Source organism: Corvus moneduloides, chromosome Z, assembly GCF_009650955.1.
Source record: "Corvus moneduloides isolate bCorMon1 chromosome Z, bCorMon1.pri, whole genome shotgun sequence".
Classification (NCBI taxonomy): Eukaryota; Metazoa; Chordata; class Aves; order Passeriformes; family Corvidae; genus Corvus; species Corvus moneduloides.
In genome coordinates this window covers 74,509,763-74,578,714 of record NC_045511.1, presented here as the reverse complement: position 1 = coordinate 74,578,714, position 68,952 = coordinate 74,509,763, and the positions used below count along the sequence as shown (strand labels likewise).

Here is a 68,952-nt window from a genome sequence, read left to right as displayed (position 1 = left end):
CCATCTCCTCTGAGCTCCTGCTGTTTATGGGAACAGATACGGGCCTCGGGGATGTTTGCTAAAACACTGCACTCCAGCAATCAAACGCCACACATTCAGAGTGCTGAGTGCTGAGGCACACTCAGCACTCCCTGGCACCAGCTGAGGACTGTGTGCTTCTGTGAAGCCAACACACAGAATTACCCCTGTTAAGGTCAAAGCAATGGCATTGTTTAAGAATTAGACAAATTTATCGCACAACATTATTTTGATGACAGAATGTAAATTTATTTTTTGCAGACAGCACAGCAGATGATGGAAATTGCAATCAAATATGTCTGTAGTAGGCAAACTAGAATGCAAGGCTGATGGTTTCATTCTGAGATTTAGATCTGAACTGTGTTTGTGCTGGACAAACAATAGGATATACTATGACAAGGAGAAAGAGGTGAAAATGCTTTGAGAAAGGAGGAGCATGAGCCATCTTAGCATGAAAAGCAGGGGTCTGTGCTTGCTGGGCTCTCACACAGGCCCAGCTTTCTGCCCCATGGCCAGTCTGATTCTAGTTATGAACCCCGTGGAGAGCAATAACTGTCCTGACTTAAGCAGTGGAAAGGGGAATGTGCTTGCTTGGGTAAATTGATGGTTTTCTAGTAAATCTTTGTCTGACCGTGAAAGAATAAGGGAAGAGACAAAAATTTCATAACACCATTTGAAAGAGCTGGGAAAAAGGAACGGTGGAGTTGTTCTCTTCCTCTGGTCTGAAATCAACAATAGTTTTCAAAGTCTGATGCCCAAAAACTGGGCAAGAAAGCAGTACTCCGTAGTATGAGGCCTATAGAGCAGGTATTTGTTTATTGGACACCGGGAGTGAGGGGAGTAACTCCACCACAAACTCACTGCATTCTTCGCACACTACTAGATTTTATACTTTTTTTCCTTAATATGCACATTATACTTTCCTAACCTTCATATTGCAACATGTTTTCCAATCGCGTGATTATGTCAGCCCTTGCAGCACATGCACAGTCTCTGCACGAGGTGGTGGTCAGCCTCCTGGCGGTCGTTTCTGATGAAGGCGCCTAAGTCTTCCTGAACTTTTCACCCCTGCTTCCTGCATATGCTCTCTAAGATTGCCGGCTCAAATAGCCGGTGGTTAGCTTTTGCAGTTAGCCTGTTCTGCTAAATGTGCTGATTTCTAGAAAGGGCTTCATTCACATAGCCTGTTACAAAGGAACTACTTCTTTCTGCATAGCTACAGCTTTTTGCAGAGCTCAAGCATTATCTTGTTGCCTAGGCACCAGTAGCCTGGCTTTGCTAGTGCTGAGCAACCAATCTGACAGAACTTCTATTGCAGGGACATCTGATTTCATTCTACTCTTTGTTTCCTTCCAAAGCCCAGCCATGGCTGAAGGAGGAACCGAGGGAGTTGTCTTGGATCCTACACCCCAAACAGGGCCACTCGTGGACTTGTCCGGATTCTAAATACTGAAAGGTAAAGACACGTTCCACCAATGAAGGGGTGCACAGATCCCACTGATGGTAATGCCTGGTTAAGGAGCAGACCCGTAGAACATTTGGTCAGAAGGGTCATCTAGAGGGCAACTTTGGCTCAGGGCCTGTTGTTGAGGCCTCAGTCCTTCAGTGCTTTGTGGTGCAAATGAATGCCCTGGAGGGCTGGAAAGGAACAAGTCCCTCTTTAGCACACTGCAGACAGGGAACGGGATTAGCCCTGCCAGGCCGGGCTGGGGCCAAGAGCAGAAGGCCGGCACGCTGCCTTTGCCCACAGGCAGCCGTGCAGAGCAAGGAGGCCGCTCCTGCCCAGGGGCTGAGGTGCCCGAAGCTGCCTCCCTGCTGCGCAGCTCTGCGGGGCCCGTGGTGCGCAGCGTCCTGGGCAGCCAGGGCAGCCCGGCTGCCTTGGAGCACCAGGAGCGTCCCAGAGAAGCTGCGGCCCTTTGCTTTGGAACTATTTCTCCCAGTAGTTCTTCCGAGTTCTTCTTTGGACTATTTCTCCGAGTCTTGTCATTAATCCATAGTTTCTGACGCGTTTTCCTTTCTTCTTGCAAAGTTAAGACATCTTTTTGAGAGAAGTGACTGACGTGGCTTCTGCTGCGGGTGGTGCTTTAGTCTGCAGGTCAGGGCAGGTGATTTTAACCAAGGATGGAGTCCAAAGGTAACGTTCCAGTTTCGCCGAGTCAATAAAACCATTTACAATGGGGGTACTGATGCTAAGCAGCTTTCCTCGTTTTTGGAAAGTTGCAACCTTAAGAAACCCAACAGGTTTTCCTACCTGAGGATACCAGCAGTAGTAAGATGCCAATTCTTTGCAGCTCTTTTCTGTATCCTTGGTGCTTTTAAGAGTTCCTCAGTCCCCAGCAGGAAAGAAAGCACGTGTGATAATGTAAGTGATTTGAGAGCTGTGCGTTGTGCCTTGCCACATCAGCGTTCGTGACAAGCTGGACACCCCACTCGTAGGTCTGTCGAGTTGAATTCACCCTAATTGTGTGCAAACAGCAGCCCAGAGACGCCGAGAAGAGCAAGGACGGTGCTGGGTGGGTGGGTGTGCACGGACACAGCCGTGGGCTGATTGCTGTGTGGGCAGAAGGCTTTGGACAGCAGTACATCTTCACTCTCCCAAGTTGGAAGAATATTTCAAATCTACATGAAATGAAAATAGTTCTCAAAATTTCTCAAAATGTATCAAATAATACATATTCATTTATCATATATTCAATTTATCTTCTATAGTATGATATACGATGTATTTTAATAGATATAATAAATAGAATATGTCAAATTTATACTTGATCTTTTCCTAAGCCATAGCCTGTGAGGCTTATAGACCGTCTCCTAGCAGTGCTACAGTTTTGCCTTCTGGTCCTACTTATTATAGCATCGTTTCCCCTGCGAGTTCCTTCAGGGAACTTCACTCCAAGGGCTTCCATCACTTCAGCACTTGTGAGAACTTGTTGCTTCCCAGTTCTCCAGCATCCTTCTGGATTTTGGAGCATTTCAGCACTTGGGTCAATGGCCCTTCCCTCATCCCTACCCTGCAGCAGTTAGAGTCACCGTTCCCTCGCCCTTGCTCCAGACCCTTTGCCAAAGTGCTGCCAAAGGCAGCGCAGCTGGCTCAGGATCCCTGGTTGCTGCTGCTCTCCAGGATGAGCTTCAGAGGGACACTTGGAGCGCTCCCTAAAGAGCTCCCGGTGGGATGGGGGTGGATTTCTCCTCGCTGGGTGGCTCCTGGCTGCAGTTCTACGCTCAGGGTGATGCCTTTTCCTGGTTCTAAAAGCAAGAGTCATACACGGTTAGAAGGGGAAAAGGCATTTTACCTTGGTACTTATTTTAAGGATCCTTAGGTGCACACGTCCAGGTCATATGCATCGAGAATTACAGCAGTGGAAAAACTCAGTTGGGAAGTACAGGGACAACCCAGAGAGAGTAGCTGTGCGTGTAGAAATGGGACCCTCAAAACCCAGATTTGCAAGATTTGTCAAGAGACATCCATGACATGGGTTCAAGCCCTGCCCGTAGCCTTGCTGAGAGTCCTCATACAGCCAAGGAGAAGGGACAACATCAGTCCCCATGAAATATTATATGGCAGGCCATACCAGGTTCCACATATCCCAGGGGAAATTCATATGAGAAGTAAAAATGATTTGCAAAAGTATTTAATGGCTCTGAGTTGCACTTTGCAGAAGCTCCAGAGATTCGTCGTGTTCTCCAAACCAATAGGATTGGACACAGCTGCTCATCCATTCCAGCCTGGAGACTGGGTCTACATCAAGTGGTGGGACAGCGATCCCTTGCAAGCCAAGTGGAAGGGACCATTCCAAGTTTTGCTGACCACTTTTACTGCGGTCAAGGTTGCTGGCAAGGGACCGTGGATTCACTACTCCAGGGTGAAGAAAGCTTCTGCTCCCAAAATCACCAAGAAGACAGAGACTGATTCAAATCAGAAAGATGCAGTTTAAACTGTTTTTTACGTGTTTGCTGTTTGCCCAACTGGTAACCATGGTTCAAGGTTCACCCCATGATTTGCATAAGATCGTGGTCCAAAATGTGTCCAAAATTCTTAATAAGAGCGATTGCTAGATCTGTACTCAGTTACCACCCCTAGATGGGAATGGTCACTGGCCATTGATTGGCATTTTAATAGAAAAATTAAGAAAGATTTGGATGAAATTTGGAAGGCAACTCAAATTCTACATGAAGTAGCTTCTAGAAATAACACCTTAAAATTTGATCGTATTTTTGATACCCTCACCTCATGGTTACCAAACTGGGCCTGGGTAAAAGAAATATTCATCACAGCTGTAATTGTAGTTATTGTCTGTGTAATTTCCTGTGGAGCAGCCGGTTGTGTAAACCGGTTCTGCGAGTAAAAAATAGAGTAGAGTAGAGTAGAGACTAGACAAGATAGAGTTTTGTTAGTCTCTAAAAGGGGGGAAACGATGCCACGAAGATTTTTGCCTTTTATTTTATACCCCTGTTATCCCTTTTTACAACTTCTGTATTCTTAGTGCTTTTTGCCTACATTCTTAGACTTGTTTGTCAAACTGAGAGACTAAACATTTTAGAAGCTTCGTAGCCAGGGATCAGTGTGCCCCAGACCCCAAGGTCCTCTCCAGAACACATTCTGTAAACCAAGATAGAACCATCCAGGGGAAGGTTCTTTGGGGAGGGGGGCTCTCTTGAGCCTCTCACTTGGGAATCTTTGATAGATATGCTAATTAGTAAAACCTATAATGTTATACCCAGTGTTGGGGGGGGGGGGGGGGTGGACACAGAGACAGAGATAGACTCGGCGGGGTGCATCTCGATTGCATATGACCTGGATGTGTGCACCTAAGGATCCTTAAAATAAATACCAAGGCAAAATCCCTTTTCCCCTTCTAACTGTGTATGACTCTTGATTTTAAGACCAAGAAAAGGCATCATGTTAAATCATTAAAAAGAGCATTACTGGTGTGGCTTCACAAGTGTCTGAATGAATGACGAACAGAAAATCCGAAGATTCCAAATGATACTTTCCTGAATAAGTTGGATTTTCCAGAGGATTCAGAAAATAGGTTTGGGTTTGGTTATTTTTCTCCCTCTAAAAAAGCCAAAAGAGTTCATGCCTTCACTTTGTCAGTTCAAGGTTCTGAAGGGTCACTCAGGTATTCTCGTGCTCACAGGCAGTGGATTCTGAGCACTTCCAAAAAGCTGTCCTTGATTTTCAGACTTTTCACAGAAAAAATGTCCTCAAAGAAAAAAAATCAGTTGAATTCAGACACCGTTTTGCTCTCCATTAAACCACAAACCTACATTCTACCCTTCTCATTAATACAAACACAGAAACACTGACAGCCTCGGTTTACAGAAAAAGGAAAACTGTCACTTCCAGTCAACTCATCAAGAGCAGTCAATGTTAAACCCCTGGCCCTGGGTTTCACAGCTGTTCCCCACCTGTGCCCATCCCTGCATGGCAAGACCAGTGCCAGGAAGACCTGTGGCAGGAGGTGGTGACAGTGGCAGGTCCCTCTGCCCAGGGCAGAAGTCACAGCCCCTCTGCTCCTGGCTGGGAGAGGAGCCACTTGTCCGGAGGGGCCCAGTGCCCCACAAAGAGGAGGGACTCCAGGCCCCAGGGCTCCCCGCAGCCATGCAAGAGGCCAACCCACCAGCAGCTCTAGCAGGGCTCTTGCAACTCTTTATTCAAGGAAAAGGAAATAAATTATTTCCCTATCACAGTCTCTGGGCATTGCTTTCTCTCCCTTCTAATGCCTTTCCCCTTCCCCTTGTGCCCCACTGTTGGTGGCACCCCTGTGCTGGGGAGCACAGCCATGGGCCCCTGGAGTCCCAGGGCCATGTCAGCGGTGGCACCTCTTCCCACAGGAAATCCTGCTGCAGCTGCACACCCGCAGCATAGCAGATGCCAAAAGCAGTACAGGCATCAGGAGCAGCTGGTCCTGTCACAGGACCATGCCCTCAACCTTCCTATCCAGCTGTCTGGATATGCACACCCCGAGGTAATCGAATCAGGGGCACTGTCCTCTGATGCTTCTGCCCAGAAAGTAGACCTAATTTCAGTCACTTGAGCTTTGGAATTGAGCAGAGGAAAATGAGTTAACATTTGAACTGATTCAAAATGCGCCTTTGGAGTGGCACATGCAGACGGGACCTCTGGAAAGAAAGAGACCTTTTGACATCTCAAGGCACATCGATCAAAAATGGAAAACAAATCTTGGATTTGCTTGAAAGTATCCAGAAACCAGAGGAAGTTGCCATCATGCATTGCAGAGCACACCAAGTGGGTAAGACCAAGCTGGAATTAGGGAATCATTTAGCCGAAGAGGCTGCAGAAAAAGGCATGTTAGAAAACAATGTTTTATCTTTCGTACCCCTGCCAGAGATACCTCTCCGAGCAGAAAGACCAAAGTCTAGTGCTAGGGACTGTCAGCTAATTGAAACTGTAGAAGCAAGATTTGATCTGCGAGGCTGGGCAGTTATCCCAGCTGGGCAAACATTAGTCCCAGAATCAATCTTGCATGACATAGTGCATTGCAAGACACTCATTGGAGTACTGAAAAACTTTTTAAACATTTGCAAAAATCTATAATTGGGTCTAAAATGGCTCAGATTGTACAATCAAGACTCCAAAAATATATAGTTTGTAAAAGAAAGAACCCTAACATGGCTCACAAAGTAGTGCTAAGAGCCATAAAATCTGGAAGTGTTCCAGGTGAATTGTGGCAGATTGATTGTACTGAATTGCCCAGAAGACGGGGGTATAAATCCCTCCTAGTTCTGGTGGACACCTTTTTTGGTGGCCAGAAGACTTCCCTTGTCGCACCAACCAGTCTAGGGAAGTGTCTAAAATACTGTTGAATCAAGTAATACCTAGATGAGGGGTACCTTTGGGAATGCCATCAGACAGAGGTTCCCACTTTATTGCAGAAGGGGTACAAGAGTCTTGGAAAGCCTTGGGAATAGCTTGAGCTCTTCATACTCCTTATAGGCCCCAAGCTAGTGGCAAAGTAGAGCAGATGAATTATACACTCAAATTGCAATTGGGTAAAATACGTCAGGAAACCTCCTTGACATGGGTCCAAGCCCTTCCTGTTGCTCTTCTTCAAATTAGAATTCAGCCATGGGGCACCAGCAAAATCAGCCCCTAGGAGCTGCTGTATGGTTGACCCTTACCAAGTACCACACATTTCAGGAAACACACACATAAAAGGAGAGGTTGATTTGGATAATTACCTCATTTCTCTTAGTAAAACTTTACAGGATTTGCAGCGATCAGTGGTGATCTCCAGACCAGCGGGACTGGACACACCAGTGAACAAGTTCCATCCAGGAGCTTGGGTGTACTTGAAAGACTGGGGAACTGCTCTGCTACAGCGAAAAGTGGAAGGGTCCTTTCCAAGTTCTATGGGCAACTTCTACTGCATTGAAACTGGACAGAGTAAAATCGTGGCTATGTTCTTCCAGAATCAAAAGGGGCAAAGCCCCTTGGCTCAAGACGACACCTGCTGGGGAGTTGAAGAAATCTGGACCAAACCTACTTCATGGTTACCCAGGTGGTCTTGGTTAAAACATCTCTCTATAGCTGTTGTAATGCCTGATGTTATAAAATGAAATACAGGTATTAAGAAAATAATTCCCATAAGGAACTTTGTTTCAAAAAAAGGGAGGACTTGATAAGGACCATAGAACAGAGCAGCACAGCCTTGAAAAAACGGATGAAGTAAACAGGTAAACAGAAGTCATGCAAAACACAAGCAGGATGCCAGCTCAGCTCTGCAAGGCTGACAAAGCAGAAGTTATTTTGCAAAACAACAGTATTGTGCTTACTCCAAAGTCGGGGTTGAGGAACAGCCACCTAAAAAGCACACTGGACGTTGAAGACAGACCCCAAAGAACCATATAGGGACTCCAATAAAGGGTGCAAATTTGTAAAATAAAGTAATACATACACATCAAGTAAGCAGGGAGAGCTAATGAACATGTAATCAGTGCGTATGATAAAAACTCTGTTCACCTGATGCTCAGGGCACTCAGTTAGAGGCGGGATTCTTTGAGTGACCAGCATGGTGTAATAAAGAATGCCTGCTTTCTAATACTCAAAACTGTGTTAGAAAGGTTCTATTTGGCCAGTTTTAGTAGGTATCACTTTTTCTTCTTTTCTCTTGTGTTCTTTTTGGGTTCCAACAAGTAACAACTTCTCCTGGCACAGCTTTGAATTATTCCCCTGTGTCCTGTCACTGTATCCCAGGGACACCTTTAAAGGCACAATGAGACACACAGCCACAGACACATGATGCAGGTGAGCGCAACATGGGAATGTAGAAGTTGGAAACAAGAAATGGTATTTCCCTTTTTTCTCCAACACCGTGTGCCTACACAGATGGAAGGCCTGCTGTGACAATAGCAGGTGGAGGAGGCTGATGTCACCAACCTGTGGACTGTGACATCCCTGAGCAATGGGTTGTGACCTCACTTCCCTCACTACTTATATGGGGGTGACCAGAAGGTGAAATACCTGTTTTGCTGTCACAGGTGAGTGGAGGCTGATGTCACTGAGCAGTGGACTGTGTGACATCACAGGAGGAATGGATGATGACATTGTGTCCCTCACTGCTTCTATTCAGTTGGCAGAGCCTGGGCCAGTCTGGCTCTAGCCTGAACTCCATCCAAGTGACACTGTGAGGTCTGGAGGATCAAGCCAGGCTTCTCTAGTGCTGGGTGGTGCCTGTTACTGGCAGATCTTGGTGCCAGTCCCACAGCCATCACTCTTGATTCCCTGCCCTGCCTGCTTCAGGCAGCCGAGCACTGCAGATGCAGCACTGAAAGTGAGCTGTGCAGGAAAATGTCCTGCTGGCGTGGCTGTGGGGTGGGTGACAGGACTCGGAGATGTGTCCTTCTCCAGGGGCCTGGCCATTTCTTCCTCCCTGCCCCAGGACAGCCACCTCAGAGAGAGGACCATGGCCTCTCTCTCCTGCAGGATGTGACAGCAGTGAGGGCAAACAGGTCCTGATCCTTATCTCTCCACAGCGTGCTGCAGAGCACAAAAATGTCCACAGAGACCGACAGCAACTGCCCCATCTGCCAGGGCACTTGTGAGGGTGTTGCTTCTACTCTGCCCTGTCACCACCAGTTTTGCCTGGGCTGTATCCTGCGGTGGACACAGAGAAATCCAGTGTGCCCACTCTGCAGAAGAACAATAATGACTGTGCGATTTTCTGATCGTGGAGAAGACGACTATCTGGAGACATTCATCACAGTCCCTGAGGAGCTGCCAGATGCCAGCAGCCAGGCGGGGAGAGCTCCCGACAGCCTGGATGAGAACAGCTCCCATTCTCCTGTGGTGTCCCCTTCGTCCTCTCCACAGGGGAGGATGTTTCCAGCAGAGCAGGAGGGTTCAGGGCTGGAGTTTGTGGGCAGTGTCCTGCCTGAGATCTGGGCAGAACTCTTCTGTCAACAACAGCATCTCCTGGACCCTGTGCGGCCCTGGCTGCATCAGAGGCTGGAGCAAATATACCGGGGCTGGTGGTGGGTTGATGCCACAGAGAGCACCATCTGGCATGGCCTTTGCATCTACGGGCCAAATGCTGACATGCTGGTTGAGGTTCTGCAGCCTGTCCTCGAGCAACACACGGCACCACTGGTCCATGGCATCATCAGCATCATTGTGGGCCAGTGCCGCGAGGAGGCCCAGAGGCTGCTGCGTTCTGGTGCCATCAGGGATGAGAACAACAGCCCTGTGGCCAGTGCCAGCTCCAGCTCCAGCTCCACCGGCTCCAGCAATTCCAGGATCTCCAGCTTCAGCAACTCCAGTTTCAGCAACTCCAGGAGCTCCAGCTTCAGCAGCAACAGCTCCAGGTGCAGCTGCAGCTCCAACAGCTGCCACTCCAACAGCTCCAGCAGTTCCCAGCGAGGGACTCCTGCCAGCAGTCCCCCAGGCTCTGATGAGGAGGAAGAAGCTGGTACATCAGAGGCCTCCCCCTGCCCAGGGCAGCAGTCGCAGCCCCTGTGCTCCCAGGAAAGGGACTGATTGTCCACTGGGCCCCAGTATGTCTGACAAAAGAGGGAGCCCAGGCCCTAGGACTCTCCCCGGGCCTTCCAGAGGCTGCCCCACTGGCAGCTCTAGCAGGGCTCTTGCAACTCTTTATTCAAGGAAAAGGAAATAAATGGTTATTTCCCTCACAAAATCTCTGGGTGCTGCTTTCTCTCCCTTCTAAATGCCCTTCCCCTTAAGCCCCATCGGGGGTGGCACTCCAGTGCTGGGGGGCACAGCCATGGGCTTCCCGAGCCGCAAGGCCATGGCAGCAGCACCTCTTCCCACAGCTTCCTGCTGCAGCTGCATACTGTTACGATGCGGTTTAAACTCAGAAAAGCAAAGCAAGCTAAGTCTCTGAGCATAAACCGGAAAGAACTTAGAACGTTCTAAATATTCCCAGAAATGAGATGAAAACCAAACAAGATTAAATATTGTTTCCAAAAAATGGATGTATTTTATTTAATAGTGAAAGAGGCAAAAAGAAGGGAAGAGAGAAAAAGAGAGAAAGAAATAGAAAAAGAAGTGTGCGTGGGGGGTGGGGGAACACGGAGAGGTGACAGGGGTTAGGTGGAAGCAGATCACCCATCCGAGGGTCCCAGCGACACCTCCTTGCTCCCCTCCATCTGGTCTTCTGGTGATGAGGGTCCCCCATCGCCGCTGTGGCCACACGGCCACACGCCAAAGAGTACAGAATCCCGTGGATTAATGTATGCTGTGGGCCAGGTGGGAACGCCCACGTGTCTCCTCTTGCAGGGGCTGGCTTGGCACTGTCCCTTGCAACACTGAGGGTCTGTTGCATCATCTCTGGTGCTCTGGTGCAGGGTCTGGGGACCCCTTGGGGGGGGCCCTGTGATGGGCCATGTCACCCCCTCCTGCTGTGGATAAGCTTCTGACCAGAGGCTTTTCCAAGATACCCAAAGCCTCTCCTCCCCCTGCCCTGTGATGTTTTTTGCTCTTATCTATTTACTACAAAGAGAAGCCTAAAACCTCTAAATTTTTCACCCTGTGACAATCTTACATAATAGTCTATCACCTAGTTCACACCATTGTATTTTCTAGTTCTTGTCTGATCATAGGCAGTTTTTTCCAAGGTTGGAGGTTAAAACAGTGTTTTTCAGGGGGGTGAAAACATTTCAAAACAGGCAGAGAAATATTACCAGCACTCTGGCTTCCTACACCTTGCAAGACGGGGTGTGGGAGGTGCTGGAAAGACTTGGGATGCCTGCTGGGCAGACGGCACCTGAGTGACCTGCTGCCTTATCTGATGATAGTATGCAGGTAGATCAAAGAGATGCAACAATGAAGCCAGCTAGTGGTGACACAGAGGGTGCTGTCCAGGCTTTCCCAGTGCAGAAAGCTCCTCCTAACTCAGGCCAGGCTGACAAGCATGAGAGTATTGCTTGGAGGGTGGTCCAGGATTTGCAGAATAAGGTTGCTCAGTATGGATTAGGTTCCCCTCAGGTCATGCAGGTTATTGGAGTGCTGAATACTGATCTGCTTTCTCCATTTGATATTAAACATTTAGGTCAGGTTTTATTCCAACCTATACAATATTCAGTTTTCGAGAGAAGGTTGGCTGAGAAGGCTGTAGCTGGGAATGTGCCTGAATCTGATCCCAGGCGTCTAGTTCCTCTGGATGGTTTTCTGGGGATCAGTGCATTTTGGGACCCTGATATTCGGGCTACCTGGCATGCCCAGATCCTGGAACAAGTTCAGAAGGTTTGCATGGCAGCTTTGCTACAAAGTTTGGATACAGCTGCTCCAAAGATGTGACCTAGGAAGGTATTTCAGGGGCGAGCCCCGACGAGCTCCCACATCCCGCAGCCCCTCGCCAGGCACAGCCCGGGCGCAGCCGGGGCCGCTCCGCCTGCGCGGGGCCGCTGCCGGGGCGGTGTCGCGGCTCCTCCGCGGGGCGGAGCTGACGCGGCCCCGGCGGCCCCGGCCCGACCCCGCCGGGCTCCGAGCGCGGCCCCGGCACGGCCCGGGCGAGGCGGCGGGGGACGGGCTGCGAGGGGCCGGAGGGGGTCCAGGAACGGTCGGACATCCCAGGAGAGGGGAGAGAGACCTGGGAGAGGGAGGAGTGACTGGGAGAGGGGCGAGATGCTGGGAGAGCCCTGGGAGAGCCCTGGGAGAGGGAGGAGTGACCGGGGAGAAGGGGGAGATGCTGAGAGAGGGGGGAGAGCCCGAGAGAAGGGGGAGGGCTTGAAAGAGAGGGAAGGACCCAGGGAGGGGAGGGGAGGGGAGGAAGGATCAGTAAGAAGGCACTGAAGAGTCTAATCCTTTGGTGCAGTATTGTATGGACTTGGGGATCACTACACCATTGCAAACATGTTCCCTTTCCAGCAGAAGAGGCTTCCATCGTGGTTTGACACTGACCTGACGCCGGCACCCATGAGGGTCACTCGCTCACCCTCCCCTGCCACAGCTGCCACTAATTTTGTGCCAGTTTGGCCAAATTTAGAAATATATCCTCTGAGAGAAGGCTGGTTATAAACCACCCCTCTCCCACCAGGTTTGGGAAAAAAAAAGAAACTTTTTCCTCGAAGGAAAGTGAAAGAAAAAACTATTTCTCTAACAAACACAGGGGAAAAGGATAATACTGCTAAAATAATAAAATCTCTCGCTGTAGAGAAAAACCTGGGAAATGTTAGAGTCCTCCCTTTGGTCTCCCTCTTCCTCGGAGCTGGGACTTGGCCCAGGACCAGGCCCTCTGTGCTCGGTGGAAAGTCCTCCCAATGTGTTCTGATATTGAAGCAGTCCATCAGAAAAAGGGAAAAAATCCGAAATTCCTGGAAAAACAAAGTTCAACTCTCTGGAGGGCAAAAAAACCAAAAAACGGCTGAACAAGCAAGCAGGGTGCTTTCTCGGCTCCCGCTCTGCGAGCCGCAGAATGCAGAAGCCCTTTCTTTTCTTGTGGAAGGAAAAAAAAATGAATGAACTCTTCATGAGTGAGATAAGGACCAGGAGAAAAACTTCACGGGCAAAACAGGCTTAACTTAAAGTTACAAAGTGAATTTATTGGTAACAGAATCAGAGGAAGATCATGAGAAGTAAAATAAGCCCTTTAAACACCTTTGCCCCCCCAGCCCCTCCCTCCTTCCCCCGGACAGCGCAGGGAGACAGGGCACGGGGGTTTGGTCAGTTCATCACCACGATTTTCTTCTACTTCTCCGGGAGAGGAGTCCTTCCCCTGTGAGGCTGTGGGGTCTCTCCCATGGGAGACAGTTCTCCACGAACCTCTCCGACGTGGGTCCACTCTCATGAGCAGCAGTCCTCCCAAAACTGCTGCAGCGTGGGTCACTCTTCCACAGGGTGCAGTCCTTCAAGGACAGGCTGCTCCAGCCTGGAAGCCAGGGCCCCTCTCTGCACCGGGTCTCCCACTGGATCACAGCCCGCTCCAGGCACCCACCTGCTCCAGCACGGGCACCTCCCCCACGGGCTGTGGGTGGATCTCTACATCCTCCATGGACCCATGGGCTGCAGGGGCACAGCTGCTTCACCATGGTCTTCATCACGGCCTGCAGAGGAACCTCGGCCCCAGCACCTGGAACACCTCCTGCCCCTCCTTCTTCACTGACCCTGGTGTTGCCATGTTGTTTTTCCTCACATGTTCTCACTTCATTCTCTTCTCTTACTAGAAGCAAAACCACCATGACTTTGTTTTGATTTTCTTCTTAAATATGTTATCACAGAGGTTTTACCCGCCTCTGTCATTGGCCCAGTTTTGGCCAGCAGCATGTCTATCTTTCGGAGCCATCAGAGATTGGCTCTGCTGAACATGGTGGAAACTTCCAGGAGCTTCTACCAGGAGCCGCCTCTGTGGCCCTCCTGCTACCAAAAACCAGGCTGAGCAAAACCAATACAGACAGACAGAGTGAGCAAGGCTCGGTAAGCTCACAGGGTTACGGACGTTTGCCACAGAGGGGCTGCAACAAAACGAGAAGTCAAAGGCAAACAAGCTCATGGCCTGATTCCAGAACAGCCCAAGCAACCTTCATGCCTGCTGGCAAGACAAGAAGGCTCTTCACACCTTAAAGGCTGCTTAGCCCTTTGCAAGACCTTTGCAGGACCAAAACATCAAGATCTACAGCAGAAAGATGTGGAGGGTTGGATTTTTTTGCTCACTGCATGGGAGTTGCTTCAGTTGCTGTTTTGAAGATCTTGCCTAAGTTGTTGTCCTAAAATACAGTAAAAAAAGGCTGTGTTTTTGCTAAATGAAGACACAGTGCGTCTGTCTTTCAGAAAGGAATAAAGAAAACATAGATTGCCAATTGAATTTATTCTGCTCCCTTCTAAATCAGCTCACTACTCAAGCACAAGCCTCAGGAACATCCCCAATTCCCTCTCTGCCAGCAACTCAGAGCTGCATGATGCCGTGCTTGCTGTGCGCCGGAGAGCACAAAGCAGGCTGGCCTGGTGGCCCCGAATATTTCTGCAGAACGCTCTGCATTTCACACCTTTGCTCTGACTCAGTGCAGAACTCCAGGATTGCAGGTGCTTCCTCCCAGAGCTGTGTGAGGCACTGGCTCCTGCAGATCTGACCTGAGGAGCTGTCGCTGGCTCCCGTTGGCCTCGGTTCCCCTGGCAGAACTGCCGTGCCTGAAGGACGCTGCCCTGTGCTGGAGCCTGCGGAGCAGCCCGGCTCCCTCCCGCTGTGCCCAGGCTGCTGCACACACTGCTAACCTTTCCCAGGAGTTACAGGGCAGCCGGCAGAAGAGCAGCAATCCTCAGCCGGGGCACCAGCCCTCGGCTGCCTTTTGCCTTTCTCTCCTCCTGGGCCGCCTCCAGACGGCCAATGGCACCAGTCTGCGCTGGGCCCAGCACGGCTACACTTCCCTCGGGAGCAGCCAGCTGCCGCTTTGGCTCTGAGACGGGAGGATTTGCCCGCTCCCAGGAAGAGGCACCCAGTGCCAGGCTGCTGCCTCTTGCAGCTACAAGGGCCTCCTGCCAGCCGGCCTCTGCCGAGCCTCAGGCTGCTCTGGGCTCTGCCAGGGCTCTGCTGGGGCTCCGGCCCGGGCAAGGCTGGGCCACTCTCAGAGCACCCTCGCTGACCTTTCTGCTTTCTCAGCTGAGCAAGACTCTCCCCGAGCCAAAGAGATTGCACTTAGGGATACAAATCCAAGTGGCAGGAACCCCAATGCTCTCGAGTCACAGCTGAACGCCTGCATCTGCACAGGATGTCTTGGCTGCACCACTCCTCCTCTGGTTTTGCCTGCAAATGCCATTGCCCTTTCTGCCTCAACTACAAGCACAATTGCTGGACAAAAAACGGCCAGTGTGCCGTATTCCAAAGGCAGTGTGGTTTGGAGAGGATGAATGAAGAAGAGCCTGCCCCACTTATAAACCATACCAAAGAAGTCGTAAGTGTCACTTTCCACCTTTAAGGAACAACGGACAATTCAGAAGGAAATCTTGAGCTTAATCACAAGGTGAGAAATAAGGAATCTTACAGATGAGTTGGGGTTCCAGAAACTTTATTTATTTGCCATCCATGTAGAGTACAATTGTACTCTACAATCCTAATCTAAACTGGTCATGAAGAAAATAGTCCTGAATGGATGGATTGCCACTGCCATCTTTTCTCCTCCTCCTTCCACTTCTTCACTGACTGGATCAGTGGCAGCAGGATGGACGCAGGCTTGGCTGATGTTACAAATGGATGCTGCCCAAAGGAAAAAAAAGCCAGCCAAGAACAATGAGCCATGGTTTTCCAAGCTCAGTGCTTCAAAGGCAGGGGTAATATTTTTAAAAGAAAAGGGGATTTACTCCGAGTAGGTCTAAGGTGTGTGTTGCAACAGTGGCACAGGTTGTCCTGAGAACTGGTAAGTGTCCCATCCCTGGAAACATTCCAGGTCAGGTGGGAAGGGGCTCTGAGCAACCTGACCTCTTTCAAGATATCCCTGCTCATTGCAGGCCACATGGATCAGATGGCCTTTACAGGTCCCTGCCAGCCCAGCCCAGGATTCCTCGCCATTTTCATTTGAAAAGCACCAGAAGTGGAGATGAGGAGGAAGGGGGCTCATCTGATGCCTTGGGCTCCAGTGGAGGAGAAGCCCATCCTCGGACACTGTTTGACCTGCAGCCCCTTTGCATTTTACCTGCAGGAGCTCCTTGGCAGACCAGCGCCGCTCCTCGTTTTTCTGCAGGCAGCAGCTCAGGAAGTGACGCAGCAAAGCTGAGAATAGCTTGGGCTGCTGCAGCTGTGGGGTCCCTCCTGTGGCTATCAGGAGTTCAGCCTGGAGAAAAAGGAAACACAAGACTCCACCTGCTTCTTTTGATGCCTTAGGTTTTAACTTTTCTCTTTTTCAAGTCCTGTACTGCCTAGTGTGTAGCTCTGAAGTTTCGTGTGGCCTGTTAGTTACTGTTCTCTCGTGCTAGTTAGACATAACAAAGCCTCTCTAGGTTTGCTCTCCAAGGACACTTCGATTGTCCCAGGGCCCAAAATGTATATTAAGCTCAACTCTGCAGTGGCAATTTCTGCCCTGGCAGAGAGGCAGAGATGACTTTCCTATACCAACAAAAAACCCAAACCCCAAAGCAGCTGCAGCTTTTCCAGCATCCAGCGGGTCTTGCCTTGGCAGCTGATTTGATTGGCTGACCTAGTTAGGGGCAACTACATCAGCAAAAGCACGTTTTGCTTCTCTGAAGATTCACACCAGCTTGACAGACTATTTGGAAGAGGGACTTTGCTCTAACTGTTTTCAAGTGTTATTATATAAAAGGGAGTTATTGCTCAGGTAAGGAAAGAAACATTTGGAACCTCGCATTCGACACAGACACGTTAAGATGCATGCAGAAACATATTGGGATGAAAATGCCTGTTTGGGCACACAGGAGCCACCTGCAGCTCTGTCTCGCAGCAGTCTGCAAGTTCCAGCTTCTCCGATGTGGCAAACGAATAACTTTTCGTGGTCAAATCAGAAGAAGGAGAAATGCCATCCCTATGGTAACCCTCTGCTCTTCTGGATACTCAAGTCAATACATTAATGATGTGCCCATCCCAGAAAGTGCCAGGTAAAAAATGGGAGGTTTTGGCAGGCTCTCCATGTCACCAGGCTGCAGCTTGGTCACGTGGAGAACGTGGCTTGGGCTATGACAGAAATATGGTCACTAAGTGTTTCAGCAACACTGCACAAGAAGCAGAAGATACTATGTGGCCTTTACACCCTCATGCCCAGGTTTTAGGCAAGTGACAAGAAACTGTACAGGGAGTGCAGTTCTTCTCTAGAAAACCACTGGTTTAGAGACTTTGTTGGTTTGGGTTTCTTTCCTTCTTTTCTGGAAATGTAACACCAGCTCTGAGATGTGTGTTTCGTGTTATTAGAGACATCTACACAGACAGACGAGCTGGAACAACTTAAAACCCAAAGGAAAGTGTTGCCTGAGAATGGAGAGTGTTTGCACTCAGGTGAGGCCTGAGTTCCCCCACTGATGCAACCAAAACTACAGCAGATGCTGATGTACTGCAGGGCCATTTTTAGAAGGGGACCTTGGTGGAAGCAGTGCCAGCAGATGGCAATGGGATTTTGTCTGATGGAGGACAGAACACAGGATAGGTGAAAAAGACAGAGGGATCAGTGAGTATTTGCTCCTTACCAAGGTAGGACTTTCATTGCAGTGAGGAACTTGTCGTTCCACCATTTCGATTCCCACAATTCCAAGAGACCATATGTCCACTTTGGGGCCATATGGTTGACCTTTCACAACCTCAGGCGCCATCCACCAAGACGTGCCGACCACTGAGCTCCTTCGATTCTGCTCAGGGGTGAGCTGAGCAGAGAGGCCAAAATCAGCTGAGGGGAACAAAAAAGTTCTGTACAATTAGGAAACCAAGCGAAAGAACTCCCCACTGTAAGTCTGCGAATGCATTGTTGAATCTCCTGGAAATCCGTCCCTGCTCTGTTTCCTCAGGACCTTAGCCAAGGAAATATGGAAGTGTCTGCTTCCAAAAATCCCCACATTTTTTAATGCTGCCCCCAGAAGTGGCTTTTATTCCCTGGAACCTTTAGATTGTAGCTCCCTCCCTCTGGAAGGGACACACACAGACCCAAACCAGTGCCACTCTGGACTGCTTTTTCCTCGCCACACCTCTGTGCACGTTGCAACTGTGCCTTCGGCTCGCTGCAGGGGTCCCTGCACTGCCACCAGCACCACTTTGGGGGAAGTGGCAGTCACTCAAAAGCAGCCCCAAACCCCACATCCCCGGAACGCTGTGCCTGGCCAAGAATATACCAACCCAGCTTGACAGAGCCGTCAGTTCTCAGAAGGATGTTGTAACTCTTCACATCTCGATGGATGACATAGTTTGAGTGAAGAAAATCCAGTCCTTGCAGGCACTGAGAGAGAAAACAGAGACAGGAGGATAAAAATTAGTGGTGTGATTTGAGCACACAAGAAAGGAAACAGCTCTAAAATATTCCCTTTCCAGGGGAATGGAGTGTAATGGCAGAACACAGTGCCATTGAGAGGAAGAGCTTGCTGCTCCAACACTACCTTTCTAAGGGAAGGCACGTCAGCTTTTGAGAGAGCCAACGGGAATTGCTGTTCTAGACTGTCCTCTGCAAGCCAGCCAGAATGACTGCTGCTGCAGTGGATGTGCTTTCTTCATCCAGAGGACAAACAAGGGTTTGCCAAGAAAGAAAGAGTCCCTCCCTTTGCTGTGAAGTGGGTCACTTTTGGGTGGGAGGCTGCATGGCAAAGGTTTTATTTGCTGGCCTCAGCACAGACTTGGAAGTATCACATGAGTCACCTTTCAGAAGCAAACAGCATTTTGGGTGCACTGCTATCCTTTTCAGCTGAGGACTCTGAGAAATGAGTCTCTTTTAGCATTAGTTTCAAATTCTGCCACCAGCACCTTTGCTTTTACAGGCAAGGAATGCAGTGAAGACAGGCTCCAGGCAAACATTCAGAGAGGCAAGGTGGAGAACGGCAAATACAAATACAAGAGACAGAGTGAGAATGCAACAGCAGGAGATAAGAGTACAAGAACAGAGCACAGTGAGGGCAGGCACACTGCCACGCAGTTCACCTGCTTCCCCATAGCATAGCAGCCACACAGATGCAAAGTTTGGCACATGGAACCACTCCAGTTCTCAGCCCCTGTTTCCCAGACAATCCTGCCCAAGCCCTCGGAAGCACAGGTGGGATTCCTGACCTCCCGACTGATGGCTGCCATCTCATATTCAGATATGTACATCTCATCGATGGCATCACTCAGAGTGCCTCCATCCATGTACTCCATCACCAGCCAGAGCTCATCATCCACAAGGTAGCTGAAAGAAGGAAATGAGGCCATGGAGATGAACGTGCATGGCTAGGCCACTGTTTGGAAAAGACAACGATTGATTCTTGTTTCCAGGTCCCTTTGAAACGAGGACAGACTCAAAGGAATAGACGTTCCCTCTAGGCTGTGCAGTGATTGCAGTCTGTGCTGTGTCAAGGAGAAAGGCACAGCTGTGAAAAAGGAGATGTCTTAGATGGCCAGCAAGTGAAAAACGCAGTTTACTAACAGCCCAGGTAAAAAGCTGTCACACATGGTGTTTATGGAAAAAAAGCACCTAGTCTTCCTGGCATGCACAGCAATGGAAAAGAGGGGCTGCAGTCCAAGGGAAATCCTCTCTTGGATGATTCATCAGCATTTAAGACTCTTGAGAAAAACCAAGCCCCAAGACAACGTGGTGGCAGTGAACTTCGAGGGTATTGACTTAGTAAGATAGCGCTGGTCAAGGCTTTTGAAGAATTTTCAAACTATGTGTGCCAGGGAAGACTACTGCAGACAAAATGCACTCTCTTCCCATCCATTGGAGATGAGTAGAGAAATAATGATTGGTCAATAATTAATGGCTCTATTTTCTGCCACAGACCAAAGCGGGTTTTTGACCTCTCATGCTTGCAGTAGGTAAACAAACATTCATGGGATAAGACCACGACCACTCACCTGTCTAAACAGTTGACCAGGTTGGGATTCCTATTCATCTTCATGACCATGAGTTCATTGACAGTTACTTCCTTTCTCCGCAGTCCTTGGAGATTAATTTTCTTTATGGCCACCTAAAATGACAATGACAATCAGTACCTTGAGAAGTTGGTGGCACGAGACCACAACGCACATGGAGCGAGTGATTTTGGAATGACACAGCCAAGCTGTGCCAAAGTGCCTTGTGATTAGACACTGGAGTAATTAGGAACTGACATTCCAACAGCCCATGTCTCCGCTCCCTTGAGGCCAGAAACAGGACACATGGCCACTGACGTTTTGCCTTGTCCACTTGGTAACAATGGTGTCTCAACTATCACCCACAAAGCTCTGCCCACACTCTCTGCTGAGTGCACAGAAGTAATCCAAGCCTTGCTACTCTATGGATACAGATCCTGGGCTATAAGCAGGGCTTAGGGCTTTTAGGGACACCTTGCAGATCCCTCCCTACGTGCAGTTCCCAAGTGCAGCACTGCAGGTTGCTAAGGAACTACCAGGAAGATTCAGACGTATTTGCTGGCAGCCAGAAATGAGAATTCAGGACTCTGAAGCTGTAGCCACAAAAAAGCAGTGAGATGCTCTAAGGCACCACCTTTGTTTTAGCCACTGAGAGCGAGTGAGCACTTCCTTCTCCAAAAGGAACCACTGCTCTCCTTGCCTTCCTTCTGGCAGCTGAGAAGGACAAAGACTGTCCCAAATGTATTTTGCAGGCTGGCACCAGTCTGTGCTTCTTGTGCCTTTGCAGCACAGCTGTCCCGGTGACCCAAAGCTCCAGCCACAACTCACACCAGAGCGGGAAAGCCCTCAAGAGCTGCAGAATCTGCAGGGACTGTTGACATTTACCTCTCCTCCTGTGGCATTGTCGAGTGCTCTACAAACTTCTCCAAAACCCCTAGAAATAAAACAGCAGCAAAGAAAGGAGAAGCTGTTTAGATCTTGGAGTGAAAGCCAGCCCAGACAGGAGATCTCTGCTGTAAGTGCCTAAAACCTGCAGGAGGCATGAGGGGTCTGCCAGAGGGCACATGATGCATTTTCCTCTCAAGTGCATGGGCACTGGGCCTGTTCCTGAAGCTTTGGGCTTTAGTGCCTCAGCTCAAAAAGAGAGCTTATTCTTTCATCTTGAGTTTCAGTTTCTAAACTGTGTGGTTCTAATCCTGAGCACCGAGTATTTCCTTCAGCAAACTCTTGGAAAGAACTGTTCCTGAGAACTGTTATCTGACAGCTACCGGGGGGGTAGGCTGCTCTTTCAGGCAAGCAAGATTCTCTTTCATTAGTGTGGCCGTATGATTTTGAGACATACAAAAATGCTAAGGAAATTAACACACAGCTGTCCCACACTTGAGAGACAGGAGATCTTCCAGCTCCTGTTCCTTGCTGCAGGCAAGACTGTGGCAGCATGGAGATGTCTTTGACAATGCCTTCTGACCACACGTACAAATTCTGCCCAGCACTGAGAGATGGGCCAATCTAACCCCAGTGTCTCAACATGTTTGCAGCTTGCCTGACTTCACACTTGGTAGATGTTCCACCAGCAGAACACCCGGCCCATGGTTTTGTAGAAGAAACTGTGGTTGGACTCACCCACTGCCGATATTTTCCAGTTCAGTGTATTTCGTCACCGGATTTTCCATGCTCACCATTTTGCCTGAGGGAAACAAAGTGCAAGATGCTCACTTTAAAGCAGAGATGCCACCTTCCAGGAGATACAAAAGGCAGCCCCACTGTCTGGGGCTCTGAGCCTTTTGTGGTCATCTGGGTAACAACAACAACAGCGACAAGAACCACAACAGCAACAGCGACAAGAACCACAACAGCAACAGCAACAAGCCAGGCAGCTCTGCAGCACAGATGGCCAGCATTGAGACTGATATTCTACAGTCCTCTGAAGAGATCTCTTGAGAGGAAACAAAAAGCCCAGAGAGATGCATTCCCAGGAGAGGAGGGCATCTTCTCCACCTTTCGCAGTTTGCCAGAAGAATGCCTTTCTCTTTGTAAACCAGAGCAGCTCATGTTGTGACCAATACCAACGGGGCTTTCAGCATCAGGATGCTCAGCCTTTATGGGCAGGCTGAGTTCAAAGATGCCCGTGCCCCATGTGAAGAACCACACTGCTTGTCTTCACCCTGACTGCGCGGATCAGCCGCTCGCATCGGACTCGCCCTCTCAGCTCCGCACGCGTCCCCGTCTTCCCAGCTCGGCACAGCGGCCATGGGCAGCAAGGACAGCAGTGCTCCTCAGGCGCTGGCGTGGCACGGACAGCTGCCCAGAGGAGATGCTGAGCCTCTCGTGAGTCCAGGCCGTGCGATGCAGAAGCCGGCCCAGACGAGGGGCTGCTGCCTCCCGGCAGCTCCGCGCTGCAGCGGCCGGGCAGCAGCAGGACTCTCTCAGCTAAGGAAGGCTCCAGCCTCTGCAGTCGCACCGGCCGTCAGGGGCAGGGCAGGTACCACAGCAAGGCTGGGAAGGGCCAAGGATGAGCACTGACAAGCACTGGCCAGAAGCCACAGCCAGGCCGAGCCCCGTTACAAGCTCTTGCCCCCTTTCAGGACACAAGAGGATTGGCTTTGAGATCAGACACACCGAGGTGCACATCAATGCCCTTTTTGTCCCAACAGGTGATGGTAGACACAGAGTCAACTGGGCTCTGTTCTCAGCCCCACCAAGTCTTACCTGAGAGCCCAGCACTGGCAGCTGTTATGGGCAGGAAGCAGATTAAATGGGTTGTGCTGCAGAATCACAAAGGGCTTCATGTGTTTTCCTAGAGAGTGAGCTGTGCAGGGGTTGGCCCAACGGGCAGCATTCTAACAGTCACGGGAATGATTGGGAATCAGGAATGAAAAAGTGCCACGGATCTGAGGGATAGACAGTGGATGGGCTGGTGGCTCACTCCTGAGAGCAGTGCAGTTTTACCTGACCACACCACATCGATGTGTCTCTTGGACACATCCTTATAAGCATAAAACTAGGATATTAAATAGGGATTGTTATAAAAGTATCTGCTTTTTCTTTGGGGACATGTGGAAAACACCTCTTGCTCTCAATTTGTGCTGTCACTTGATGTTTTTTCAAAGAAGTGGTCATTGGCAAAAATTTGCATTGTCATAAAAACCAACTGTAGATGTAGCAGTGGTAATAGTAACAGTCAAAAATTACACCAATAAGACACGAGGCAGAAGAGCTCCTTCAGGATGGAGAAAAACAACTTCACCAAAAAAAAAAAAAAAAGCCCAAACCAAACCAAAAAAAAAACAAAAAAACCACCAACCAAAATCCTTACAAACCCACCAAAAGACAAAACCCCAAAACCAAACAATTTCTGTGAAGATCTTTTGCTCTGATGAATGCTGAGAAATCAGGAGTCTAAGGAGAATTTAGGAAGCCAAATATTCTGTTCAGTTTGGCCACTAGCACAGAGGACTTGCCTAGACCATTTGCTAGGTCACAGCCTTCTACTGATCCAGGAACAGTCCCTGCTTCTGCCTTCAGCAGAGAGGGAAGCTCAGGCAAACCCAAGGCAGTCTGAGCTGTGCTCAGAGGCAGCAGGAACACCCAGAGCACTCCCTCGCTGCCTCAAAGCACAGCACTTCCTGTGAGGAGTCCTGAATGTCCCTGTGACACCAAACTGCGGAGGAACATTTGGCACAGCTATGCTGACACAGGCCCACAATACACTGTCCCTCACACAAGAAATACACAAGACATACTCAGTAGCTCCAGGAAGTAATCTTCCATCTCCTGTTGATGGGAAGAAGCTGTGTCAGTGTTGGAGCTGAGCAAACTGCCCTGGCTCCACTTCTCAGGCTGGGCTGCAAAGGCTCCTTTAGACAATGCTGCTGCTGCTGGAGCAGGTTCCATGAGAGAGCCTGTGGAGATCTGAGACAAGAAATGAGTTTGTGTCAGAAAGTGTGGCTGGCAGAGATTGCCCTGGGATCACATTTCAAGTGCAGGCCCATAGGAAGCTGCTTTCAGCCACATGCAGGGCTCTTAAAATGGATTTTTTTGGATGTCCGCTTCTCAAACCGGATGGGTCAAAACCCAAGGCCTATTTTACTTGAGTTCATGGCCAGATTCATGTTCCATGTTCATGGATTTTCTGAAGGACCACTGCCGCAATGACTATTCCACTTCCTCCCAAGCACTCTTTTCCCCCTCCAAGGGCTATGGACACACTTGCACCTCCTTGTTCTAATGTTCTACCTGCTCCCATTGAGTCCCCCTTTCTTCCACCATCTTCAGGACGGGCTCAAGCTGCAGCAGCGACAGTTCCTGTGCCCCATGCCAGCCTTGGGGCTCTTTGTGGCCAATCACTTGCTGGAAGTCTTTGCAGGCTGCCAGGTGAGATGTCCACACTTCCACCTCAAGTCAAACACAACAAAGCAGTCAGACGCTACAGCTTATCCCTGTCAGCTGCGGGTCACAGACTGTGAGGAAAGGGAAAGAACAGGTTCACAAGGGATACAGACAGCTTGTTTCAAGATCCATCAGGGTCACCAAGTTGACCTGCAAAAACACCTCAAGAAACAAGGAGAGCAGGAACAGGCCAGCAGGAATCCATTTGGATGACTGCTGGCCAACAGGCCAAAGGACTAGTCGCACTGTCCAGGGCAGCAGCTGAGATTCAGCAGCCCAGGACGTGTCCTTCAGAGAGGCTGTGATAGAGACCACAGCAGGATGACACTCAGAGATGTCACCCAGCCCGCCTGCTGCTCTGCAGAGGAAAGGTAGGAAGGGCAGAAAGCACCAGATTGGTGACTGCAGCGGCTATCTCTGTTTCACACACTCGCTATTCTAGAGCCCCTTGCTTTTGGAGTAGAAGATTAATTCCCTCTTGGATGATTTGCATTCCTTCATCCAGCCTCTTCTCCCTTGCCTTGATCCTAGCATCAGTTTCCTGCAGCTCTGCCTGCAGTTGTTTGTCGATGTTCCGTAAAGAAGAAGAGAGAGGATGTTTCATAAGTGGAGTGGTTTCAGCTCTTACACTTATCTGGTCTTGTAGATCACTCCTGATCCTCTATTAAGCTCTACAACAAACTCTACTAAGGAGAAATCATAACCTTGGATAGCAATGGGATTCCAAGTGCCTCCAACTAAAGTAAAATGGCCTAATTCAACACTACTGCATATTGCTCTGAATTAGATATTGCACCCTGCCTACTCTCAGCAAGCAACCTTCTCGCTGCAAAGCTGGGCTTTTAGTTCTTCAACAGCTCTCAAATGCAAAAGCAGCTATTACACAGCCATGCCTTTGCTATTGCTGCTGCACACATGGAAACCTAAAACTGCATCGCAATCTCTCCCAGGGCTGGAAAAGGGCAGCAAAGGTTGAGCAAAAGCACCTTGGCTTGCTGGAGAAAGAGAAAATAAACAGGGCTTCTCCTCCTAGCAAACTACAAACCAAGAGACCAAAAGACAAAAGTGTCACCTGCTGCAGTGCCTAAAGCCCTTGCGTGCACGGAGGGGATGCTTGGCAGGGGATGCAAGGGCACTTGTGGCGAGCACTGTCATGTAGGCATTTAGGGAAGTCTGCTTGAAGGTGCCTCAGGAGCCTCCCTTTCCCCAGCCTAAAGCTGCCTCAGCACCTCCTCATGGCACTTGGGCTCCACACCCTTCCCCAGCTCCCTTGCCCTTCTCTGCACACGCTGCAGCCCCTCAAGGTCTTTTCTTCTTCACAGGGGCCCACAACTGGACCCAGCACTCGAGCTGCGCACTCACCCGTGCCCAGCACAGGGGGACGCTCACTGCCCTGCTCCTGCTGCCCCACTATTGCTGACACAGGCCAGCATGCCCTTGGCCTTCCTGGCCACCTGGGCACACGCTGGCTCACGTTCAGCTACTGTGGACCCGCACCCCTGGCTCCTTTTCTCCCACGCAGCTCCCCAGGCACAAAGTTGCACAGTTGACTTCAAATACAGCAGCCAGAACTTCAAGATCTCCTTCCTCTTCTTAACCCTACGAGACAGCACTCAAGGACCTGCAGCTTTGCCCCCACTCTAGGCTCCAGTGCAGTTTTCAAGTGCAGTTTGAAAAACAGACTCCACAACAGAAAGTAGCTGCAGAAACATGGCAGCCTCTGGCTTCTGCCACGGAAGAAGGGTTCCCAACTGCGCACTTTGTTTCTTTTGCCACACGGGACAAGAGTGGCCCCACACAGGTCCCTGGACAACACAACCATCTCTTTGCAGCTTATCAAAAGCAAAACCACAGGCGCACTCAGAGCCCCTGTCAGCTCTGCTCCTGACTGCTCTGCCTGAAGAGGCGAAAGAACAACCTGGCAACAAAGGCACCAAAGCCCCTGACTTCATCAAGCAGCAGCTCCCCGTCCCCAGTGTGTCTCTGAACTACTCCCAGCTAGGCCCACCCAAGAAGCTCCTGTGGACAAACCACCCCAAACAACTTGTGTGCTCACGTCAACAGCTTTTGTGCCAGCAGCTACTTGGCCAGCCTGCGCAGTGGGACACGTCTCTCCAGGCCACCGTGTCCCCTACGTGTGTGGCAAGGCTGAGAGCGGTGTCCTTTGAGCGCTCCCTCCTCTGGGGACAGGGGAGCCTTCACGATTCACGTTTGCCCCTCTTGGAATGCCAGCAAGCTGGGGCCTAAACATGACAGCTCAAAGGCCGTGTTCCAGCTCTCACTGGCTGGCGGGAATCGCTAGGTCCTGCCAGGACTCCAGCACTCAGCATCCTCGGCCACCACCAGCAAGTGCTGGCCGCTCAGAAACTTGCAGCTCTCATTTCCTCTAAAGACAGCCCCAACCACAACTGGCACTTACTGGCTCAGGACGTGCAGGTTTGCGTCTGAGCACGGCTGGAGATTCTGGACATTTTGCATCCCATTTGGCCTCTCTTCCAGGAGCAGAGGGAGCCAGAGGAGAGCCTGCGGTTGCTTCTGTGCTCTGTGGAGAGGCAGCAGCGTGAGGGACAGGCAGTTACCTGTCATTTCTAACCTTATCTCTATTCAGCTCTACAACCAGCTCTACTAAGGAGGAATCATAGCCTTGGATAGCAATGGGATTCCAAGCGCCTCCAACTAAAGTAAAATGGCCTAATTCAACACTACTGCATATTGCTCTGAATTAGATATTGCACCCTGCCTACTCTCAGCAAGCAACCTTCTCGCTGCAAAGCTGGGCTTTTAGTTCTTCAACAGCTCTCAAATGCAAAAGCAGCTATTACACAGCCATGCCTTTGCTATTGCTGCTGCACACATGGAAACCTAAAACTGCATCGCAATCTCTCCCAGGGCTGGAAAAGGGCAGCAAAGGTTGAGCAAAAGCACCTTGGCTTGCTGGAGAAAGAGAAAATAAACAGGGCTTCTCCTCCTAGCAAACTACAAACCAAGAGACCAAAAGACAAAAGTGTCACCTGCTGCAGTGCCTAAAGCCCTTGCGTGCACGGAGGGGATGCTTGGCAGGGGATGCAAGGGCACTTGTGGCGAGCACTGTCATGTAGGCATTTAGGGAAGTCTGCTTGAAGGTGCCTCAGGAGCCTCCCTTTCTCCAGCCTAAAGCTGCCTCAGCACCTCCTCATGGCACTTGGGCTCCACACCCTTCCCCAGCTCCCTTGCCCTTCTCTGCACACGCTGCAGCCCCTCAAGGTCTTTTCTTCTTCACAGGGGCCCACAACTGGACCCAGCGCCGAGCTGCGCACTCACCCGTGCCCAGCACAGGGGGACGCTCACTGCCCTGCTCCTGCTGCCCCACTATTGCTGACACAGGCCAGCATGCCCTTGGCCTTCCTGGCCACCTGGGCACACGCTGGCTCACGTTCAGCTACTGTGGACCCGCACCCCTGGCTCCTTTTCTCCCACGCAGCTCCCCAGGCACAAAGTTGCACAGTTGACTTCAAATACAGCAGCCAGAACTTCAAGATCTCCTTCCTCTTCTTAACCCTACGAGACAGCACTCAAGGACCTGCAGCTTTGCCCCCACTCTAGGCTCCAATTGCAGTTTTCAAATGGAGTTTGAAAAACAGACTTCACAACAGAAAGTAGCTGCAGAAACATGGCAGCCTCTGGCTTCTGCCACGGAAGAAGGGTTCCCAACTGCGCACTTTGTTTCTTTTGCCACACGGGACAAGAGTGGCCCCACACAGGTCCCTGGACAACACAACCATCTCTTTGCAGCTTATCAAAAGCAAAACCACAGGCGCACTCAGAGCCCCTGTCAGCTCTGCTCCTGACTGCTCTGCCTGAAGAGGCGAAAGAACAACCTGGCAACAAAGGCACCAAAGCCCCTGACTTCATCAAGCAGCAGCTCCCCGTCCCCAGTGTGTCTCTGAACTACTCCCAGCTAGGCCCACCCAAGAAGCTCCTGTGGACAAACCACCCCAAACAACTTGTGTGCTCACGTCAACAGCTTTTGTGCCAGCAGCTACTTGGCCAGCCTGCGCAGTGGGACACGTCTCTCCAGGCCACCGTGTCCCCTACGTGTGTGGCAAGGCTGAGAGCGGTGTCTTTGGAGCGCTCCCTCCTCTGGGGACAGGGGAGCCTTCACCATTCCCGTTTGCCCCTCTTGGAATGCCAGCAAGCTGGGGCCTAAACATGACAGCTCAAAGGCCGTGTTCCAGCTCTCACTGGCTGGCGGGAATCGCTAGGTCCTGCCAGGACTCCAGCACTCAGCATCCTCGGCCACCACCAGCAAGTGCTGGCCGCTCAGAAACTTGCAGCTCTCATTTCCTCTAAAGGCAGCCCCAACCACAACTGGCACTTACTGGCTCAGGACGTGCAGGTTTGCATCTGACCACGGCTGGAGAAGTCGGGACATTTTGCTCCTCTTCAGCCTCTTCTCCAGGAGCAGAGGGAGCCAGAGAAGAGCCTGCGGTTGCTTCTGTGCTCTGTGGAGAGGCAGCAGCGTGAGGGACAGGCCGTTACCTGTCATTTCTAACCTTATCTCTATTCAGCTCTACAACCAGCTCTACTAAGGAGGAATCATAGCCTTGGATAGCAATGGGATTCCAAGCGCCTCCAACTAAAGTAAAATGGCCTAATTCAACACTACTGCATATTGCTCTGAATTAGATATTGCACCCTGCCTACTCTCAGCAAGCAACCTTCTCGCTGCAAAGCTGGGCTTTTAGTTCTTCAACAGCTCTCAAATGCAAAAGCAGCTATTACACAGCCATGCCTTTGCTATTGCTGCTGCACACATGGAAACCTAAAACTGCATCGCAATCTCTCCCAGGGCTGGAAAAGGGCAGCAAAGGTTGAGCAAAAGCACCTTGGCTTGCTGGAGAAAGAGAAAATAAACAGGGCTTCTCCTCCTAGCAAACTACAAACCAAGAGACCAAAAGACAAAAGTGTCACCTGCTGCAGTGCCTAAAGCCCTTGCGTGCACGGAGGGGATGCTTGGCAGGGGATGCAAGGGCACTTGTGGCGAGCACTGTCATGTAGGCATTTAGGGAAGTCTGCTTGAAGGTGCCTCAGGAGCCTCCCTTTCTCCAGCCTAAAGCTGCCTCAGCACCTCCTCATGGCACTTGGGCTCCACACCCTTCCCCAGCTCCCTTGCCCTTCTCTGCACACGCTGCAGCCCCTCAAGGTCTTTTCTTCTTCACAGGGGCCCACAACTGGACCCAGCACACGAGCTGCGGCCTCACCCGTGCCCAGCACAGGGGGACGCTCACTGCCCTGCTCCTGCTGCCCCACTATTGCTGACACAGGCCAGCATGCCCTTGGCCTTCCTGGCCACCTGGGCACACGCTGGCTCACGTTCAGCTACTGTGGACCCGCACCCCTGGCTCCTTTTCTCCCACGCAGCTCCCCAGGCACAAAGTTGCACAGTTGACTTCAAATACAGCAGCCAGAACTTCAAGATCTCCTTCCTCTTCTTAACCCTACGAGACAGCACTCAAGGACCTGCAGCTTTGCCCCCACTCTAGGCTCCAGTGCAGTTTTCAAATGGAGTTTGAGAAACAGTCTTCACAACAGAAAGTAGCTGCAGAAACATGGCAGCCTCTGGCTTCTGCCACGGAAGAAGGGTTCCCAACTGCGCACTTTGTTTCTTTTGCCACACGGGACAAGAGTGGCCCCACACAGGTCCCTGGACAACACAACCATCTCTTTGCAGCTTATCAAAAGCAAAACCACAGGCGCACTCAGAGCCCCTGTCAGCTCTGCTCCTGACTGCTCTGCCTGAAGAGGCGAAAGAACAACCTGGCAACAAAGGCACCAAAGCCCCTGACTTCATCAAGCAGCAGCTCCCCGTCCCCAGTGTGTCTCTGAACTACTCCCAGCTAGGCCCACCCAAGAAGCTCCTGTGGACAAACCACCCCAAACAACTTGTGTGCTCACATCAACAGCTTTTGTGCCAGCAGCTACTTGGCCAGCCTGCGCAGTGGGACACGTCTCTCCAGGCCACCGTGTCCCCTACGTGTGTGGCAAGGCTGAGAGCGGTGTCCTTTGAGCGCTCCCTCCTCTGGGGACAGGGGAGCCTTCATGATTCACGTTTGCCCCTCTTGGAATGCCAGCAAGCTGGGGCCTAAACATGACAGCTCAAAGGCCGTGTTCCAGCTCTCACTGGCTGGCGGGAATCGCTAGGTCCTGCCAGGACTCCAGCACTCAGCATCCTCGGCCACCACCAGCAAGTGCTGGCCGCTCAGAAACTTGCAGCTCTCATTTCCTCTAAAGGCAGCCCCAACCACAACTGGCACTTACTGGCTCAGGACGTGCAGGTTTGCGTCTGACCACGGCTGGAGAAGTCGGGACATTTTGCTCCTCTTCAGCCTCTTCTCCAGGAGCAGAGGGAGCCAGAGGAGAGCCTGCGGTTGCTTCTGTGCTCTGTGGAGAGGCAGCAGCGTGAGGGACAGGCAGTTACCTGTCATTTCTAACCTTATCTCTATTCAGCTCTACAACCAGCTCTACTAAGGAGGAATCATAGCCTTGGATAGCAATGGGATTCCAAGCGCCTCCAACTAAAGTAAAATGGCCTAATTCAACACTACTGCATATTGCTCTGAATTAGATATTGCACCCTGCCTACTCTCAGCAAGCAACCTTCTCGCTGCAAAGCTGGGCTTTTAGTTCTTCAACAGCTCTCAAATGCAAAAGCAGCTATTACACAGCCATGCCTTTGCTATTGCTGCTGCACACATGGAAACCTAAAACTGCATCGCAATCTCTCCCAGGGCTGGAAAAGGGCAGCAAAGGTTGAGCAAAAGCACCTTGGCTTGCTGGAGAAAGAGAAAATAAACAGGGCTTCTCCTCCTAGCAAACTACAAACCAAGAGACCAAAAGACAAAAGTGTCACCTGCTGCAGTGCCTAAAGCCCTTGCGTGCACGGAGGGGATGCTTGGCAGGGGATGCAAGGGCACTTGTGGCGAGCACTGTCATGTAGGCATTTAGGGAAGTCTGCTTGAAGGTGCCTCAGGAGCCTCCCTTTCTCCAGCCTAAAGCTGCCTCAGCACCTCCTCATGGCACTTGGGCTCCACACCCTTCCCCAGCTCCCTTGCCCTTCTCTGCACACGCTGCAGCCCCTCAAGGTCTTTCTTCTTCACAGGGGCCCACAACTGGACCCAGCACTCGAGCTGCGGCCTCACCCGTGCCCAGCACAGGGGGACGCTCACTGCCCTGCTCCTGCTGCCCCACTATTGCTGACACAGGCCAGCATGCCCTTGGCCTTCCTGGCCACCTGGGCACACGCTGGCTCACGTTCAGCTACTGTGGACCCGCACCCCTGGCTCCTTTTCTCCCACGCAGCTCCCCAGGCACAAAGTTGCACAGTTGACTTCAAATACAGCAGCCAGAACTTCAAGATCTCCTTCCTCTTCTTAACCCTACGAGACAGCACTCAAGGACCTGCAGCTTTGCCCCCACTCTAGGCTCCAGTGCAGTTTTCAAATGGAGTTTGAGAAACAGTCTTCACAACAGAAAGTAGCTGCAGAAACATGGCAGCCTCTGGCTTCTGCCACGGAAGAAGGGTTCCCAACTGCGCACTTTGTTTCTTTTGCCACACGGGACAAGAGTGGCCCCACACAGGTCCCTGGACAACACAACCATCTCTTTGCAGCTTATCAAAAGCAAAACCACAGGCGCACTCAGAGCCCCTGTCAGCTCTGCTCCTGACTGCTCTGCCTGAAGAGGCGAAAGAACAACCTGGCAACAAAGGCACCAAAGCCCCTGACTTCATCAAGCAGCAGCTCCCCGTCCCCAGTGTGTCTCTGAACTACTCCCAGCTAGGCCCACCCAAGAAGCTCCTGTGGACAAACCACCCCAAACAACTTGTGTGCTCACGTCAACAGCTTTTGTGCCAGCAGCTACTTGGCCAGCCTGCGCAGTGGGACACGTCTCTCCAGGCCACCGTGTCCCCTACGTGTGTGGCAAGGCTGAGAGCGGTGTCCTTTGAGCGCTCCCTCCTCTGGGGACAGGGGAGCCTTCACCGATTCTGCGTTTGCCCCTCTTGGAATGCCAGCAAGCTGGGGCCTAAACATGACAGCTCAAAGGCCGTGTTCCAGCTCTCACTGGCTGGCGGGAATCGCTAGGTCCTGCCAGGACTCCAGCACTCAGCATCCTCGGCCACCACCAGCAAGTGCTGGCCGCTCAGAAACTTGCAGCTCTCATTTCCTCTAAAGGCAGCCCCAACCACAACTGGCACTTACTGGCTCAGGACGTTCAGGTTTGCGTCTGAGCACGGCTGGAGATTTCTGGACATTTTGCACCCATTTGGCCTCTCTTCCAGGAGCAGAGGGAGCCAGAGGAGAGCCTGCGGTTGCTTCTGTGCTCTGTGGAGAGGCAGCAGCGTGAGGGACAGGCCGTTACCTGTCATTTCTAACCTTATCTCTATTCAGCTCTACAACCAGCTCTACTAAGGAGGAATCATAGCCTTGGATAGCAATGGGATTCCAAGCGCCTCCAACTAAAGTAAAATGGCCTAATTCAACACTACTGCATATTGCTCTGAATTAGATATTGCACCCTGCCTACTCTCAGCAAGCAACCTTCTCGCTGCAAAGCTGGGCTTTTAGTTCTTCAACAGCTCTCAAATGCAAAAGCAGCTATTACACAGCCATGCCTTTGCTATTGCTGCTGCACACATGGAAACCTAAAACTGCATCGCAATCTCTCCCAGGGCTGGAAAAGGGCAGCAAAGGTTGAGCAAAAGCACCTTGGCTTGCTGGAGAAAGAGAAAATAAACAGGGCTTCTCCTCCTAGCAAACTACAAACCAAGAGACCAAAAGACAAAAGTGTCACCTGCTGCAGTGCCTAAAGCCCTTGCGTGCACGGAGGGGATGCTTGGCAGGGGATGCAAGGGCACTTGTGGCGAGCACTGTCATGTAGGCATTTAGGGAAGTCTGCTTGAAGGTGCCTCAGGAGCCTCCCTTTCCCCAGCCTAAAGCTGCCTCAGCACCTCCTCATGGCACTTGGGCTCCACACCCTTCCCCAGCTCCCTTGCCCTTCTCTGCACACGCTGCAGCCCCTCAAGGTCTTTTCTTCTTCACAGGGGCCCACAACTGGACCCAGCACTCGAGCTGCGGCCTCACCCGTGCCCAGCACAGGGGGACGCTCACTGCCCTGCTCCTGCTGCCCCACTATTGCTGACACAGGCCAGCATGCCCTTGGCCTTCCTGGCCACCTGGGCACACGCTGGCTCACGTTCAGCTACTGTGGACCCGCACCCCTGGCTCCTTTTCTCCCATGCAGCTCCCCAGGCACAAAGTTGCACAGTTGACTTCAAATACAGCAGCCAGAACTTCAAGATCTCCTTCCTCTTCTTAACCCTACGAGACAGCACTCAAGGACCTGCAGCTTTGCCCCCACTCTAGGCTCCAGTGCAGTTTTCAAATGGAGTTTGAGAAACAGTCTTCACAACAGAAAGTAGCTGCAGAAACATGGCAGCCTCTGGCTTCTGCCACGGAAGAAGGGTTCCCAACTGCGCACTTTGTTTCTTTTGCCACACGGGACAAGAGTGGCCCCACACAGGTCCCTGGACAACACAACCATCTCTTTGCAGCTTATCAAAAGCAAAACCACAGGCGCACTCAGAGCCCCTGTCAGCTCTGCTCCTGACTGCTCTGCCTGAAGAGGCGAAAGAACAACCTGGCAACAAAGGCACCAAAGCCCCTGACTTCATCAAGCAGCAGCTCCCCGTCCCCAGTGTGTCTCTGAACTACTCCCAGCTAGGCCCACCCAAGAAGCTCCTGTGGACAAACCACCCCAAACAACTTGTGTGCTCACGGTCAACAGCTTTTGTGCCAGCAGCTACTTGGCCAGCCTGCGCAGTGGGACACGTCTCTCCAGGCCACCGTGTCCCCTACGTGTGTGGCAAGGCTGAGAGCGGTGTCTTTGGAGCGCTCCCTCCTCTGGGGACAGGGGAGCCTTCACCATTCTGGTTTGCCCCTCTTGGAATGCCAGCAAGCTGGGGCCTAAACATGACAGCTCAAAGGCCGTGTTCCAGCTCTCACTGGCTGGCGGGAATCGCTAGGTCCTGCCAGGACTCCAGCACTCAGCATCCTCGGCCACCACCAGCAAGTGCTGGCCGCTCAGAAACTTGCAGCTCTCATTTCCTCTAAAGACAGCCCCAACCACAACTGGCACTTACTGGCTCAGGACGTGCAGGTTTGCGTCTGACCACGGCTGGAGAATTCTGGACATTTTGCATCCATCTTCAGGCCTCTTCTTCCAGGAGCAGAGGGAGCCAGAGGAGAGCCTGCGGTTGCTTCTGTGCTCTGTGGAGAGGCAGCAGCGTGAGGGACAGGCAGTTACCTGTCATTTCTAACCTTATCTCTATTCAGCTCTACAACCAGCTCTACTAAGGAGAAATCATAGCCTTGGATAGCAATGGGATTCCAAGCGCCTCCAACTAAAGTAAAATGGCCTAATTCAACACTACTGCATATTGCTCTGAATTAGATATTGCACCCTGCCTACTCTCAGCAAGCAACCTTCTCGCTGCAAAGCTGGGCTTTTAGTTCTTCAACAGCTCTCAAATGCAAAAGCAGCTATTACACAGCCATGCCTTTGCTATTGCTGCTGCACACATGGAAACCTAAAACTGCATCGCAATCTCTCCCAGGGCTGGAAAAGGGCAGCAAAGGTTGAGCAAAAGCACCTTGGCTTGCTGGAGAAAGAGAAAATAAACAGGGCTTCTCCTCCTAGCAAACTACAAACCAACAGACCAAAAGACAAAAGTGTCACCTGCTGCAGTGCCTAAAGCCCTTGCGTGCACGGAGGGGATGCTTGGCAGGGGATGCAAGGGCACTTGTGGCGAGCACTGTCATGTAGGCATTTAGGGAAGTCTGCTTGAAGGTGCCTCAGGAGCCTCCCTTTCCCCAGCCTAAAGCTGCCTCAGCACCTCCTCATGGCACTTGGGCTCCACACCCTTCCCCAGCTCCCTTGCCCTTCTCTGCACACGCTGCAGCCCCTCAAGGTCTTTTCTTCTTCACAGGGGCCCACAACTGGACCCAGCGCTCGAGCTGCGGCCTCACCCGTGCCCAGCACAGGGGGACGCTCACTGCCCTGCTCCTGCTGCCCCACTATTGCTGACACAGGCCAGCATGCCCTTGGCCTTCCTGGCCACCTGGGCACACGCTGGCTCACGTTCAGCTACTGTGGACCCGCACCCCTGGCTCCTTTTCTCCCACGCAGCTCCCCAGGCACAAAGTTGCACAGTTGACTTCAAATACAGCAGCCAGAACTTCAAGATCTCCTTCCTCTTCTTAACCCTACGAGACAGCACTCAAGGACCTGCAGCTTTGCCCCCACTCTAGGCTCCAGTGCAGTTTTCAAATGGAGTTTGAGAAACAGTCTTCACAACAGAAAGTAGCTGCAGAAACATGGCAGCCTCTGGCTTCTGCCACGGAAGAAGGGTTCCCAACTGCGCACTTTGTTTCTTTTGCCACACGGGACAAGAGTGGCCCCACACAGGTCCCTGGACAACACAACCATCTCTTTGCAGCTTATCAAAAGCAAAACCACAGGCGCACTCAGAGCCCCTGTCAGCTCTGCTCCTGACTGCTCTGCCTGAAGAGGCGAAAGAACAACCTGGCAACAAAGGCACCAAAGCCCCTGACTTCATCAAGCAGCAGCTCCCCGTCCCCAGTGTGTCTCTGAACTACTCCCAGCTAGGCCCACCCAAGAAGCTCCTGTGGACAAACCACCCCAAACAACTTGTGTGCTCACGTCAACAGCTTTTGTGCCAGCAGCTACTTGGCCAGCCTGCGCAGTGGGACACGTCTCTCCAGGCCACCGTGTCCCCTACGTGTGTGGCAAGGCTGAGAGCGGTGTCTTTGGAGCGCTCCCTCCTCTGGGGACAGGGGAGCCTTCACCATTCTGGTTTGCCCCTCTTGGAATGCCAGCAAGCTGGGGCCTAAACATGACAGCTCAAAGGCCGTGTTCCAGCTCTCACTGGCTGGCGGGAATCGCTAGGTCCTGCCAGGACTCCAGCACTCAGCATCCTCGGCCACCACCAGCAAGTGCTGGCCGCTCAGAAACTTGCAGCTCTCATTTCCTCTAAAGGCAGCCCCAACCACAACTGGCACTTACTGGCTCAGGACGTTCAGGTTTGCGTCTGAGCACGGCTGGAGATTTCTGGACATTTTGCACCCATTTGGCCTCTCTTCCAGGAGCAGAGGGAGCCAGAGGAGAGCCTGCGGTTGCTTCTGTGCTCTGTGGAGAGGCAGCAGCGTGAGGGACAGGCCGTTACCTGTCATTTCTAACCTTATCTCTATTCAGCTCTACAACCAGCTCTACTAAGGAGGAATCATAGCCTTGGATAGCAATGGGATTCCAAGCGCCTCCAACTAAAGTAAAATGGCCTAATTCAACACTACTGCATATTGCTCTGAATTAGATATTGCACCCTGCCTACTCTCAGCAAGCAACCTTCTCGCTGCAAAGCTGGGCTTTTAGTTCTTCAACAGCTCTCAAATGCAAAAGCAGCTATTACACAGCCATGCCTTTGCTATTGCTGCTGCACACATGGAAACCTAAAACTGCATTGCAATCTCTCCCAGGGCTGGAAAAGGGCAGCAAAGGTTGAGCAAAAGCACCTTGGCTTGCTGGAGAAAGAGAAAATAAACAGGGCTTCTCCTCCTAGCAAACTACAAACCAAGAGACCAAAAGACAAAAGTGTCACCTGCTGCAGTGCCTAAAGCCCTTGCGTGCACGGAGGGGATGCTTGGCAGGGGATGCAAGGGCACTTGTGGCGAGCACTGTCATGTAGGCATTTAGGGAAGTCTGCTTGAAGGTGCCTCAGGAGCCTCCCTTTCTCCAGCCTAAAGCTGCCTCAGCACCTCCTCATGGCACTTGGGCTCCACACCCTTCCCCAGCTCCCTTGCCCTTCTCTGCACACGCTGCAGCCCCTCAAGGTCTTTTCTTCTTCACAGGGGCCCACAACTGGACCCAGCGCTCGAGCTGCGGCCTCACCCGTGCCCAGCACAGGGGGACGCTCACTGCCCTGCTCCTGCTGCCCCACTATTGCTGACACAGGCCAGCATGCCCTTGGCCTTCCTGGCCACCTGGGCACACGCTGGCTCACGTTCAGCTACTGTGGACCCGCACCCCTGGCTCCTTTTCTCCCATGCAGCTCCCCAGGCACAAAGTTGCACAGTTGACTTCAAATACAGCAGCCAGAACTTCAAGATCTCCTTCCTCTTCTTAACCCTACGAGACAGCACTCAAGGACCTGCAGCTTTGCCCCCACTCTAGGCTCCAGTGCAGTTTTCAAATGGAGTTTGAGAAACAGTCTTCACAACAGAAAGTAGCTGCAGAAACATGGCAGCCTCTGGCTTCTGCCACGGAAGAAGGGTTCCCAACTGCGCACTTTGTTTCTTTTGCCACACGGGACAAGAGTGGCCCCACACAGGTCCCTGGACAACACAACCATCTCTTTGCAGCTTATCAAAAGCAAAACCACAGGCGCACTCAGAGCCCCTGTCAGCTCTGCTCCTGACTGCTCTGCCTGAAGAGGCGAAAGAACAACCTGGCAACAAAGGCACCAAAGCCCCTGACTTCATCAAGCAGCAGCTCCCCGTCCCCAGTGTGTCTCTGAACTACTCCCAGCTAGGCCCACCCAAGAAGCTCCTGTGGACAAACCACCCCAAACAACTTGTGTGCTCACAGTCAACAGCTTTTGTGCCAGCAGCTACTTGGCCAGCCTGCGCAGTGGGACACGTCTCTCCAGGCCACCGTGTCCCCTACGTGTGTGGCAAGGCTGAGAGCGGTGTCTTTGGAGCGCTCCCTCCTCTGGGGACAGGGGAGCCTTCACCATTCTGCTTTGCCCCTCTTGGAATGCCAGCAAGCTGGGGCCTAAACATGACAGCTCAAAGGCCGTGTTCCAGCTCTCACTGGCTGGCGGGAATCGCTAGGTCCTGCCAGGACTCCAGCACTCAGCATCCTCGGCCACCACCAGCAAGTGCTGGCCGCTCAGAAACTTGCAGCTCTCATTTCCTCTAAAGGCAGCCCCAACCACAACTGGCACTTACTGGCTCAGGACGTTCAGGTTTGCGTCTGACCACGGCTGGAGAAGTCGGGACATTTTGCACCCATTTGGCCTCTCTTCCAGGAGCAGAGGGAGCCAGAGGAGAGCCTGCGGTTGCTTCTGTGCTCTGTGGAGAGGCAGCAGCGTGAGGGACAGGCAGTTACCTGTCATTTCTAACCTTATCTCTATTCAGCTCTACAACCAGCTCTACTAAGGAGGAATCATAGCCTTGGATAGCAATGGGATTCCAAGCGCCTCCAACTAAAGTAAAATGGCCTAATTCAACACTACTGCATATTGCTCTGAATTAGATATTGCACCCTGCCTACTCTCAGCAAGCAACCTTCTCTCTGCAAAGCTGGGCTTTTAGTTCTTCAACAGCTCTCAAATGCAAAAGCAGCTATTACACAGCCATGCCTTTGCTATTGCTGCTGCACACATGGAAACCTAAAACTGCATTGCAATCTCTCCCAGGGCTGGAAAAGGGCAGCAAAGGTTGAGCAAAAGCACCTTGGCTTGCTGGAGAAAGAGAAAATAAACAGGGCTTCTCCTCCTAGCAAACTACAAACCAAGAGACCAAAAGACAAAAGTGTCACCTGCTGCAGTGCCTAAAGCCCTTGCGTGCACGGAGGGGATGCTTGGCAGGGGATGCAAGGGCACTTGTGGCGAGCACTGTCATGTAGGCATTTAGGGAAGTCTGCTTGAAGGTGCCTCAGGAGCCTCCCTTTCCCCAGCCTAAAGCTGCCTCAGCACCCCCTCATGGCACTTGGGCTCCACACCCTTCCCCAGCTCCCTTGCCCTTCTCTGCACACGCTGCAGCCCCTCAAGGTCTTTTCTTCTTCACAGGGGCCCACAACTGGACCCAGCACTCGAGCTGCGGCCTCACCCGTGCCCAGCACAGGGGGACGCTCACTGCCCTGCTCCTGCTGCCCCACTATTGCTGACACAGGCCAGCATGCCCTTGGCCTTCCTGGCCACCTGGGCACACGCTGGCTCACGTTCAGCTACTGTGGACCCGCACCCCTGGCTCCTTTTCTCCCACGCAGCTCCCCAGGCACAAAGTTGCACAGTTGACTTCAAATACAGCAGCCAGAACTTCAAGATCTCCTTCCTCTTCTTAACCCTACGAGACAGCACTCAAGGACCTGCAGCTTTGCCCCCACTCTAGGCTCCAGTGCAGTTTTCAAATGGAGTTTGAGAAACAGACTCCACAACAGAAAGTAGCTGCAGAAACATGGCAGCCTCTGGCTTCTGCCACGGAAGAAGGGTTCCCAACTGCGCACTTTGTTTCTTTTGCCACACGGGACAAGAGTGGCCCCACACAGGTCCCTGGACAACACAACCATCTCTTTGCAGCTTATCAAAAGCAAAACCACAGGCGCACTCAGAGCCCCTGTCAGCTCTGCTCCTGACTGCTCTGCCTGAAGAGGCGAAAGAACAACCTGGCAACAAAGGCACCAAAGCCCCTGACTTCATCAAGCAGCAGCTCCCCGTCCCCAGTGTGTCTCTGAACTACTCCCAGCTAGGCCCACCCAAGAAGCTCCTGTGGACAAACCACCCCAAACAACTTGTGTGCTCACGTCAACAGCTTTTGTGCCAGCAGCTACTTGGCCAGCCTGCGCAGTGGGACACGTCTCTCCAGGCCACCGTGTCCCCTACGTGTGTGGCAAGGCTGAGAGCGGTGTCTTTGGAGCGCTCCCTCCTCTGGGGACAGGGGAGCCTTCATGATTCACGTTTGCCCCTCTTGGAATGCCAGCAAGCTGGGGCCTAAACATGACAGCTCAAAGGCCGTGTTCCAGCTCTCACTGGCTGGCGGGAATCGCTAGGTCCTGCCAGGACTCCAGCACTCAGCATCCTCGGCCACCACCAGCAAGTGCTGGCCGCTCAGAAACTTGCAGCTCTCATTTCCTCTAAAGGCAGCCCCAACCACAACTGGCACTTACTGGCTCAGGACGTTCAGGTTTGCGTCTGAGCACGGCTGGAGAAGTCGGGACATTTTGCACCCATTTGGCCTCTCTTCCAGGAGCAGAGGGAGCCAGAGGAGAGCCTGCGGTTGCTTCTGTGCTCTGTGGAGAGGCAGCAGCGTGAGGGACAGGCCGTTACCTGTCATTTCTAACCTTATCTCTATTCAGCTCTACAACCAGCTCTACTAAGGAGGAATCATAGCCTTGGATAGCAATGGGATTCCAAGCGCCTCCAACTAAAGTAAAATGGCCTAATTCAACACTACTGCATATTGCTCTGAATTAGATATTGCACCCTGCCTACTCTCAGCAAGCAACCTTCTCGCTGCAAAGCTGGGCTTTTAGTTCTTCAACAGCTCTCAAATGCAAAAGCAGCTATTACACAGCCATGCCTTTGCTATTGCTGCTGCACACATGGAAACCTAAAACTGCATCGCAATGTCTCCCAGGGCTGGAAAAGGGCAGCAAAGGTTGAGCAAAAGCACCTTGGCTTGCTGGAGAAAGAGAAAATAAACAGGGCTTCTCCTCCTAGCAAACTACAAACCAAGAGACCAAAAGACAAAAGTGTCACCTGCTGCAGTGCCTAAAGCCCTTGCGTGCACGGAGGGGATGCTTGGCAGGGGATGCAAGGGCACTTGTGGCGAGCACTGTCATGTAGGCATTTAGGGAAGTCTGCTTGAAGGTGCCTCAGGAGCCTCCCTTTCTCCAGCCTAAAGCTGCCTCAGCACCCCCTCATGGCACTTGGGCTCCACACCCTTCCCCAGCTCCCTTGCCCTTCTCTGCACACGCTGCAGCCCCTCAAGGTCTTTTCTTCTTCACAGGGGCCCACAACTGGACCCAGCACTCGAGCTGCGGCCTCACCCGTGCCCAGCACAGGGGGACGCTCACTGCCCTGCTCCTGCTGCCCCACTATTGCTGACACAGGCCAGCATGCCCTTGGCCTTCCTGGCCACCTGGGCACACGCTGGCTCACGTTCAGCTACTGTGGACCCGCACCCCTGGCTCCTTTTCTCCCACGCAGCTCCCCAGGCACAAAGTTGCACAGTTGACTTCAAATACAGCAGCCAGAACTTCAAGATCTCCTTCCTCTTCTTAACCCTACGAGACAGCACTCAAGGACCTGCAGCTTTGCCCCCACTCTAGGCTCCAGTGCAGTTTTCAAATGGAGTTTGAGAAACAGTCTTCACAACAGAAAGTAGCTGCAGAAACATGGCAGCCTCTGGCTTCTGCCACGGAAGAAGGGTTCCCAACTGCGCACTTTGTTTCTTTTGCCACACGGGACAAGAGTGGCCCCACACAGGTCCCTGGACAACACAACCATCTCTTTGCAGCTTATCAAAAGCAAAACCACAGGCGCACTCAGAGCCCCTGTCAGCTCTGCTCCTGACTGCTCTGCCTGAAGAGGCGAAAGAACAACCTGGCAACAAAGGCACCAAAGCCCCTGACTTCATCAAGCAGCAGCTCCCCGTCCCCAGTGTGTCTCTGAACTACTCCCAGCTAGGCCCACCCAAGAAGCTCCTGTGGACAAACCACCCCAAACAACTTGTGTGCTCACGTCAACAGCTTTTGTGCCAGCAGCTACTTGGCCAGCCTGCGCAGTGGGACACGTCTCTCCAGGCCACCGTGTCCCCTACGTGTGTGGCAAGGCTGAGAGCGGTGTCTTTGGAGCGCTCCCTCCTCTGGGGACAGGGGAGCCTTCACCATTCTCGTTTGCCCCTCTTGGAATCCCAGCAAGCTGGGGCCTAAACATGACAGCTCAAAGGCCGTGTTCCAGCTCTCACTGGCTGGCGGGAATCGCTAGGTCCTGCCAGGACTCCAGCACTCAGCATCCTCGGCCACCACCAGCAAGTGCTGGCCGCTCAGAAACTTGCAGCTCTCATTTCCTCTAAAGGCAGCCCCAACCACAACTGGCACTTACTGGCTCAGGACGTTCAGGTTTGCGTCTGACCACGGCTGGAGAAGTCGGGACATTTTGCACCCATTTGGCCTCTCTTCCAGGAGCAGAGGGAGCCAGAGGAGAGCCTGCGGTTGCTTCTGTGCTCTGTGGAGAGGCAGCAGCGTGAGGGACAGGCAGTTACCTGTCATTTCTAACCTTATCTCTATTCAGCTCTATAACCAGCTCTACTAAGGAGAAATCATAGCCTTGGATAGCAATGGGATTCCAAGCGCCTCCAACTAAAGTAAAATGGCCTAATTCAACACTACTGCATATTGCTCTGAATTAGATATTGCACCCTGCCTACTCTCAGCAAGCAACCTTCTCTCTGCAAAGCTGGGCTTTTAGTTCTTCAACAGCTCTCAAATGCAAAAGCAGCTATTACACAGCCATGCCTTTGCTATTGCTGCTGCACACATGGAAACCTAAAACTGCATTGCAATGTCTCCCAGGGCTGGAAAAGGGCAGCAAAGGTTGAGCAAAAGCACCTTGGCTTGCTGGAGAAAGAGAAAATAAACAGGGCTTCTCCTCCTAGCAAACTACAAACCAAGAGACCAAAAGACAAAAGTGTCACCTGCTGCAGTGCCTAAAGCCCTTGCGTGCACGGAGGGGATGCTTGGCAGGGGATGCAAGGGCACTTGTGGCGAGCACTGTCATGTAGGCATTTAGGGAAGTCTGCTTGAAGGTGCCTCAGGAGCCTCCCTTTCTCCAGCCTAAAGCTGCCTCAGCACCTCCTCATGGCACTTGGGCTCCACACCCTTCCCCAGCTCCCTTGCCCTTCTCTGCACACGCTGCAGCCCCTCAAGGTCTTTTCTTCTTCACAGGGGCCCACAACTGGACCCAGCGCTCGAGCTGCGGCCTCACCCGTGCCCAGCACAGGGGGACGCTCACTGCCCTGCTCCTGCTGCCCCACTATTGCTGACACAGGCCAGCATGCCCTTGGCCTTCCTGGCCACCTGGGCACACGCTGGCTCACGTTCAGCTACTGTGGACCCGCACCCCTGGCTCCTTTTCTCCCACGCAGCTCCCCAGGCACAAAGTTGCACAGTTGACTTCAAATACAGCAGCCAGAACTTCAAGATCTCCTTCCTCTTCTTAACCCTACGAGACAGCACTCAAGGACCTGCAGCTTTGCCCCCACTCTAGGCTCCAATGCAGTTTTCAAATGGAGTTTGAGAAACAGACTCCACAACAGAAAGTAGCTGCAGAAACATGGCAGCCTCTGGCTTCTGCCACGGAAGAAGGGTTCCCAACTGCGCACTTTGTTTCTTTTGCCACACGGGACAAGAGTGGCCCCACACAGGTCCCTGGACAACACAACCATCTCTTTGCAGCTTATCAAAAGCAAAACCACAGGCGCACTCAGAGCCCCTGTCAGCTCTGCTCCTGACTGCTCTGCCTGAAGAGGCGAAAGAACAACCTGGCAACAAAGGCACCAAAGCCCCTGACTTCATCAAGCAGCAGCTCCCCGTCCCCAGTGTGTCTCTGAACTACTCCCAGCTAGGCCCACCCAAGAAGCTCCTGTGGACAAACCACCCCAAACAACTTGTGTGCTCACATCAACAGCTTTTGTGCCAGCAGCTACTTGGCCAGCCTGCGCAGTGGGACACGTCTCTCCAGGCCACCGTGTCCCCTACGTGTGTGGCAAGGCTGAGAGCGGTGTCTTTGGAGCGCTCCCTCCTCTGGGGACAGGGGAGCCTTCACCATTCTGGTTTGCCCCTCTTGGAATGCCAGCAAGCTGGGGCCTAAACATGACAGCTCAAAGGCCGTGTTCCAGCTCTCACTGGCTGGCGGGAATCGCTAGGTCCTGCCAGGACTCCAGCACTCAGCATCCTCGGCCACCACCAGCAAGTGCTGGCCGCTCAGAAACTTGCAGCTCTCATTTCCTCTAAAGGCAGCCCCAACCACAACTGGCACTTACTGGCTCAGGACGTTCAGGTTTGCGTCTGAGCACGGCTGGAGATTTCTGGACATTTTGCACCCATTTGGCCTCTCTTCCAGGAGCAGAGGGAGCCAGAGGAGAGCCTGCGGTTGCTTCTGTGCTCTGTGGAGAGGCAGCAGCGTGAGGGACAGGCAGTTACCTGTCATTTCTAACCTTATCTCTATTCAGCTCTACAACCAGCTCTACTAAGGAGAAATCATAGCCTTGGATAGCAATGGGATTCCAAGCGCCTCCAACTAAAGTAAAATGGCCTAATTCAACACTACTGCATATTGCTCTGAATTAGATATTGCACCCTGCCTACTCTCAGCAAGCAACCTTCTCTCTGCAAAGCTGGGCTTTTAGTTCTTCAACAGCTCTCAAATGCAAAAGCAGCTATTACACAGCCATGCCTTTGCTATTGCTGCTGCACACATGGAAACCTAAAACTGCATTGCAATGTCTCCCAGGGCTGGAAAAGGGCAGCAAAGGTTGAGCAAAAGCACCTTGGCTTGCTGGAGAAAGAGAAAATAAACAGGGCTTCTCCTCCTAGCAAACTACAAACCAAGAGACCAAAAGACAAAAGTGTCACCTGCTGCAGTGCCTAAAGCCCTTGCGTGCAGGGAGGGGATGCTTGGCAGGGGATGCAAGGGCACTTGTGGCGAGCACTGTCATGTAGGCATTTAGGGAAGTCTGCTTGAAGGTGCCTCAGGAGCCTCCCTTTCTCCAGCCTAAAGCTGCCTCAGCACCTCCTCATGGCACTTGGGCTCCACACCCTTCCCCAGCTCCCTTGCCCTTCTCTGCACACGCTGCAGCCCCTCAAGGTCTTTTCTTCTTCACAGGGGCCCACAACTGGACCCAGCGCTCGAGCTGCGCACTCACCCGTGCCCAGCACAGGGGGACGCTCACTGCCCTGCTCCTGCTGCCCCACTATTGCTGACACAGGCCAGCATGCCCTTGGCCTTCCTGGCCACCTGGGCACACGCTGGCTCACGTTCAGCTACTGTGGACCCGCACCCCTGGCTCCTTTTCTCCCACGCAGCTCCCCAGGCACAAAGTTGCACAGTTGACTTCAAATACAGCAGCCAGAACTTCAAGATCTCCTTCCTCTTCTTAACCCTACGAGACAGCACTCAAGGACCTGCAGCTTTGCCCCCACTCTAGGCTCCAATGCAGTTTTCAAATGGAGTTTGAGAAACAGACTTCACAACAGAAAGTAGCTGCAGAAACATGGCAGCCTCTGGCTTCTGCCACGGAAGAAGGGTTCCCAACTGCGCACTTTGTTTCTTTTGCCACACGGGACAAGAGTGGCCCCACACAGGTCCCTGGACAACACAACCATCTCTTTGCAGCTTATCAAAAGCAAAACCACAGGCGCACTCAGAGCCCCTGTCAGCTCTGCTCCTGACTGCTCTGCCTGAAGAGGCGAAAGAACAACCTGGCAACAAAGGCACCAAAGCCCCTGACTTCATCAAGCAGCAGCTCCCCGTCCCCAGTGTGTCTCTGAACTACTCCCAGCTAGGCCCACCCAAGAAGCTCCTGTGGACAAACCACCCCAAACAACTTGTGTGCTCACGTCAACAGCTTTTGTGCCAGCAGCTACTTGGCCAGCCTGCGCAGTGGGACACGTCTCTCCAGGCCACCGTGTCCCCTACGTGTGTGGCAAGGCTGAGAGCGGTGTCTTTGGAGCGCTCCCTCCTCTGGGGACAGGGGAGCCTTCACCGATTCCTGGTTTGCCCCTCTTGGAATCCCAGCAAGCTGGGGCCTAAACATGACAGCTCAAAGGCCGTGTTCCAGCTCTCACTGGCTGGCGGGAATCGCTAGGTCCTGCCAGGACTCCAGCACTCAGCATCCTCGGCCACCACCAGCAAGTGCTGGCCGCTCAGAAACTTGCAGCTCTCATTTCCTCTAAAGACAGCCCCAACCACAACTGGCACTTACTGGCTCAGGACGTTCAGGTTTGCGTCTGAGCACGGCTGGAGAAGTCGGGACATTTTGCACCCATTTGGCCTCTCTTCCAGGAGCAGAGGGAGCCAGAGGAGAGCCTGCGGTTGCTTCTGTGCTCTGTGGAGAGGCAGCAGCGTGAGGGACAGGCAGTTACCTGTCATTTCTAACCTTATCTCTATTCAGCTCTACAACCAGCTCTACTAAGGAGAAATCATAGCCTTGGATAGCAATGGGATTCCAAGCGCCTCCAACTAAAGTAAAATGGCCTAATTCAACACTACTGCATATTGCTCTGAATTAGATATTGCACCCTGCCTACTCTCAGCAAGCAACCTTCTCTCTGCAAAGCTGGGCTTTTAGTTCTTCAACAGCTCTCAAATGCAAAAGCAGCTATTACACAGCCATGCCTTTGCTATTGCTGCTGCACACATGGAAACCTAAAACTGCATTCGCAATGCTCTCCCAGGGCTGGAAAAGGGCAGCAAAGGTTGAGCAAAAGCACCTTGGCTTGCTGGAGAAAGAGAAAATAAACAGGGCTTCTCCTCCTAGCAAACTACAAACCAAGAGACCAAAAGACAAAAGTGTCACCTGCTGCAGTGCCTAAAGCCCTTGCGTGCACGGAGGGGATGCTTGGCAGGGGATGCAAGGGCACTTGTGGCGAGCACTGTCATGTAGGCATTTAGGGAAGTCTGCTTGAAGGTGCCTCAGGAGCCTCCCTTTCCCCAGCCTAAAGCTGCCTCAGCACCTCCTCATGGCACTTGGGCTCCACACCCTTCCCCAGCTCCCTTGCCCTTCTCTGCACACGCTGCAGCCCCTCAAGGTCTTTTCTTCTTCACAGGGGCCCACAACTGGACCCAGCGCTCGAGCTGCGCCCTCACCCGTGCCCAGCACAGGGGGACGCTCACTGCCCTGCTCCTGCTGCCCCACTATTGCTGACACAGGCCAGCATGCCCTTGGCCTTCCTGGCCACCTGGGCACACGCTGGCTCACGTTCAGCTACTGTGGACCCGCACCCCTGGCTCCTTTTCTCCCACGCAGCTCCCCAGGCACAAAGTTGCACAGTTGACTTCAAATACAGCAGCCAGAACTTCAAGATCTCCTTCCTCTTCTTAACCCTACGAGACAGCACTCAAGGACCTGCAGCTTTGCCCCCACTCTAGGCTCCAGTGCAGTTTTCAAATGGAGTTTGAGAAACAGTCTTCACAACAGAAAGTAGCTGCAGAAACATGGCAGCCTCTGGCTTCTGCCACGGAAGAAGGGTTCCCAACTGCGCACTTTGTTTCTTTTGCCACACGGGACAAGAGTGGCCCCACACAGGTCCCTGGACAACACAACCATCTCTTTGCAGCTTATCAAAAGCAAAACCACAGGCGCACTCAGAGCCCCTGTCAGCTCTGCTCCTGACTGCTCTGCCTGAAGAGGCGAAAGAACAACCTGGCAACAAAGGCACCAAAGCCCCTGACTTCATCAAGCAGCAGCTCCCCGTCCCCAGTGTGTCTCTGAACTACTCCCAGCTAGGCCCACCCAAGAAGCTCCTGTGGACAAACCACCCCAAACAACTTGTGTGCTCACATCAACAGCTTTTGTGCCAGCAGCTACTTGGCCAGCCTGCGCAGTGGGACACGTCTCTCCAGGCCACCGTGTCCCCTACGTGTGTGGCAAGGCTGAGAGCGGTGTCTTTGGAGCGCTCCCTCCTCTGGGGACAGGGGAGCCTTCACCATTCTGGTTTGCCCCTCTTGGAATGCCAGCAAGCTGGGGCCTAAACATGACAGCTCAAAGGCCGTGTTCCAGCTCTCACTGGCTGGCGGGAATCGCTAGGTCCTGCCAGGACTCCAGCACTCAGCATCCTCGGCCACCACCAGCAAGTGCTGGCCGCTCAGAAACTTGCAGCTCTCATTTCCTCTAAAGGCAGCCCCAACCACAACTGGCACTTACTGGCTCAGGACGTTCAGGTTTGCGTCTGAGCACGGCTGGAGATTTCTGGACATTTTGCACCCATTTGGCCTCTCTTCCAGGAGCAGAGGGAGCCAGAGGAGAGCCTGCGGTTGCTTCTGTGCTCTGTGGAGAGGCAGCAGCGTGAGGGACAGGCAGTTACCTGTCATTTCTAACCTTATCTCTATTCAGCTCTACAACCAGCTCTACTAAGGAGAAATCATAGCCTTGGATAGCAATGGGATTCCAAGCGCCTCCAACTAAAGTAAAATGGCCTAATTCAACACTACTGCATATTGCTCTGAATTAGATATTGCACCCTGCCTACTCTCAGCAAGCAACCTTCTCTCTGCAAAGCTGGGCTTTTAGTTCTTCAACAGCTCTCAAATGCAAAAGCAGCTATTACACAGCCATGCCTTTGCTATTGCTGCTGCACACATGGAAACCTAAAACTGCATCGCAATCTCTCCCAGGGCTGGAAAAGGGCAGCAAAGGTTGAGCAAAAGCACCTTGGCTTGCTGGAGAAAGAGAAAATAAACAGGGCTTCTCCTCCTAGCAAACTACAAACCAAGAGACCAAAAGACAAAAGTGTCACCTGCTGCAGTGCCTAAAGCCCTTGCGTGCACGGAGGGGATGCTTGGCAGGGGATGCAAGGGCACTTGTGGCGAGCACTGTCATGTAGGCATTTAGGGAAGTCTGCTTGAAGGTGCCTCAGGAGCCTCCCTTTCTCCAGCCTAAAGCTGCCTCAGCACCTCCTCATGGCACTTGGGCTCCACACCCTTCCCCAGCTCCCTTGCCCTTCTCTGCACACGCTGCAGCCCCTCAAGGTCTTTTCTTCTTCACAGGGGCCCACAACTGGACCCAGCACACGAGCTGCGCCCTCACCCGTGCCCAGCACAGGGGGACGCTCACTGCCCTGCTCCTGCTGCCCCACTATTGCTGACACAGGCCAGCATGCCCTTGGCCTTCCTGGCCACCTGGGCACACGCTGGCTCACGTTCAGCTACTGTGGACCCGCACCCCTGGCTCCTTTTCTCCCACGCAGCTCCCCAGGCACAAAGTTGCACAGTTGACTTCAAATACAGCAGCCAGAACTTCAAGATCTCCTTCCTCTTCTTAACCCTACGAGACAGCACTCAAGGACCTGCAGCTTTGCCCCCACTCTAGGCTCCAGTGCAGTTTTCAAATGGAGTTTGAGAAACAGTCTTCACAACAGAAAGTAGCTGCAGAAACATGGCAGCCTCTGGCTTCTGCCACGGAAGAAGGGTTCCCAACTGCGCACTTTGTTTCTTTTGCCACACGGGACAAGAGTGGCCCCACACAGGTCCCTGGACAACACAACCATCTCTTTGCAGCTTATCAAAAGCAAAACCACAGGCGCACTCAGAGCCCCTGTCAGCTCTGCTCCTGACTGCTCTGCCTGAAGAGGCGAAAGAACAACCTGGCAACAAAGGCACCAAAGCCCCTGACTTCATCAAGCAGCAGCTCCCCGTCCCCAGTGTGTCTCTGAACTACTCCCAGCTAGGCCCACCCAAGAAGCTCCTGTGGACAAACCACCCCAAACAACTTGTGTGCTCACATCAACAGCTTTTGTGCCAGCAGCTACTTGGCCAGCCTGCGCAGTGGGACACGTCTCTCCAGGCCACCGTGTCCCCTACGTGTGTGGCAAGGCTGAGAGCGGTGTCTTTGGAGCGCTCCCTCCTCTGGGGACAGGGGAGCCTTCACCATTCTGGTTTGCCCCTCTTGGAATGCCAGCAAGCTGGGGCCTAAACATGACAGCTCAAAGGCCGTGTTCCAGCTCTCACTGGCTGGCGGGAATCGCTAGGTCCTGCCAGGACTCCAGCACTCAGCATCCTCGGCCACCACCAGCAAGTGCTGGCCGCTCAGAAACTTGCAGCTCTCATTTCCTCTAAAGGCAGCCCCAACCACAACTGGCACTTACTGGCTCAGGACGTTCAGGTTTGCGTCTGAGCACGGCTGGAGATTTCTGGACATTTTGCACCCATTTGGCCTCTCTTCCAGGAGCAGAGGGAGCCAGAGGAGAGCCTGCGGTTGCTTCTGTGCTCTGTGGAGAGGCAGCAGCGTGAGGGACAGGCCGTTACCTGTCATTTCTAACCTTATCTCTATTCAGCTCTACAACCAGCTCTACTAAGGAGGAATCATAGCCTTGGATAGCAATGGGATTCCAAGCGCCTCCAACTAAAGTAAAATGGCCTAATTCAACACTACTGCATATTGCTCTGAATTAGATATTGCACCCTGCCTACTCTCAGCAAGCAACCTTCTCGCTGCAAAGCTGGGCTTTTAGTTCTTCAACAGCTCTCAAATGCAAAAGCAGCTATTACACAGCCATGCCTTTGCTATTGCTGCTGCACACATGGAAACCTAAAACTGCATTGCAATGTCTCCCAGGGCTGGAAAAGGGCAGCAAAGGTTGAGCAAAAGCACCTTGGCTTGCTGGAGAAAGAGAAAATAAACAGGGCTTCTCCTCCTAGCAAACTACAAACCAAGAGACCAAAAGACAAAAGTGTCACCTGCTGCAGTGCCTAAAGCCCTTGCGTGCACGGAGGGGATGCTTGGCAGGGGATGCAAGGGCACTTGTGGCGAGCACTGTCATGTAGGCATTTAGGGAAGTCTGCTTGAAGGTGCCTCAGGAGCCTCCCTTTCTCCAGCCTAAAGCTGCCTCAGCACCTCCTCATGGCACTTGGGCTCCACACCCTTCCCCAGCTCCCTTGCCCTTCTCTGCACACGCTGCAGCCCCTCAAGGTCTTTTCTTCTTCACAGGGGCCCACAACTGGACCCAGCACTGGACCCAGCACTCGAGCTGCGGCCTCACCCGTGCCCAGCACAGGGGGACGGTCACTGCCCTGCTCCTGCTGCCCCACTATTGCTGACACAGGCCAGCATGCCCTTGGCCTTCCTGGCCACCTGGGCACACACTGGCTCACGTTCAGCTACTGTGGACCCGCACCCCTGGCTCCTTTTCTCCCACGCAGCTCCCCAGGCACAAAGTTGCACAGTTGACTTCAAATACAGCAGCCAGAACTTCAAGATCTCCTTCCTCTTCTTAACCCTACGAGACAGCACTCAAGGACCTGCAGCTTTGCCCCCACTCTAGGCTCCAGTGCAGTTTTCAAATGGAGTTTGAGAAACAGTCTTCACAACAGAAAGTAGCTGCAGAAACATGGCAGCCTCTGGCTTCTGCCACGGAAGAAGGGTTCCCAACTGCGCACTTTGTTTCTTTTGCCACACGGGACAAGAGTGGCCCCACACAGGTCCCTGGACAACACAACCATCTCTTTGCAGCTTATCAAAAGCAAAACCACAGGCGCACTCAGAGCCCCTGTCAGCTCTGCTCCTGACTGCTCTGCCTGAAGAGGCGAAAGAACAACCTGGCAACAAAGGCACCAAAGCCCCTGACTTCATCAAGCAGCAGCTCCCCGTCCCCAGTGTGTCTCTGAACTACTCCCAGCTAGGCCCACCCAAGAAGCTCCTGTGGACAAACCACCCCAAACAACTTGTGTGCTCACGTCAACAGCTTTTGTGCCAGCAGCTACTTGGCCAGCCTGCGCAGTGGGACACGTCTCTCCAGGCCACCGTGTCCCCTACGTGTGTGGCAAGGCTGAGAGCGGTGTCTTTGGAGCGCTCCCTCCTCTGGGGACAGGGGAGCCTTCACCATTCCTGGTTTGCCCCTCTTGGAATCCCAGCAAGCTGGGGCCTAAACATGACAGCTCAAAGGCCGTGTTCCAGCTCTCACTGGCTGGCGGGAATCGCTAGGTCCTGCCAGGACTCCAGCACTCAGCATCCTCGGCCACCACCAGCAAGTGCTGGCCGCTCAGAAACTTGCAGCTCTCATTTCCTCTAAAGGCAGCCCCAACCACAACTGGCACTTACTGGCTCAGGACGTTCAGGTTTGCGTCTGAGCACGGCTGGAGATTTCTGGACATTTTGCACCCATTTGGCCTCTCTTCCAGGAGCAGAGGGAGCCAGAGGAGAGCCTGCGGTTGCTTCTGTGCTCTGTGGAGAGGCAGCAGCGTGAGGGACAGGCAGTTACCTGTCATTTCTAACCTTATCTCTATTCAGCTCTACAACCAGCTCTACTAAGGAGGAATCATAGCCTTGGATAGCAATGGGATTCCAAGCGCCTCCAACTAAAGTAAAATGGCCTAATTCAACACTACTGCATATTGCTCTGAATTAGATATTGCACCCTGCCTACTCTCAGCAAGCAACCTTCTCGCTGCAAAGCTGGGCTTTTAGTTCTTCAACAGCTCTCAAATGCAAAAGCAGCTATTACACAGCCATGCCTTTGCTATTGCTGCTGCACACATGGAAACCTAAAACTGCATTGCAATGCTCTCCCAGGGCTGGAAAAGGGCAGCAAAGGTTGAGCAAAAGCACCTTGGCTTGCTGGAGAAAGAGAAAATAAACAGGGCTTCTCCTCCTAGCAAACTACAAACCAAGAGACCAAAAGACAAAAGTGTCACCTGCTGCAGTGCCTAAAGCCCTTGCGTGCACGGAGGGGATGCTTGGCAGGGGATGCAAGGGCACTTGTGGCGAGCACTGTCATGTAGGCATTTAGGGAAGTCTGCTTGAAGGTGCCTCAGGAGCCTCCCTTTCTCCAGCCTAAAGCTGCCTCAGCACCTCCTCATGGCACTTGGGCTCCACACCCTTCCCCAGCTCCCTTGCCCTTCTCTGCACACGCTGCAGCCCCTCAAGGTCTTTTCTTCTTCACAGGGGCCCACAACTGGACCCAGCGCTCGAGCTGCGGCCTCACCCGTGCCCAGCACAGGGGGACGCTCACTGCCCTGCTCCTGCTGCCCCACTATTGCTGACACAGGCCAGCATGCCCTTGGCCTTCCTGGCCACCTGGGCACACGCTGGCTCACGTTCAGCTACTGTGGACCCGCACCCCTGGCTCCTTTTCTCCCACGCAGCTCCCCAGGCACAAAGTTGCACAGTTGACTTCAAATACAGCAGCCAGAACTTCAAGATCTCCTTCCTCTTCTTAACCCTACGAGACAGCACTCAAGGACCTGCAGCTTTGCCCCCACTCTAGGCTCCAGTGCAGTTCTCAAATGGAGTTTGAGAAACAGTCTTCACAACAGAAAGTAGCTGCAGAAACATGGCAGCCTCTGGCTTCTGCCACGGAAGAAGGGTTCCCAACTGCGCACTTTGTTTCTTTTGCCACACGGGACAAGAGTGGCCCCACACAGGCAGATGAAGGAGCTACGGACCGTCTCTTACAAGAGTGAAGCCAGGCCTTGCCCAGTGCTGCCTGCAGTGCTGGGGGCTGCCATCAGGGAATGCAGCAGCTCCCAGTGCCCATCCCAGAGCCACCGCTCCTGTTTCCCCGCCCTGCCTGCTTGGGCCATCTGGGCTCGGCAGGGCAGCACCGAGGGCGACAGCCCTGTGCCCTTGCGGGGACGCTGGGGCAGGTAACGGGGCCCAGGGCGACACGAGGGTGTCCTTGTGCAGAGGCCTGAGCATTTCTTGCCTTTCATTCCTTTCCTTGGCACAGCCAGTCATCATGGCCTTGCCCTCCCGCAGTGTGCGACACCAGCACTGATGTGCACCACAGCCAGCCTGCAGACAACACACCCTCCTCCCGCCCCCCTCTCTCGCTCTCAACTTTTTGAGGCCTGTCTCGTTCTTTTATAGTGCCTTTGCTCCGCCCCAGCCCGCCCACAGCCCGCCCCTTCAGTTTAAAGTGATTGGTGCTTTCCCTTTGACAGATCATCTCCGTCCACCAATGGCTCATCACTGTCAGAGGGGTGGTATCAGTTGAGGTAAAATGCCTTCATTAAAATTCAGGGTGCCATGGAGCTTGCCTGCAGGGTTAACGGCTATGGGGCTAAAAATAGCTGCTGGCTGTTAGAAACTGGGGTTTTTGGAGTTAGTGCTTGGACCAAAGTGGAAGTAAAAACACCTAAAAAAATATTAAAATACATCCAGCACGTCTTAAAACACTTGTAAAAGTATACAGTAAACACAGGAAAGATAACTCTTATGGTGTACAGGTGGTTTGAAGTTTGAAAAGGGAGCAGAACTTGGGGATTTTTAACTGGGGAATTTTCAACTGGGAAGGGTGCAACTCTCTTAATAAACTACTTTGAACAATTGAAAACACTGATAATGGAACTTGATTTTTGTACCTGGGCTGATGGGTTAATTTTAACATTTCAAATATTTAACTCAGAATTAATTAACTAAAGCACTTAATATGCAAAGACTAAGCACAATTAGGGATTTCATGTATGACAGTTTAGTTCATCTGCTCTGAGTCAGGTTGTTACCAAAACTCAGTAAAATAAAACTCCTTTATACCAGTGTAGCATTAAAGAGCAGGGATCCTTTATTTGACCAGATGTTTGGGGGATAACTCCACATAGCCTCATGGCGAGTACAGAAAAAGCTACTGTTGATAGACTAGATTTTACATCCAGATTCACTGATTTTCCTGGAGTAAACATGCATATGATTATCATCTGCCTGAAATCATTAACAGGGATTCCCTCTCCTTTGTGCATGTGCTCTTCTGTTCCTGGTGGTCAGTGATCCCCAGTGATCACCTGACCACATGGTGAAATGGTGCTACTTCCCAGAAAGGAAAAAGTTGGCATAACTGAGCTGGTTGCTCCCCCTTTCTTCTTCTGAGCCAATGTTTAACGTGGTCCTACAGAACGAGCATTTTACAGTTCCACAGAGCAGTGGTTTTTGAAGAATAAGCATTGTATTAACCCACCAGGTGTACACACAGTTCTTCATCTGGCAACAAGGTCAATCATACCATGATAACTCTAATGTCTAATTTCTTTGTAATGCTGCAATTCAATCAGAGGTCTGATGTGGTTTGGGGGTTTGTTGGCCTCTTCTTTGCTCTGGTTGTTTTGTTTGGTTTTTGGTTTGGTTTGTTCTAGATAGTTTGCATTGTGTTTTGATCTATTTTTAAAGAATACGGTATTTTTGAGGGACGATCTATCTTTTGAAACAAGCAGTATTTTTTCCAGAAAGCTGTGAAAATGGAGAAGTAATTAACAGAAGCGAGAACGAGGTCAGGATTTAAGTTCCTAAACCGTCAGAAAACTGCTCACCAGAAGATGCTCTGCTGTAGCCTTGAGCGAGGGATGGCTCAGGCCTGATAGCTGTGTTCTAAATGACAGCATACTCCCAGCCAGTAGGAATCATGTAATTTTTCATCACATATTTACTGACTTATTCATGCAGTTAAGGAGCATAGTTCATTGCCTTACTATAAATAAAAGATTATGTTTCGTAGATGTTTGCCACACAAGATTAGCAGTCATACATTTTGGTGTAATTCCGCTGGAATGATACTCTCTTGCAAAACTGTCTCAGCATGGGGAAAATCAATTTATTCTCTGTTTGGACAGTGCTGAACAAAGACAAGTATTAGAACAGGTTTTCTAACCTCTTCATCAGGATGAAATTTTGAACTATGTTTTCTTTATCATATGCACATGACATCTGAGTTGTTCTGTATCCTTCAGTGAGGAATCCACCACTGGTTGAAAACAGCACCTTTACAGGTGATTTTGAGCAACTTTACAGAGCAGAGATGGGCTCGCTCCTCTCTCCTCCCAAAGCAGGGACACCTCTTGGGTAGGATCTGCACCTCCAGCTGCACTGGAACTTTCCTGGCACACCTGTACATAGCTCTTGCAAAGTGCATGCTTTGTCAGTGGAGGCTGCTTAGGTCAAAAGAACTGGTTAAGGTTTTTTTCCGTGGGCAGAGGAACTGCCCATCATCTGCTTCATCAGAATAAAGGACCAAGTCTTTGGCTTCCTTCAGTGTCACGAGTGTCTAAAACTGAAGAGATTCCCCCAAAAAGCAAAGAGTGTTTGGAGGAGTGTGGTGATACCCATGGGTCCAGGGTAAGATACTGCTGTCCAGAGCCCCAGCCCAAAGTGTCCCTGGAGCTTTTACACATCCTCTGCCTCCTCTGGTAGTGCTGCCCCATGTCCCTGAGTAGAGCAGGAGGGATTCCAGGGATTCAGGAGCACAAGGAGGCAGAGCATCAGCTCCTACTGGTATTTCCACTCTGTCGCAATGACCGCCACTGACCACTGCCCACGCTAGCTCCTGCGGTGTGCGACAGGAGTGGGGAGCAGCCGGAGGCTCTTGACTTTCAAGCTGCTCCTCGGGAGCTCAGCTCTGCCCACGGGAGCTGAAGCTCCAGGCACAGTGGCTGTCAGCAGTCCGGACGAGGGAGAGAATAAAAAGTAGCAAGGAGGCTTGCCACACGGGAGAATCCAACTTTATTGGAGGCAACTCACAGGGGACAAGCCTCCAGCAGCTCCAGGGAACCTCTTAGAAAGGGAGGTGGTACAATGGGGATGGCTTAACTGGGGACCAATAGAAATCTCTAAGGGAGGGATATGGACGAGGATAGACATTTCCTTGGGCCAATAGCCTCAAGGGGAGGAGGGAAAGGGAGCACATGCCCCAGTGGGGCATCCAGGTTTAGGGGATTTCCAAAGGGGGAGGTATCTAGAGGGGTAGGGTCTCGGGGGATTGATGGGGACCATATAAGGGTAAACTGGGAGGTTTCAGATGATGGACACTGGACCTTCGGGAACAACAGGAGGGGTTTGGGTGATTGATAGGGAAAGAGCTAGAACAAGGGGAGGAGAACAACCATGTAGGGAGCACCGGGGGAGCGGCTTGGGTCTGGGGCAAACCAACTGGGAATAGGAGTGGGGAAGGTAGGGATGAACCATTGGGGTACAGAAAACTTCTGTAAAAATACAATAAAGGTATCGCATCACCACACCACTCCAAGGAAAGTGCCTCAGGCCAGCATAAATTTTGCAGCTGTGACTTCACAGGTGCTGGTGGCAGCCTCTGTCACCAAGCAAGAGCATCTGCACGGGCAGGATGGTGTAGAGATGCCTCTCAGAGAACAGAGAGGACACTTTCAAACAGTATCTGACAGAGGTGATGAAGGGCTGGTAAATTACATTTGGATGGGACAGATGATCAAAAACTCTGTATGTGAAAATAAGAGACAAAATGAGTGAAGGGAGAGGGGAAGGGAGAGGGAGAGGGAGAGGATAGAATCCTTGGGAATTCTGATTCTATCTACAGGGCATTTTCTGACAACCTAAAGTCAGAACCTACCTATCAGTCACCACCTAAAGCCCCTGGATTTCAGAGCAGTGAAAATTCAGGCTGTTCAGATCCTGGTCATAATGGCCACACACAACTTCTCAGCTCCTGAGCATGTCTGCAGCTGTTGACACATTGGTTTGGGACAAAATCCTCGATTGTCGTTGGAAAACAAAAGAGAAGAGGAAGTTTCTACCTGTTGGAAAGTCTCCTCTGTGAACCCTGAAGGGCTCTGCCTTTTCCTTTCTCAGCAGCAGCTCAGTAGCAACAGCCAGAGGCAAAGAAAGACACGAGAGGGTGTTGGGGAAGATGAAACGGGAAAGCCTTATAAATATGATTGCCTGACAAAAGATTTTGGGAATATGAAAACTACAGGCAACATCGAAATGAAAGCCACTTTTGAAATACCAAGTCTTAGTTACTGAACAACTGGAAAACAATGGTATGGCCGACTGAAGGTAATCCCCTCTTGATTGAACAATACCCTCTGCTTGCAGGCAGGTCCAAGGGTCAGAGCAGACCCTACTAGCTCAGCAGAAGGGGTCCAAAGAGTAGTTTTTAGAAGTTAAGATGTAACACTCTATGGTAATATAAGAACTCTTATAGGCTGTATGTAAATGCTATACGATTTGTATCTTGTATTAGATTGGTTAGTGACAATTAGAATATTCAGTACAAAAGATGATTTATTGTATTGTAACCAGGACTTCACTATTCCTCTCTCTCCATTCTATTCTATTCTATTCCATTCCTCTCTTACTCTTCGCACACTCTTACACACTCTCTCTCTCTCTCTCCTTACTTACTCGCTTACTCTCTTGCTCTCTTGGGCCTGCTCCGAGCTGAGTCTGGCAGCTCTGAGCAGTGCCCCTATACCCACGCCCTTTGCAATAAACCGCATGTCCAAAGATCTGCTTATAGAGATCTCCCGACCGAACCCACCGGAGAACCTACAAGAGGGTGTTTGGCTGATGTGTCTGACAATTTAGCAACACTTGTAAACAAGAGCTGTGTCTGTTCACATTTCAGTGACAAGTCCTTGCTGAGGATGAAGAGCTGTGTCACTTGTGCTTAGCTTACATCAAAGTAATGGCACAGAGGGTTTTCATCCTGCAGATGTGACCTCTGTGATGACAGTCTGTTCATCTTGCACGGAGCTCTGTACTCACAAGGACAGCGTTACTTTTGCCAACAGACCAGAGTTTGTCAAAAAAATCCAGGCAAAATTACTTCTTAAATTAACATTTTCCTTTTGCTCTCAAACCAATGGTTTAACTGTAATAGTTCATAGGAATGAATTTGCTTCTCTGCTGTCCCCCAGCGCAGCTGCACATTCCTACCACATCCAGGTAGCAAGGCACATGGCACAGCCTTTGTTTCCACTGGGGAAGGTCTCTCAGCCCCAGCAAGGCAGAGGGACTTGCAGGAGCTGCTGAAGCCCTTTCTGTGCTGGGACACTGTAAAGTTCTGCCAGGCTAGATCAGCATGAGGCCTGCAGGGCTTTCCAGCAGCTCTGCACCTCTGGCCGTGTTACACAAGTGCAGAAAGCTCAGTGGAGCTTTCCCAAGGGCTTGCCCAGCCAGCCAGCGTCCTGAAAATGCATCTGCTAAAAGCAGCACACGCCTGGAACATCCACAGCTGGGTAACTCGGAGAAATCCATCGGCCAGCGTTCCCCTGGAGCTGTTCCCCTTTTCACCTCTTCCACAGGGAACTTGTTCTGGAACTTGGAGTTATTGACACAGTGGATTGAGCTATCAAAGATCTGTGGTTTCATTGCCCTGCTTTACTGAACTGAGGGAGCTGCTGGCCATGCTTGGATATTTTCCCCCAGTTGCCTTCACTCATTGCCAAAGTCCTCCAGTATCATAATGTTTACCTCTGCTAATTGCTTTGAGTAACACAGATCAACACCCATTCCAATTAAAACTTTAATTGATGGGAAATTGCTACAACTGCACTGCCAACACATGAACTATCAACTTCAGTCTAAAAATGTCTTCAGATGACTACAACAGTGGTTACAATAAACAAACAAACAAGTGTCAGCTAGGACCGTGCCCGGAGGCGGCATCGGTCAAAAGCCCCTAAATGCTCAGAGTGGTGACCACTTTCTCTGGAAGAGCTGGGGAAGCCTCCTTACCTGGGAGCAATCCAGAAGCCCCTTCACTTGTCCTCGAGGGGTCTGGAGAAAGCCAGAAAAAGGGACACTGAGTCAGTATCAGCTGTGTGCACAATTCCCTTGGCAGCAATTATACTTGTCTCAGGGACTATAAAATCCCAGATCCTCCCAAGCAGGCTTAGAAAGAAAAAAAACCCAGTAAGGTCTGGGGCTTTCCAAGAACAAAGACCTTGTCTATTTAGGAGGCTCTCAGCTCCCCATTCCCTCGTCCCGCAAACCACTACAATGGCCTACCTTGCACTTCTTTGGCAGGAAAGCACTGCCAGAAGCCTCACTGCCAGGTCCTTCCCCTCTGCACACAAGTGACAGATGCTCCAGCTCTCCCTGCACATGACTGACCCCACCTCTACACAGACCCAAAGATTTTCAAACCCCACACCACCCAACCCCCCCAGCCTCCCATTTTCCCCCGGTCTCACTGCTCAGGTGGCTCAAGGGTGGAAGCAGCAGGTCCCGGCTCAGGATTGGCTCCAGGTGCTGCTGGGAGCAGCTGGAAGCGGGGCTGGGCAGCTCCAGGCCACCTGCCAGGCTCTCCTCATGGTCCCTCTTCAGTCTCTTGGTGTCCGCAGGGACCTCGGGGCAGCAGTGGGGGCTCTGCACGAGGCGCTGTGGCCCCGCAGCGCTGCCGCCATCGTCACCCCCAGGGCCGGCCCAGGCTGGGAACTCGGCCCCTTCTTGCCGTGCAGGGCAGCGCTCCTGGCCAGGTACAACGAGCAGAGCTCTGGGCAGCACAGAGGACTCTGGGTCAGTATCAGCCCTTGGGCACCTTTCCCTAGGGCAGCAGCTGTACTTCTACTGGGGACTGGGAAAGATGGCTGCAAAGGCAGACCCTCACCTGGCATTGGAGGCTGCTCCCTAAGGAACAGCAATCGTTCCGGCATTTTCCAAACTCAAAAGCTTTAAAGCGTCCCCATAAAGTCTCAGCACTTGCAGTGCAAGTAGCACCCATGAGAGCTTTAACCACAGACAGAAGCAGCCCACACAAAGAACCCCAGCCCTGCTCTTTCTCTGTGCTGACAGAGCCCTCAGTCCTCACTGAAACGGCTGAAGCTGAAGGGTGCTGTGAGCCGAGTCACGAACCAGCTCCGTTCCCTGGGATTGAGGAACTCCCTCTGCAGTGAGACACAGCTCTGCCAACTCTGCCATCAGCTCTGGGAGGAACAGCTGGGAGGGAAAGAGCTCCACACAAGGACTGCAGGCTGCACCAGCTTTGCTCTGGAATGCAGATCCAAAGTGCTCCCTCTCTCCTTGGAGTTCTTGCTAATCTGAGCTCAGGCTTTTCCTTTAGTTGCTGGATTTTCCTTTAGTTACTTTTCCTTTAGTTACTTTAGAGTTGAGAAATGTTTGGCCTTAGCTGTTCTGCTGCTTGTTTTTCTCCTGTGTCTCAGGTTATCAGCAGACCGGTACCAAATTTTGTGATTTGAGGCAAGAAGTTTGGACTTTTGCACTGGCTTCAGATTTTGGTGGGCTTTTTCCTGTTGCTCCAACACTCACCTCACTCAGTGCTGCCTGCGTAGCGCTGTCACCCTGCAGCAAATGGATCCATGGCCCTCAGCTGGAATGGGGACATCGGGGTTGGTGACACAACTCCCACAAGGTCAGGTTCATTCACTGCTCTGTTGCCACAGCAGAGGACTCGGGGTCAGTGCCTCTGCAGGAGCGTGGGGGACAGTGCTGGGGAGGTGATGCCGGTGCAGGATTTCAACAAAAGGCCCAGGAAGCACCGACCCTGCAGACAGGGACTGAACTCTTCTCATCTCCCTTCCTGCCCGTCAGGCTCAGAGCAGCCCTCTCAGAGCCCTCTCAAGGAATGTGGGCTCTCCCCTTACCAGGCTCCTCTGGCTCCAGGGAGCTGGTCCCATTGCTTGTGCTGCCAGGCAAGGCTGTCTCTGTGGCAGCTCTGTTCACAGGCTGCTCTCCTGAACGCTCAGGGACAACACTGACATCCTCCTTAAAAGAGAAAGAAAAACAAGTCCAGCAAAGGTCACTCGGTATTTTCTTGGAATCACTTCAGGCACTCAGTAACTCTTCTTCCCCCCTCCCAAAGGACGTGTAACACCAGGGGAACACTGGCCTGATGTCCTCACACTCTGACCTGGCCTATGCCACAAGCTGTAAGGAATCCTCCAGCAGAAATCCAGGTGCTCTCCTTGTCCCAGCACAGGTGAGCAAGGACCGATCTCACTCCAGGCACTGCCCAGGGCTGCGTGCTGCAAACCCACACACAAACCACACGTTTCTGCCTGGGAACCTCAAGCCCGCCCCACCCAATTGCTCAGACGTGAAATTGTAATGTGCTGCTTCTTGGAGCCCTCTGCTGCTGCTCCATAGTTTGCAGGCAAATGGGCACTGAAATTGGGTATTTATTTCCAGGAGCATGTGGCAAAAATCTATAGGGTATAAAACCCCCAAAATCTGTAACCAAGTGTAACACTGAGTTATGTTTCTGTTCCACTGAGGCAGTAAAGGCCCAAAGTCAAGCAGCTGGAATTCTCACTATGACCTTGTCATAGGTTAGCAAGCATAGTCCCGGAAGGGATGTCCTTGCTAAGGGGTGCTTACAGTTTCCTCTGGGACCTGATAGAACCTATCAGCTGGCCAGTTTGAATATGGACAATTCTTTAAGCCACTTAAAGTTGTGGCCGCCTCTGTGATCCACACTTAAGAACAGGCAAACCTCCCCCCCCAAGCTCTCTCTCGTTTCCGGCTCTGGGACAGGTGGCTGCGGGCCCCGAGTGGGGGCCAGCGGGCCCGGCCAGGCCCTGCTTGGGCCAGGCTGGGCCGGGCCACGGCCATCCTGGAGCCGATGGACCTGTTCCAGCCGTGGAACCCCCCCCCCCACTGCCTTGCCGTGGGCAGCCGGAGCGGCTTGGCTCTCCCTCCCTCTCCACTGCGATGAGAAAAATTCAACATTCCAGCTGCAAAGCTGCAAGGCCGAGGTGAGATTAACCCTTTTTATTGCTGTGAAGAGCTGAAAACCCTAGGGAGGAGAGAGAGGAGATGCTTAAAGCTGAAATTCTGTTGTGAAGCTATGATACATCAGAGTATCCCGTTGTAATTCCATGAATTCCATATGGGGGGTGGAGTGTTCAACTCGCAAGCAAAAGCAGCTGCGCTGAGATAGGCAGATGCTGACGCAGCTGTAATTTCATGAGAAGTTTGGACAGGGAGAGATGGACCAGATGAGGACCTTTGCTCCAAATGGGAAAGGAGAAAACCTCAGTTCCTAGAGATGCTCCCAGAGATAGTCCTAACAATGAAGATGAGGAAGACCCTTTGCTCCCAGGGAAGGAGAAGGGCCTCTGTTTTTGTTTCTGAACGGCTCAACCTTAAAATTGTACCCCAAAAAACTTCAAGAGTGGACCCTCGAATGCGGGAAAACCAATTGCTATCTGTGTGTGACCTTGAACAAGCTGCAAGTCGGGGGAAGGGACTCACATGCAGGCAGAGAGACTCCTCTTCCTAAATGGACTGAACAATATTTGGAAGTGGGTGGCTGCCTCGTTGTGATACTGTTTTCATAGCATGAGCAAGAAGAGACTTCTCTTTCTAAATGGACTAAACAAGGTTATTATGGCAGTGGTAAACAGACTGAACATCTTAAGGGTTGTTTTTTTACATTGTCAGTGGAAGAAGGGAGGAAGGTGGGGGGGAGGAGGAGAGTTCTGAAGGTGGTATAATTTTTTTTCCCTTTTTTTAGGTCTGTTAATAAACTTCTTTATATTCTTTCAAGTTTGGTGCCTGCTTTGCATTTCTCCTAATTCTTATCTCACAGCAGATAAACAGTAATGAGTATTTTAGACCAAACCAGTACAGGGGCCGAGGGAGAAGCGGTGAAGATGGGGCAGCTGGAACCCCTCTCCCTCTTCTGCTTCTAGATGTTTATAGTGACACCTATCAAGCTAAGGTTTTCATTCTAGAGGCCGCTCTTTCACATGCTCTGTGTCAATGGATAATTAGGTACGTCTCTTGGTACCTGTCAAGGCATCTGCTGCTTTGTCACCTCTATCCCCACTCTGCTGCCTCTGTCCCCATTGCCTTGTCTGCTGTGCCACCTCTGTGCACTGTGGCCGTGCTGGGGGCTGGGCTGGCGGCCAGGCCCAGCCGAGCAGCGCTTTCAGCCGCGGTCTCGGCTGCCCACATCTGAGCGTGAGAAAGAGAAAGAGAGCAGGCAGGAACCACCGGTGGCGAAGCAAAAAACAGGGTGGGAGCTGCAGGAACAAACGGTGGCGTGGGCTTTGGCCGCGGGCCCTGCCCGTGCTGGGGCCGCTCAGCGCGGCTGCCCCGGGCGGCACAGGGGCTGTCCTTGGGCAAGGCAGCTGTGCCGGCAGGGCCCGGCAGCGGTGCCGGCTGTGCCGCGCTGCCGGGGGCTGCGGGACGGTCCCGTCGGGGCTGCGCTCACCACAGCCTGGCCCACTGGGCCTGCAGCTGGCCCAGCCCCGAGCTGTGGCTGGCTCTGCTCCTTGCCCGGCCCTGGGGATGCTTGGGGAGCTCTCCGTGGGTGCATCGGAGTGGGCTCACCACAGCCTGGCCCACTGGGCCTGCAGCTGGCCCAGCCCCGAGCTGTGGCTGGCTCTGCTCCTTGCCCGGCCCTGGGGATGCTTGGGGAGCTCTCCGTGGGTGCATCGGAGTGCCGAGGGCTCAGTCTTTGTCTGGCCCAGCTGGAGGGAGCCTCCTGTCCCTTTGGTGCAGAGGGAGAAGACCCGGCAGTTGGGTTTCTGGCAGTTGCCTCCTGCCAAGGAATTGCAATGGGACACTTTTCCAGACTGTCGAATGAGTAGGGGAGAGCTAAGTAGACAAGGAATTGGTTGTTGTAAAGCCCCAGTACATGTGGGGATTTCTTCTTTCTCACCCTGCTTGTGAGGATTTGAGCTTTTCTCTTGCCTGACAGAAGTGCAGTTGCTGCCAAGGGAAACATACCCAAGGACCAATAGTGACTCAGCCTTCCCTTTGCTTCCTTTCTTCTTTCCTCTCTGCTCCACAGCTCCCTTGAGCCAGAACCTTGGTGCTGCCTCACCTGAGGATTCAGAGCTGCCTCTAGGCCCTTCCAGCGCAAGTCCAGGTTCTCAAGAGCGTGAGGCTTTCCCAGCAACTCCCAGGAAAATGTTTGCCACCTCCAGACTTCTTGAGGATTCTTCAGAGGACACACACAGATTTCTACGCCAGCCTGAGCTCATCATTCCGCTGGTTCCTGTAGACCATCAAAGCCTTTTTGTGGCACTTCCAGAGAGCAGCAGCTGCACATCTTCAGAGCAGCACACCCAGCCTACAGCCCATCAGGTAGGGAGAGAGTTTGTACCCTTGCTTTTCAGGAAGATCATGAAAAGTGACCATTTGAAGTATTTTCCTGCAGTGCTCTGTCATGTGTACATCTCGAGTGTGAATCAGACAGGAATTGTCAAGTGAACTGGGAAGCAGGACCTTGATAACAAAACCAATCTCTGTCTGCTTTTGCTGTCCTTCCTCCAGATTTGGAGGGTGTTCTGGCCGTTTTCCAGGCAGCCTCTCTGTAGGGATGAAAGGGAGAGGCAAAAAACATTGGTCCACAAGTGGTCAGTGTCAAGTGCACCCCCATCTTCCTTGGAATGAAGCCCAACTAGGATGCTGACAGGATATTGCAGAGGTTGCAGATTGTCTCTCCTGCAAAGAAGGCTATTAAATTTCAAGGAGCTCTGTGTGTCCCTAGAAACGCTGCAGCTGCAGAATACGGCCTCACCCACAAGGTTGCTTTTTACAATACAATCACAGTTGAATTTTAGCATGTGTGTCTGCAGATCTGGGCTCTTCCTGGGTGCATCCACTTTCTGTGGTCTGTTGGGATGAGAAACTCAGAAGCAGCCACATCCAAAAGCTGCTGGGGAGATAGAAAAGGCTGAGATTACAAAGTCTTTGTGTGTAGATCAGTTTTACAATCCATCCTTTAATATACCTACCTATCATTAATTAGAAGAAACACTGTTTGCGAGGAAGAAATCAGTCTTCTAATCCCCTGGGAAGTTGGAATACATTTCTGGAATGGGGTTTGCTGTGTGCTTCCTGTGATGTTTGCTGCAAGGCAGCAATAGAGCTCTGTGTCCCAAAGCCACATTCTGGAGCCTGACCAATGTGTTTGGATTCCTGCAGCCACACCGGGCAGTTCAGCCCCCAGTGCTCCACGTGGCAGTGCTGGTTGGGCAGCATGGACGGCCTCCAGCTGGGCTTGGAATAGTCCTGGGCAGGAGGAATTGCCACCCCTGGATCTCGACCTTGTTCTTGAGACACTGGAGGAGATGCTGTCACCATCCCTGCCTGAAAGGTGTCCCTGTGCTCAGGTAACTCCATTGGGTGGGAATGAACGGGGCTGGGCTGAGAGCTGTGAATGTTGTTGCATGGCTGAGAAGCAAAGGCTTCTTGGATTAAGCTTTGAATGGACAAGGAAGGATTTGCTTGGTCAAGCAAGATTCCAAAAGAAGAGGGAATGGAAAGTCTCCCCCCTTAGTGAGGATGAGAGGTGTGAGCCTGTGGTGGCCCGGTTTGGGTGCTCCTTTTGCTGGGAAGAATCCCTGGTGCAGGGGCCTTTGTGGTGATGAAGTGGAAGCTTTGGCAGCTTTTGGACTGTGTTTGAGAAGTCAATCTTTGTAGAGAAATTGCTGAGTGAATGTACATGCACAATCCAAGCTGTATTAGTGAACTGTCCTTGACTAGAGAAAAAAGAGAGGAGCAATGCCGATGTGGCAACCCGACAGGATGTGGCGGAGTGGGATGCTGACCATAGAAAGAGAAAGACTTATGTTAGTTAGTCGTGTGCATATTAAACTGTAACCAATCACTTGCTATTAAAGGCCACGTCAACAGTAGCTGTAATCCAATAGTATGGAGCTTGCTTATGCGTGCTTGGAGAATTAGGGTATAACTATGGGTCTGACAATGGAATAAATGGAGTTCCATCATATCTCTATGAGAAGTGTGGTTCATCCTGGCAGATCTCTGGCTATTAATCTTCTCCACTGTTGAAGGCCTTTGGGGCCCAGACTTCTTTGTTAGGAACAAGGGATGAAAGTGTGTGAGCAGTGGAGCTTTTAGGGGGCAGAAGTGTTGGTTTTGAGGCCCCATGACTTGTGTGATTGGTGAGCAGGACAGTGATGATGCTGGACATGAAAGGGTTAAGGACTCCTTGAAGCCCAGGGGCTGCTTCTGTGTGGAAGAGCAGTTCAGTCAGGGACCATGAGTCCTTGTGTTTGCCGGATTCCCTCTTTGACTTAGGAATCTCCTTCCTCTTAACCCTTGCCTCTTCCCAGCCTTGCCTGGAGTGTTCAGTTCCTGTGGTGGCACTGGCCTTTTTGCGTATTATTATACAACTTTGCCAAAGAATTTCTCTGTTTTGTTTAATATGCAGACCCACTGCCTGCTGCAGATATATTAGCCAGGAAGGACAGAGTCAAGGTGGAGTGTGGGATTTTTTGGGATGCCCAATATCTCATTGCCAAGTGTGATGAAGTTCTGTCTTCTGTAAACTCAGACACAGCAGTTTTCAAAAGCATTTTCTTCTTCAAGAGAAGAAAATGTGGCAGGCTCTGAAGTTTTGTACCCCTGAAGTAATTCCAAGAAAACAGTGAGTGATCTTTGGGTTTCTTTCTTTCTGGTTTTCTTTCAAGGGGAATATTAATGTTGCCCCTGAGTCTTCAGGAGGGGAGGCTGGGAACAGGGCTGCAGCAGAGGGAGCTTTGCCTGGCGCCATGAGCTGCGGGAACAGTTCCCTGGAGCCCGAGGAGCCTGGTAAGGAGAGAGCCCACACTGCTTTAGAGAGCTCTGAGGCGGCTGCTCTGAGCCTGCCTCTGGCAGGAAGGGAGATGAGAAGAGTTGAGTTCCTGTCTGCAGGGTTGGTGCTCCCTGGTGCCTTTCGTTCAAATCCTGCCCTGGCACAGCCTCCCCGAGCCCTGCCCTCCACGCTTCTCCAGAGGCACTGACACCGAGTGCTGTGCTGTGGCCAGAGAGCCGTGAATAACCCTGACCCTGTGGGAGTTGTGTCACCAACCCGGCTGTCCCGATGTGGTTCATAACCCAGCTCACAGCACCCTTCAGCTTCAGCCGTTTCAGTGAGGACTGATGTGTCTCTGTCAGCACAGAGGAGGAACAAGGCTGGGCTTCTGTGTGGGAAGAAGCTGGGACTGACTGAGCTTCAGGCTCTCGTTGGTGCCATTTGCACTGCGGGTGCTGAGACTTTATTGGGAGACTTCAAACCGTTGGAGGTTTTGCAAACTTGGAATGCTCCCTGTTCTCTAAAGAGCAGCCTTCAAACTCCCAAGTGAGAGTCTGCCTTTGAGGCCATCTTTAACAGTCCCTCAGAAGAAGGACCATTGCTGCCCAAGGGAGATGTGCACAAGGGCCAATATTGGCTCAGTGTTCCCTTTGCTTCCCAGATTCCATCTGATTGACCTCTCCAGGAGGGCTGTCCTGAGTGGGAGGAAGAGACAGAGGGAGAGCCTGCGAGAAGATCTGGCAGGTGCAATCCCTCTGTCTATAGTGATATTGATAGATATGTACAGTTATATTTATCCATTTCTGTAGTTATATTTCTAGATTTATACAGTTGTATAGATATGTCTAGATAGATGAATTTAAAGATGTATAGAGGTAAATTTCTATATATATTTATGTATATTGTTTTATTTATGTATGCATAGTTGTATTTCTAGATCTGCGTAGTTACATTTTTAAATGTGTACAGTTGCATTTATATATATGTAGTTATGTTTATAAATAGTTATATGTGCATAGTTATACATTTATATAGTTATGGGTATATGGAGCATTAGGTACATAGATTGATATCTGTATAGGTATAGGCAGCTTTTTAACCTCTTTCCTGCTCTTCTTCCTCTCTCACCTCTTGTTTTTCCCCCTGTGCCCCCTCTGTCCCCTCCTCCTGTGCTGGCTCCGAGCTGGCGGCCGGGCCGGGCGGAGCAGCAGCTGCAGCCCCGGTGTCCCTGGAGCGGTGGGAGCTGCCGGTGGCCGCAGGCCCTGTGCCCTGAGGAGCTGCTGGAGGACGGTGAGACAGAGGGGGCTGGGGAGAGGTGACACTGAAGGGACGGTGACGTTGAGGTGCTGGTGGGGCTGAAGCGATGGTGGGGGAGCAGAGGGGAATGGTGGGGATTGAAGGGACTGGGAGAGCTGAAGGGAATGGTGGAGCAGAGAGGTGTGGAGGAGCTGCTGGGGATGGTGGGGGCTGAGGGGACGGGGAAGTGGCACAGGCTAAGGGGGGTGTTAGGACTGAGGGAGCTGGGAGGACTGAGCAGAGTGGCAGGAACTGAGGGCTCTAGAGGGAGCTGAGGGGACCAGTGGGGCTGAGGGAACTGGGAAAAGTGGGGAATGAATGGTGGGACTGAGGGGTAGAAGTCCCACGAGGGAAGAGGCAGGGGGGTGGCAGGCCTAAGGGGACTTGAGGGGTCTGAAGGGAGTGAGGGAGGTGAGAGGACTTTGAGAGTTTGCAGGAACTGGCAGGACTGGGGGTTTGCTGAGGGGATGGCAGGGCTGAGGGGATGGAGGGGGCCAGCAGGGAG

General features: G+C 52.0%; 2 protein-coding genes and 2 long non-coding RNA genes across 6 annotated transcripts in view; 1 reads left to right on the top strand and 3 right to left on the bottom strand.

Moving 5' to 3' along the window:
* The window catches only part of LOC116437597, a 4,001-nt gene extending 2,930 nt beyond the window's left edge, over positions 1–1,071 (bottom strand). Inside the window, exon 1 of the long non-coding RNA XR_004237375.1 lies at positions 1–1,071. This exon is cut by the window's left edge and continues 151 nt beyond it. This is a non-coding gene — a long non-coding RNA (uncharacterized LOC116437597).
* Positions 1,072–15,481: 14,410 nt separating this feature from the next.
* On the bottom strand, positions 15,482–24,951 carry LOC116438296 (serine/threonine-protein kinase PAK 3-like). Its single transcript, XM_032097134.1, has 11 exons — positions 24,868–24,951; positions 24,195–24,353; positions 23,702–23,870; positions 21,582–21,645; positions 20,844–20,892; positions 19,962–20,074; positions 19,179–19,296; positions 18,261–18,360; positions 17,621–17,817; positions 16,123–16,260; positions 15,482–15,686 (listed from the first exon to the last, which is right to left on the bottom strand). Exons 1-11 carry the CDS (start codon positions 24,949–24,951, stop codon positions 15,558–15,560), a joined length of 1,320 nt encoding a protein of 439 aa, XP_031953025.1. The 3' UTR covers positions 15,482–15,557.
* Positions 24,952–41,162: 16,211 nt separating this feature from the next.
* LOC116437593 lies at positions 41,163–56,192 on the bottom strand. 3 transcript variants are annotated; one of them, XM_032095446.1, is made up of 7 exons: positions 55,198–56,192; positions 51,998–52,120; positions 50,046–50,168; positions 48,107–48,229; positions 44,225–44,347; positions 42,286–42,408; positions 41,167–41,465 (listed from the first exon to the last, which is right to left on the bottom strand). In XM_032095446.1, exons 2-7 carry the CDS (start codon positions 52,048–52,050, stop codon positions 41,252–41,254), a joined length of 759 nt encoding a protein of 252 aa, XP_031951337.1. In that variant the 5' UTR covers positions 52,051–52,120; positions 55,198–56,192; the 3' UTR covers positions 41,167–41,251. The 3 variants fall into 3 exon arrangements, with proteins under 3 accessions (XP_031951338.1, XP_031951337.1, XP_031951336.1); XM_032095445.1 differs by lacking the exon at positions 55,198–56,192 and having other exon boundaries at positions 51,998–52,821; XM_032095447.1 differs by lacking the exons at positions 48,107–48,229; positions 50,046–50,168; positions 51,998–52,120; positions 55,198–56,192 and adding an exon at positions 46,166–46,614 and having other exon boundaries at positions 41,163–41,465.
* A 7,789-nt stretch (positions 56,193–63,981) lies between these two features.
* LOC116437594 overlaps positions 63,982–68,952 on the top strand; it is a 6,354-nt gene continuing 1,383 nt past the window's right edge. The window contains exons 1-4 of the long non-coding RNA XR_004237373.1: positions 63,982–64,693; positions 65,537–65,724; positions 67,048–67,168; positions 67,813–68,441. This is a non-coding gene — a long non-coding RNA (uncharacterized LOC116437594). The remainder of the gene's footprint in view (positions 64,694–65,536; positions 65,725–67,047; positions 67,169–67,812; positions 68,442–68,952) is intronic.

Excerpts from the sequence above, each read along its gene's own strand:
- LOC116437593 (XM_032095445.1), bottom strand. The coding sequence starts at position 52,164 with ATGACAGGTAACTGCCTGTCCCTCACGCTGCTGCCTCTCCACAGAGCA. Across the intron at positions 44,348-48,106 it reads AACCTGAACGTCCTGAGCCA|AGCACAGAAGCAACCGCAGG; the intron begins GTAAGTGCCAGT and ends GCCTCTCCACAG. Across the intron at positions 42,409-44,224 it reads AACCTGAACGTCCTGAGCCA|AGCACAGAAGCAACCGCAGG; the intron begins GTAAGTGCCAGT and ends GCCTCTCCACAG.
- LOC116438296 (XM_032097134.1), bottom strand. The coding sequence starts at position 24,951 with ATGAAACATCCTCTCTCTTCTTCTTTACGGAACATCGACAAACAACTG. Across the intron at positions 20,075-20,843 it reads ACAATGCCACAGGAGGAGAG|GTGGCCATAAAGAAAATTAA; the intron begins GTAAATGTCAAC and ends TTGTCATTTTAG. Across the intron at positions 19,297-19,961 it reads CTGGTCAACTGTTTAGACAG|CTACCTTGTGGATGATGAGC; the intron begins GTGAGTGGTCGT and ends TCCTTCTTTCAG.